This window comes from Triturus cristatus, chromosome 4_1 (assembly GCF_964204655.1).
Source record: "Triturus cristatus chromosome 4_1, aTriCri1.1, whole genome shotgun sequence".
Taxonomy (NCBI): Eukaryota; Metazoa; Chordata; class Amphibia; order Caudata; family Salamandridae; genus Triturus; species Triturus cristatus.
This window is the reverse complement of record NC_140585.1, coordinates 187,397,716-187,469,804: the sequence shown is the minus strand read 5'-3', so window position 1 is coordinate 187,469,804 and position 72,089 is coordinate 187,397,716. Positions and strand designations below refer to the sequence as shown.

Below are 72,089 nucleotides of genomic sequence, written 5' to 3'. Positions count from 1 at the left end.
GGGAGGCTGGGTACTTCCTGTTCCGAAGACGACGGAGGCGAGGCAGAGGCCTGCAGCACACAGGTAAGTCCTTTTGATTTATTTTTAATTCTCCCCTCTGCTCCCCTGTCCCTGACCCCCTTTCAATAGCAGCCGATCTTCTAAGATTTTGTTGATCAAAATCCTTGGTGAAGCGATGGAGAGCGCATGTACTTGCATAAGCTAGAGGTCTTTGCTTCACTGACTATCACCTGTAGTAGCACAAAGCACAATTCAGAGGGATCGTTACAGAGATCTGTCACAGGATTGCCATGCTTCTGTGGCAGTGATAAGGCAGCCGTATTGATATCATTTTAGATTTCTGCTATAGTTACGAAGGAGGTTTCTAGCTCATAGACATGTACAGGCTTATAGGGTAAGTAATCCTGCATGCATGCAGTTCATGAGATTTGCACATCTGTTTGCTGATTAATATCTCATTAAATGGGCATTAACGTCGAGTTCAACAGCCTATGTCCCCTGGGACTTTTTTGTTTTTGGTCTGAACTCATGGGCTTTAATTAACACATGAAGCATCAGGACCCCAGGGGAACCAAATACTGCAGGAACATCCCAGAATCCACGAGACGAGAGCAGTTTATAATAACTGAGCTAGGATGACGAAGGAGAAGATCTGGTGCCCCTGCGGCTGAAGCAATCAAGAGTGTTTTGATAGCACCTGTAGGCTATGGAATTGATGCAGGTAAGGTTTTGTTACGTTGGTAGTTCGGTTCATACGTATCCCTGATCCTCCACTTAGGAGAGCCATTCACTTGATTCACTACCCCTCCTCAAAGTTACCACGCATTACTTTACCACACAAGTCGCTAAAACCACTTGCCTTAGGGGGGTGCTGGACTTTGGAATATTATGAATTACTATTCCAACTCCAGTCTACGCGACAGTAGGGAGGGATTGGACTTAAAATCCAACATCAGTTCAACAACGAGCAAGTTGTTGTAACGACTTATGGGTTAAAGAAACAGGTGGTAACGTCCCAGTCAGGGCAATGATTGTGTTGTTAAGGCAGGTCGTTGTTCTGACTGCTGGGTAAAGGATGTTTCCCCTTTGGCACTTGGCTGCCAGGCTATTATTGCTGTCTGACACTTATCTTTACCTGCTAATGATGGCAAATGCTCAAAGGTTGCCCCACCTACTCTCTGCTGCTCCTAGGTCATTATACTGAATATATCATGCATCAGTATATTTAAATTCAGGCTGTATGGAAACTTCCATTAACGGGTGCATTTCTCTCTTGGATGAGATTAGTGACTGTGTAATAAATCTCCATATGTTGCGGTTTTTCAATGAAAACATCCAATGGATGGTGTAACATTTCAACTAAACCAGACATCATCAAAGTGACATCCCAGAATTCTTACTATTAAGTATTTTGGATGTTTAATAAATATGTAAGAGAACATGGGGCATATTAACAAGGTGGCGATATGAAATTATCGTCGCTTTTGCGCCCGGTTTCGGGTGAAAAGCGGCGATAATTTCACTGCCTTATCAGCAAAGACACGCTATCGTGTGTCTTGCTGACTTAACTCCCGTTTCCAGCACGCCTAATTTCGCATCGCTAATGAGATGCAAACTAGGCGTGCCTGTGAAACCAACCAGGGAAAATGTCGCGAAGGCAGCTTCGCGATATTAACAAGGAAGGATAGCGATGTTTTAAATTGCGTTAAGTATGCCTTAACAAAGGAATTTAATGTCTGTTAAATTCCTGACTAAGGCATACTTAACAAGGGGGGTGGATTCTGTGGCTAAGACCACAGGCCCTATCATCTGGGATATCGCCGTTTTCCACCATGGAAAATGGCGATATCCACACTATCTCTGGAATTTTTATCGCCTCAGCGATGCGCGTTGTTAATAACGCGCTAACTGGAAGATAAATTCCAGAGATAGCTGGCTATAAATATGCAAGTGCTAAGCACGCTTTGCGATATTTTTCGCCGGCCTTTGTTAATATTCCCCCATGTGTTTTTTCTTTTTGCTGACAGCCTTGCACATTTTGTTTCTGACACCTTTGGAAACACTACATTTAGAGACATATTTGGCCATTTACCTCACTGTGCTCTTGTAACACCTTTAGTTCTCTAAATTGATTGGCAGAAGAGAAGCAACGTCTTTCACCTTGGCACTATATGGGATGGTTTTGTTACTATTTAAAGCAGATGGCGTTGGGCTGTATCACTTTGATCTGCGGCCCCCACTCTTGACTAACACACATTAAATCCAAGCTTTCTCCTGTGTTTACTCATAGCATCGGTGACCCAGCTTTAAACTACAAATCAGTGGCAATAGGCTGCTGTGACGTGCTTGATGATTTCATATACAGCATAGAACTCTCAAAACGAGCAGGCATTTTTAACGTCTTACTTTGATAAGTCAGCAAGTATATCTCTTTGTTTTTCTTTTCAACTGGTAGGTTTCATGAATAACTATAATTAGAATAATGGGAATGTGCTCAGATAGGCAGAAGGCATCATTAATGCCGCTGCACCTCATTGATTCCTCAAAGGGGGCAAGTGCTAGCACCATACAGTTGAAGTGCAGCATGTGCTCTGTGCACTGCAGTCGTTTCTCACTGAACGTCCACGCTCTTCACTGATCACTAAGACAGCACTGCGCAAGCGCGGGGTGTGCTCTTCAGCAGTTCACCATCCCTGAACACATGGGGGCAAATTTACAAGACCCTTACGCCAGATTTGCGCTGCCTTTGCGTCACTTTTGTGACGCAGAGGCGGCGCAAAGCCAGAGCCATGCTGCTGGCTATTTACAACGTGACGCATCTAGGGAGATGTGTCACGTTGTAAAGCCCTGCACCACATGTGGACGTTCCTGCACAGGGGGGCGCGTTCCGGCACAGGAAGGTCTTTGAAAAGTGGCTGTGTGAAATCTACAAGTAAACCCTGCGCCTGCTTGAAGCAGGCATAACGATTGACGCAGCATGTTAGGGATAGGGGCACCCCAGCCTTGCTGGAGCTGCGTCCCGCTTGCAACGCAACTCCAGCAATGCGCCGCCTTTCTGCGAGGGGGATGCGAAACGCATCTGCCCATCTGTGTGCCACGGTGCACCGCATTGTAAATGCGGCGCATCAGGGGTGGCGCACGGGTGGGCAGATGCATCGCAACTCTTCTGGCGCATCCCTGCTGATTAGCAGAGATGCGCCAGAAGTAGTAAATCTGCCCCAAAGTTTTGGCGGACTCTGACAAAGAAGGTTCTCCTACCTCACGTCAAGGACTATAGCCCATGGTGGCAAAGGAGCCCACTGTGTCCCCCATCCATACCTCTTGACCCCACTGTTTCCTAACTTGTCTCAGGATGCTTTGGTTCAGAGAAGGAGTTCAAGTTTCGAAATTGTCTCATCTTTCTCCTCCACAGTGATGTCATGGACACAGATGAAAATGCTCCCTGAACGTTGGACCACCTGACACCATCACATAAACCGACCGGGACAAACCCCAGCGCAGGTACCTCCTCTGCCCTGCGTAGTGTCTGCTGCCATAGAGTTTGCTTGGCTTATTCTGAAATTGTACAACAAAGGCAGTAGGCCTGGTTGATTTATTGTGCAATCAAAGAATTTAAAATATTTACTTATTTACTGCTGTCAAAACAACATACCATGCCGAGTACAGTGCAAATCTACATTCCTCGGTGGCGTCAGAAGGAGTAAGAAACACCACCATCCTTTCCTTCCTTACATGAACTCTCTGCTGGTCCTGCATCCTCCCTCCTCAAATTACACTAACCGTGTGATCCACAGGGGGGAATAAACATCTGTAAGTAGTAGGAATGAGTATAAAACATAATACAGATTTCACTAAATTCAGGAACAGTTACTGAGCTCTGCCATGCTGTGTTTGTGTAAACGCGGTCTGCGAGAGAGGGACGCGCGTCTGCTTTCTATAATTGCAGACTGACATGTATTCCAATTTAAAAATGACCATAGGTATATCTAAATCGAGAAAACAAGTATTCATTGCTTATTGAAGATAAAGAAACTGGACAGTTTGAGTCTCTTCAACGTCCACTGGCCACATGACCCTTCATGATGCAACGTTACTGAGCATGGGAAGGCTCTGTTTGGTGGGTGGTGTCACACTGAGGCCCCTTCTGTCCAATTTTCCATAGTACTAGGGTGTAGGAAGCTGGCTCTGTATATACTATACCAAAATGAGGTACAATGTGCACAGAGTCCAGTGGAACCCCAATGGTAGGCAGAGGTAAAAGTAGGTAGCACCTTCGTCTCCAATATGGTTTGTATAAAAATATTATTAAGTTATTTTATTTCTAGAACCAAGCCATGCCTTACACAGGTAAGTGAAATAAATGGTTTGCAAAATTGTATGCACTGTTTTACAATTGATTGCAGGTTCAAATGCAGTTTATTGAAATACAGGTAAGTCAAAATGCCTAGATATCACACTGGGACATTTCCTAGAGAAAAGGTAAGTAAAATCAGTTCTGCACAGTTGCAGTTTTTCAGGATTTCATACACATCAACTCCACACTTAAAACAATTTTAAAAGGAAAACAGTTAATATATTGCCATGGAGAGAAATTAAGTTATTGTTTAACAGGTGTGTACTTGGTCTATGGGGTTGAGTTTCTGGGGTTAGAATAAGGGTTTCCCCAGGGTCCAGGGTGCTCTCTCAAAGCACCCTCAGCGGCACTAGGGCAGCTGGGTGCACAGTGCTGAGGCTCAATGTTATCCAATGAGGGATAGGGGCCTCCGGTTGGTGGCTGCTCACGAGCAGGACACAGGGTTGTGGGAACAGAGCTCCTGGTGTTAGGCTCAGGGCCAAGGGGAATCTGAGTTAGCACCCAAAGTGCATCTGCAGCGGCATAGGAGCGGCTGGGTGCAGGAGATGTTTTGGCTTCAGGTGCCCTGTTGGTTTCAATGGGGAGTCTCTGGTTTTAACAAAGACTGGGACAAAGATCTTCTGGGGGTTACTACCAGCTGGAGAGGTAGGTTGTGATGCCGGGTAATGGTGGGACACCGTCAGTTGGGACACCCAAGGCCGTGGGACATCGGTTGCAAGGGTGTCTTGAGGTGTCGGATTTTCTTACCAGCTTCGGTATGGGGGTTCCTCCAGCAAGAGACTGCAGGCGTTCTGGAGAGGGTCGAGGCAGGTCAGAGATCACCAGATGTCAGGTCAGGATCGCTGGGGAGACCTCCTCGTGGTGTTGGACCACTTAAAATGCAGGCTGTGAGTGCCGGGTGCCTTAGTGGTGCAGACTCGTGGATTTCACCAGACCAAGAGTCTGTGGGTGAACAAATCCGGTGTTCACGAGAGACAAAGTCTTTGGGGTGGAAGGCAGAGCAGGTCCTTCGGGTTCTTGAGGCTGCTGGCTGAAGGACACATCAGGATTTCACTTCTGCAGGTTCAAGGTGGGGACAGGCTGGTAGGGCTGTGGACAAGTTAGTGGGTGTCCTCTTCTTCTTAGATTTAGCACTGCTTCTTTGGTCCTTTTTCTTCTTAGTCAGTTCTTGTCTGAGGAGGCAAGATTTGGGTTGCCCCTAAATACTAGATTTAGGGGTGTTACAGGTAAGTAAAGGTTTGGACCAATGGCTCCCATTCTTAGGGTGGGCACACCCCTTATTACGCAACCCTCCAGTTGGGAGGGGGGCATATGCCTCACTCTGGTTGGCTGGATCCCCCATCTGCGTGATGGTGGGGACTAAGAGTTGTGCTCCACCTGAGGGGTGGGGTTGGCAAAGGTGGGCACACCTCCCTTCCTCACTTGGTTTTCCCACCGATTCTCCTGCCCAAAGTGGGGGTCAAAACCGGTGGAGGCCAGTTGCTGAAAGCAGCATAAGGCTTGGAAAAGCTCACAAAGGTGGCAACATTTTGAAGCTTTGTGGACCCTGCCCAGCCTAGGGGAGGAGGCTTGGCACATCGTCCCATTGTGGCCATTGTTTCAGCCCCCCAAATGCAGCAGGCTCTCGACCCAGGGGTCCAGACACATGTCTGGAAGTGGCAGCTGGTGAGCACCCACTCAGCCTGGAAACTAGTGGTAGGTCGTTTTTTTCAGGGGGCATCTCTAAGATGCCCTTTGTGTGCATTTTTCATTAAATCCCACACTGCATCATTGTGGATTTAATGTGCTGAGAAGTTTGATACCAAGCTTCCCAGTTGTCAGTAATGCCATTATGGTACTGTGGAGTTCGTAATGACAAACTCCCAGTACCCTATACTCTTCATGGCATTACTGCATTTACTATGTCTAAGAATTGTGTTAATCGAAGGGAATGGATCACTTGTAGCTGGCACCAGGGTGCCAGCTACAAGTGATCCATTCCCTTTGATTATTACTAATTTGCTGGAAGCTGAATGGATCACAGCCTCTTCTATTTCCCTCCCCTTGATTGATATAAGAATTGTGTTAGACATTGTAGGGGTACAGGGCTCATGCACCCGTACCATAACCACATGTATAGTGCACCCAGATAGAGGGATGGCCGAACTATGCCAGGGTTGTATGTATTGCACACAGGGATGTGTATCAATTTGACTCTTCACTTTGTTCTGCACCGAAACACGCAGCCTGGAAAGGCAGTATGTGTGTGTAAAGGTACAGGGCCTCTAAGGGTGGCACAATAATGTTGCAGCCCTTAGAGCCCTTCTCTGGTCACAGTGCCCTTGGTAGTTGTGGTACCATTTACAAGGGCTGACCTGTGGACAGAGAGTGCCAATTGGTTTTGTTTTCGATGCAGTTTTAGGGAAAGAACATAGGCCCTGTGTACCTGTTTGTCAGGAGCCCAGGGCACACTCAGTCAAAGTACATCAGCAGTTTGGAAAAAGTGGGGGGAACATGCAAAAAGAGGGCAATTTCTTACATAGGGCAACCAGAAATATGCATGTTTAGAAAAGGGACCATATTTAAGGCACAGCTGACATATTTGAGATGTGTCAATGCTGGAAGCATGACTCCATGAGCATTGATGTGCAGGGATGATGCCAGGCCAGTTTATCGGGAATTATGTGGTGATGGAATCACATCTGGAATTATTCCCTGTTTTGATGGAATCATAAAGATAGCACAAACTTCGAGATCGCCCTCTATTGGAACACAAGGCAGGGGTGGGAGGCGATCACAAGGTCTCAAACATAGACTGAAACCTGCCAATGACCACATGGCCGGGAAGTGCATTAACTTTGTTCATTCAGAAGTCATGTGTATGCCAATTGTTTACTCTGCAAAGATCCAGCAGTGGATTACGGCCAGTGTTTATTTTTATTCTAAATTATTTGGTCTGTCGACAGACTAAGATGTGATACTCAACCTAGGAGAAGGGCGTTGGCTCCACTTACATGTTGGCAGTCAGAATTACACAATTTGATTCCGCGGAAGTTATGTTTCTCCACCAAAGGGTGCTTGTGAGTGCACCTATTACAGGGCATATATACAAGGGGATTGCGCCACCGGAAGCTAACATTTACTGACATTCCAGTGGTGCAATGCCCTGTTCCACATTTACAAACTAGCATGGAGCCACTTTTTGTGGCTTCACGCTGCTTTGTAAATATGGAACCCTTTCAGACAGTTACCAGTACCAAAACTAAATCCATGCCATAGTGTATGCTTTTTTGTATGTGTGATTTATTTTGCAGCACACATAGATGTAGAAAATCTCCATTACTGATTTTTCATGTGCAGGAAGTGATACCTTCTGCACATAAACAATTATCCCTGCAAAGGAGTCCCCCATGCCCTATGGAGCAAGGGTATTTGTGTTGGCGCTGGGCAGTGGTTTTTAGCACCAGCGCTGGGGAAAAAGTAGGGGTGCACCGTATTCTTGTGAATATGACCCATCCCTTTAATGGGAAATGGTGCAGCACGGCGCTGCAACTTTGGCCGCAGCACAGCGCCATTTCCTTGTCCATATGCCCCTATGTGTTCCATTTTATTCATTAGTTCTTCTTTTTGGATGCTTGAGGTACCAGAAGGTTTTTATAAGAAGAGAACTCTTGATGTATTATGCAAACTCTTTGAGACAACATTTGATTGGGCAGTGTGCTTCTATAGAAAGAGAGGTCTTCATGTTACACTTTTTGCATTATAGGAAACCTCATGCTCAATACATCACAGCTGATTTAGTAACAGTGACAAACCAGTGATCAAGACTATAGACCTGATATGTTTATCATGAAAAGCTATGCCAATGAAAATAGGTCTGACATATTTAAAGTGAAACACATCTGTTAAAATCAAATGGCATTTAAGGGTTGATTTTCACTGTGGTACAGTCAGTAAACAGGCATTTTGTTAAACAAGATCCCACCAATCAGCGAAGTAGGAAAAAGTTTGGGTTTTGGTTATCCCCTCTGACAAAACTTGGGAGTAGAATATTTGCACTGTGAGAATCCTCGCTAGGACCAGTCTTGGGGATTCTAATTTGTTTTACCAACTGCAAATTAGTATTATTTGCAGTTTCTGACAGTATGCCTGATACTTATCTTGTTCTAAACATGTTCATATTTGTAGTCCTGAGTTTGCTAAGCTGACAAGCCAATGCTAAAGGTGGTACAGCTGAGTGGGTCACCAAGAAAAGTATTGTCTAGTGTCATAGGTTTGCTTGGTTTATTCTGAAATTATATAACAAAGGCAGTAGGCCTGGGATATTTAATGTGCATTCAAAACATTCTAAATATTTACTAATTTACTTCTGCCAAAATCAATATAATATGCCCAGTAAGAAAGCCTAACAAGGATTCTCACTGTGCAAACCTTCATTCCTAAGTTACATCAGAAGGAGTAAGAAACACCACCATCCTTCACCAGAAAATTATGTGATGGACACTAGAGAGCTGCTTTGTCTCCACCCATATCTTGGGAACAAGGAGCACGTTTTGATTGGGCAGAAGATGCTTCCACTAAAAAAGCGCTTGCTCTCCATGCACCTGCGATTATTTTGCTTATGTATCCAGCTGCCTGTGCTTTTAACATTTAGGGACAAAGACATGGTATTGTAAATCTATTAAGGTGTCTTAGATAACTAAATATTTACAGTGCTTTTCTCTCTCAGCAGCACAGATGGGAGTTGGTCAGGCACTAACCTACATGGATGTTTAGTTCTGGCTTTAAATTTCAACTGTCACCCAAGATTTGAATCTTAACCAATAGTATTCTACAGTTCTTTGCTCTCACACACGTGTATCAATTCTCATCCTATATACTTGTAATAGGTCACATTAGCATAACATATTTTTTTAAAGCCAGTCCTATTGGCAATGCCAATGCTTGTTTAACTTTGCAGTCATGTTTTTTATTTCAGGTTGGACCTTTGTAGGGTCCACCTTAAGAGGTATTTTGGGAGATCATGTACTTCCTTATAGTGATACACAGTTACCTGCAAGGTCTGTATCCTTCTCAGTGAGAGTCCTCTTCCTCTTGAGTGAGATGAGTTGGATGCATGAGGTTGTAGCTGGTCTCTCGTGTCCACAACATAAAGCAATACCATGGAAAGAGGGCAAAGGACCTGGGTGTGGCCTGTATTTATGTTATCCAAGAGCTAGTGTGTGTGAATTACCTCATATAATGGCTGATTATTAATTGATTGCTCTTCGTAGCATAGGCAAAGATCTCCACCTATGCTGCATAGAACTACGATTACATCAGTAAGCCTTAAAATATGTCTATGATGTAACTAGCAGAAAAAGTAGAAAAGATAAATGCATATCACTCCAACATCTTTTAACCTGTCTGTAAACCAAGGTTTCAGATCCAATGTGTAGCATAGACATGCTCCATCTGAGGCATGCTCTCACAAGCAGCTGAACAAGAAAGTAGCAAAACATTTTGCATCCATCTAGTAGAAAACAATGGGAGAGCAAGGGAAGGAAGGGGTACGTCCGTATTCCCTGTGTAATGATTATTAAACAATGATGGACAAACCCAACATATGTGTGGTACTATCACTGGTAGGCAGTGTTTGGTGTCCCCTGGGTTTCTTAAAAGACCCCTCACACACCAACCTGGTGGGTGTCATGCTTCATCATTGGAGTCCCAACTGGGTGACCGAATGACCCCCGGTTGTGCTACGACGCCTGATTACAGCGGAGCTGGTGTGGTGCAGAAATGTGATGTGGTGTGAATTAAAAATATCGCTGAGAATCCTTGCCTCTTCGTATTTATTATTGGTGGTTCAGGATATGGTTAAAAAGTATGTGTGATGCAACTAAAAAAGAATTGATTATCTTGTAGTTGGCTATGTGATGGGTCTACATTTTTCAGTCTGCAAGGGTATGTAGGAGGGGCTTTATTCAGGTCAGTGAAAGGATGTGGTGCCATGTGAAAAGTGAAAACAGTAAAATTAGTACCTACACACGGGCTAAGGTGTGTGGACTGCTTGTCGCCGTACTTACGGACAGATATGAAAAAATTACACTATGGTTGAGTGTGGGTGGCCGATTCGGGGCTCTGGAGGAGTTCGCTCCTCTGAAAACCTTTTGTCTCAGAGCGGACCCGCATGAAACCTGGTTTTGACGGGAGACCTGAACCTCCTGCCTACCAGTGATAGTACCAGGACACTATCTAGTAATCAATATCAATTAAACGCGATCTTAACAATTAAACTAATAATATTTGTATGCAAAAACAAATTCTGTTCTAAGTACATAAATAATAGGTAATGTAATTGCATTCCTTTTAAAGAGCTCAGAAGTATGATAGTTGAGTTGTTTCAAATGGTTTCTTCGAAGGTAGGGTACGATAAACTATAAAACTGAATTTTTCATGAAGAAATGTTTGTCCTTGGTTGTTGGTGCTTGTTCAAGAAAGTGCCATCAACTGAAAAGTTATAGACAAATGTGAGTCATCATTGCGTGTCCTTTCCATGCCCTCGAAGGATTCTAAGCACCAGAAGGGATCTAGTTAAAATGCTGGTCCTAAGCTAGAGAGCCCTTCTTGGCTTATCCCCCACAGTATTGTCAGGAAAATGCTGTCTTTCACCAAAAGTCTTGAAAGTTGTTTCCCACGGAACAAGGATGAGGGCCTTGTTCACGGTCATACCACCCACACTTGTGAGCCACATAGTAAAGTATATTTGGAGTACCACGTTGTCAAGTTTGACACAGGCAATTCGGGGAGAGTTCTTACCTGGGATTGGGAGTAGAGATGGCAAACCAAAGCAGCATAGCAAGGAATAGAAGCAATAGAGTTAAACAGAAAACAGGTAAATAAAGGAAGGAAACAGTAAAGTAGTAATAGAGAGGGAAGACAGACCAAACAAAGTCAAGACAGGGAAGAAGAAAGACACAATACTAGAATGTGGGAATGTAAAGAACGAATATTATTTAGACAGGGAGGAAAGGATGCCAATCAACCAGAATGGGAGGGTGATGTGGAGCCAAAACGTCATCAGCAACTAAGGATCCCATCAGCTTAAAATGATTGCCATATTGCAAGACCCAGGGGCAGGCCTGACTAAGCCAACAGTGCCTCACAAAGCCTCAAAGGGCAAGGTAGTAAACCTGAGGCTTGATGTGGGCCTGATACAGCCCATAAAGGTTGAATTGAAGGAAGGTGCTGAGGGCAGAGGTGAACTTTCTGAGAGAGACCGGTGGGATCCTTATCTGCAGCAGAAGAAATGTCCTTTCCTCTTTCACAATTTGAGGTTGGGTCCTGGACCAGGCAAGTGTGAGGGGAATAACTGTGGATGGTAGAATGGTGGGACACTGAGACAATAGTATGAAAAATAATTATATTATGGACATATGTGACTGGGGAAGATCCAAGTTATTCTGCAATAATACGTCATTTGAGATGTCAACATTGATGTCATGAATGATGTCATTTAACATGTCATGAGTTATGTAATATGTGAGGTCGTACGCAGTGAATAATTACTGGCAAATTCCGGTGGTTTTGTTTTGTAACCATAAGTGCTCTTTAACTGAGTTTTTCAGTGAATATCAGATAAAGAAAAAATCATATGTTATGGTCTTATAAGTGATGCTCAAATATGAATTTCCCAAGAAACAATAGAGAGGCGTTTGGCAAAATAGGAACAATTGGTTTAAATAAACACTTCAGTGGGGAGCACAATCAAAAGAAATGGTCCTGAGGACAGTTTTGGGCGTAATAAAGTACATCCTGTGATCCTTGTTTGGTAATAGAATGCAGGTCTTGTCTGTGGAGTCGTAAATAAAAGGTCCCTGATAACAATTTCAGGTGGTTCTACACCTTGCGTGGACACAATGTGGGCCAATGGGTAGTGTGTCGAGATGTCCGGCATGAGGGACGCGAGAGCACTGCATGTCCTGTGTGTGCTGTGTCCTAATTGACTGTGCGTTCCTAACTTCACATGGCATTGGGCTTTTTGGTGATTGGGAATGACTGCACCCCTCTGGGCATGTGTTCTTTCTTGGGGCCCATTTTCATGGACCATTATGGTGTTGCTGCGCTTAACATGGGGGATTGACTTGAGTTTCCTGTTCGTGCTTCTCTCTGCCAGCTAAGTGCCACTCCATCTGTGACCTCTCAATCAGTTACCACTGGACTAGGTTGCAGGACCTGCTTGACAACGTATTTCTAAGTTCAGGGTGCTGGAGAGTTCATGACAGGCAAATTTGCTAATATTGATAAACATTGGCATAGTTTTTATCAATATCAACATAAGCAAAGTTAACATTAACTTCACTTTAACATTTGGCATTTTCAATATATTTAATATTTTTATTACATACCATATCCAAGATTTCCTTGCACCCAACCCTCTGCACAAATATTAATACTTTATATATTACATATATTTCTATATATGGAATTTGGCAAACCTTTAGTATATCAGTTTTTTTTTGTGGTATATATTGAAGTGTGTCAATATATAAACAATACGTAAAAAAAGAGAATTACAAAATAAATCAAATTATTGGCACACAAAAAATTGCTAGGAAATGTTAACTTCTCAGTTTTCTAAACACAATAATCATAATACAGATATGAAAAGATACATCTGAGATACTCATAAAACATAGAAAGGAAGAAACAGTAAAAATGGACAAGGGAGGGGATGATGTAGATAGTATCCAATATGTATTAAACCATATATTATAGATATTTTGAAGATAGTAGAGATATATCATACAAATCTACAAATATAACATTTCAAGTGGAAATATTCCTAATAACTCAATGATTTCCAATAGGTGAACAGTAAGTCCTAATTAAAAAAACAATTTGAGACCCCCACAACAATTTACACCAAATAAAAGAAGAATTTACCCGGGTGGAGACAACCTAAAAGCTCAGCTAGGACAACAATCCATGAACTCCACTATTATTGTTTTTACTCCAGAATACGAATCAAAGGGTTCATTTGATATCGTGAACAGGGGGAACTTACTTCGACTCTTCAGCACTATGCCAACCCTAAACGACATATGTTCAGCCGACCTACTTTCAGTAGAATTTATAAAAGTCGACAAAACACAGAACTCGGAATCTACAAAAACAACTTGGAGGTCGCCCGAAATAGCAACTAAAATTCTGGAGGCGCAAACAATTCTTAACGCATGGGGGATTCAATCTGCCCGTTTCCCCTGCTAGAGAGACCCTGTGAAGGATCATTTCCTAAAATTATAAAGACCACGTCAGTATTAAGGGATGCCCAGGGTTGTTCACCGTCAAAAAAGCAGGTGCTGAACCATCAAGAGAGCATAATGGCTCCCCACTTAGACACCTCAGAAAACTTCCGGATCTTTAGGACGATCAATGCCATGACCCACTCACAATGACAAGGCAATCCTACAAGGACTGATCCTAACCTAGACACCACTTTACTGAAACTGTGTTCGTGGAATATAAATGGGCAAAACAGCAAGGCTGTAGATGCCAAATTCCTCCAATATGTAAAAGCATTTGACATTATCCTATTACAGGAAACGTGGTTGGAAAACCCGTGCAAATAGTGGGCTATACCTGCTTTCATTCTTCAGCAACAAGGAAAGCAAATATGGTCGGTCAGCGGGCGGTTTAGCTTTTTACATCAAAATCACAAAAATCCACAGTGCCCTGGAACTGACTTCTCAATCCCCAGCTATAAATACCTTCAAGATCAAATTAAACCTCAAAGGGAAAAAAGAAGAGGTGCTGGTGATTACCACTTATATCAATCCGAAAAAGAAAAAACAGGAGTCGAAATCTCTACTGGATTATCTGCATCAATTAATGTCCACGCAAACTGCCTCTAAATTCATCCTGTCGGGGGATTTTAACCAATATATCCTAGGCTCATCCACAAATAATGACATTCAAGCTCAGTCTTTCTATTGGAATATTCCAACTCAATCCATCAATGGTCAGGGAAAAATCACTATACTGGGAAAGGAGCTGTTAGAAGAGATGGAGCATTTAGGGCTGAGAGTCTTAAATGGAAGATTTGTAGGCGACTCACCACCTGCCGCCTCATTTCACTCAGGTAACGCGACCTCTACAATAGACTACACATTAGTATCTCTTCCATATTTTCATTACATACTAAACTTCAGCCTAGGAGACAAAGGGGATAGCGACCATCGACCCCAGGAAGTCTCGCTTCTCCAGACGTAACCCTGCCCAACCCAATAGGATTCCAAGCTTGCCATACAACAAACCTTAAAAGAATTAAGTCCTCAATTGCAAATACAAAGGAGGTACTCTCAGCAGCAAAATTGCAACTAAACAGTCTGAATTACCCCATAGGCAACCCAGTAGCCTTATGGGAAACCTCCACGGCCGTTTTTGCGAATCTCTATTCAACCACAGTCCGGCACTATTCGCCTTACGGCCCAATGGGTATAGGAAATATCTCTAGTGCTCAGAAATCTGCAGTGAAACATCACAAAAACGCAATAAACAGACTGCTAAGGCTGCTGAGGACGAATCCGGGGGACACTGGCCATCTCCAACAGCTTCGCAGACAAAAGGCCAACTACAAAAAACTTAAATGGGAGATTAAAAAATCCAAAGAAGATGACTTTTGGACCAAGCTTCATTATGACATCAAAGTAAACAACAGCGCACGTTTCTGGTCCACCCTGAATAAATTTCTAAACGCCAAACATGGAGGTATAACTTCATATGTAACAGATAACTCCTGGGAACTCTTTTTAGTAACCCACTTTAACCAACAAGTGGAAGGAACAATTAGACGCCAGGACGCTCAGGAGGTCAACTTACAGCGAACAATAAAATCACATGAAGATGCATCACCACTCGAAATCAGCGCCGTAACGATCAGGGAATTAATTTCAAAAGGGAGGAAAGACGGAGCGCCAGGGCCAAACGGAATTCCACCATCTCTCTTCAAACATGACACAGAATACTGGTCAGAATCTCTTACCCCACTGTTCATCTCGGCCAGTTTGTCCGGGGGCCTTCCAGCCTCATGGAAGGGCTCTGTCATCTCACCAATATACAAAGCAGGCGACAGAACTCTTCCCAAAAACTATCGTCTGATCGCTCTATTGTATGTATCAATCATCTTGCATGATTTGTTAGATTTGAGTGATCAATAACATCATGTAATAGAACTAAAGGATAGTTAAAGGAATGGACGCATGTATAGATCTGTGTAGAGAGAAAGTTATGGAAAGCGAGTATTCCTTTAAAATTGAATATTGGAATAAAATGTATATTATATCACAGTCCTACTGTGGGCACCTATAACAGGTAGGATGGTGTGGTAAACCTGCTGTCTTGAGTTTTTTTAGTGACTAGTACCAGTTATGAAGACTTTTGAAGAGAGTAAATCTCATACTGCCCTCTCTGATTCCTTTATCCATGTTCATAGTAACATCCGCCCATTCCTCATCAGAATAAGCTACAGTAATTAGCCCTTGCCATTTGATGTGAAGGCGTGTTAGTAATGGGCTTGAGCATAGTTTATGCACTATGAGATTGTAAAATCCAGAGAATGGTCATTTGAATTTCCCCCCAATTTTTAAATATTGTAACACTGTGGAATCCTCGAGTACACACGTATATGGTTCTAGTGGTTGTATGACATTACAACATGTTGTTTTAGCATGCATGTTTTTACATGGCAAATTTAACCACGCATACCATTACCACTCATTTACAATCGCTCACATTAAAAATACATTTATCATGCAATCCACGTCCACGCACTTTTTTAACACGCATACCGTTACTTTCTTTTTTATATAATATTAATTATATGAATAATTTAAACGCGCAATGTTTATCAAAGGTAGCTAGAAATTGTGCCCAGAAGGAGGACTCAAAGAGCTGTCTTCCCCACAGTGCACTGTCTACAGCGCGATACCCTGATGACATTCCAACCAGGAAGCACAGCCACAGCGATGCCAGCCAGACTCCATCATGGCCTCTCCTCACTACAAGTCACAGGCTGTCCCAACAGGTATTTTCAAAACAAGCAAGGATGAGGGTACACGTAATAGTTTTGAAATGTTATTTTCTGAGCCTTTTGGGGTGAACTGTGAAACCAACGCGATTACTGCGTAGTCCTTAAAACCTTTAAGCAATATATTATGAGTTCGGCTCAAGGGGTTACAGGACATTCGTTTATACAAGACGGAGCGTTACAGACATTAACATGTCCAGCACATCCGTACTTTTGACGCCTTACTACCATAACAAGGAGCAACAGATGTTGGGGCCATATCGCTTGACTATCAATGGTGTAGGACATTTTTCGTCAGTTACTGGGGCATTTTGCAATATTATAACCACATTTTCCACAGATCTAAAATCAAATTTGACTCTGAAACAAGAACACAATATTCTTTTTTTTTTACAGATGGATAATCATAGTGACCTACATTATAAAGAGCACTGCAGAATTGCCTGAAAGCAGTGCTGAGCTGCCTGGCATCAGTGCAATGTATAAGAGCTGCCTCTCACATTCTATTCTGAGAATACTGTATCATTAGTACAACACTGCCACCTACTGATGATCATTATTTGGTTGGTAAATGTAGTACTGTTGAAAAGCGAGGTAAAGTCTTGCTTTTTAATGACTCGCGTGCCAATAGTCTTTCTGTAAAGTAAAGGATATTCTCTGTCCTAGTCTATGACATAGAGCTTGTTTTAGTTTAAGTATTTCCTCTCTTGGGAGCTAGGGAGTTAAAATTCTATCTTAAGCATTTGGATGGTTTTAACCCCTTCGACGCTCATGACGGAACGGTTCCGTCATGAGCGTCGGTTGAGCTGTGCTCATGACGGAACCGTTCCGTCATGACCACGCCCACGCAAGCAGCGGTCAGCACCGCGGGGGAATCCGCCCCGCATGGAAGGGGTTAAGCTCACCTTCTAAAGTGGGTAAGTGATCCACTATTAAAATGCCTCATCTTTCCCATATATTCCAGGAAATAGCCTGTTTACCTAGTCTAATATCAGAGTTATGCAATATTGGAGCCTTTTTATGTAGTATTGGGTTACTCTTAAGAGTTTTTGTTGGGTGTATCTGAATCCTAAGCAAAGATTGAACAATAAGGTTAGATGTTTCCAAAGCAGGTCGTTTATTCGATTAAAACATTTGTAAACCTGAAGTTGCCTGTACAGATTGTATTTCAATAAGAACCTTTAGTGGGGGATTTTCCTGTCTGGGCCAATAATAAAGCAATTGAGATAAACAGATGACTATATAGTAGTGCTCAATGCATGGCAAACTAAGGCCCCATATCGACTTTGAGCAATCAATTTGGAGATTTTAAATGTAGGTCTCAGAGATCCCCAAACAAAGATTTTAATACTTTTGTCAATGTCTCACTATATTGATCTTTTAACTGTCAAAGGCAAAATACCTAAAACATAAGTGAAAGAGGGCACACTAATCATTTTCACTGCCTGTACAAAAGGACAGGTTAAGATGGGACCATTTGTCATACTCCGACTTAGATAAGCAGATCTAAGTTATATTGAATCATACGTTCTAAACCTGTGTTCATATAAATACCTAGATTTTTCAGACAATTCTCTTTCCATTGAAAATATAGCCTAAAATAGCTGCTTTTGTTGTACCCCTGGACAACGGGAGAGCTTGATTCCAATTGAGTTTGTAGCCAGAAATGGTCAAGAAATGGTAGACTTAAGTTTTGGAAGTGAAGTAGGTAGACCAGTAAGTGTGAGCAATATGTGAGCCACATATATAGGTATTTTTGAGATTCCTGTCAGTGTAGGAATTCCTGCTATTTGTGAACACTGTCTTACTACTGCAGCCAGCAGATCTCTGGGGGGGAGCCCAGGTCTTTCTTCATGCGAGGTTTCTTCCCCAGCCAAAGAAATTGAAGCAACACGCTTGGAGCTTAGAGATCATGCCCTTTGGCGGAGGAAGTGGGAGAGTTTGAAAAAGATACAATATCTTCGGAAGAACCGACATCTTAATAGTCGCCACCCTTCACAGCCAGGAAATCTGATGATCTTTCCATCAAGCTAAGTAGCTGCTAATTTGATGCCTAGGTGGGGGATTGCCTCGGTCGCCCATTGGATAGGGCAGTGCTACGTCAGCTGGTCCACAGACTGAGGGGGTAGAGAAAGGTTGAGTGCCTGCAATTTCTCCACATTAACCCGAAAGCTCAATGCTATCCCGAAGGTCACAAGCTCATTCAAAAAGCCCGCCAGGGCTGTAGCTGACCAGTCTAGCGTTACCAGCATGGTGTCGGCATTGGGTCTTATGGCGTGATGTTCTCGCCCCCGAAGGTCGCTGTGGTAATTTTGGGATTGTCCCTGACACTCTGAGCCAGGAGCTCGATGTAAAGAGTGAATCTCAGGGGCGATAGGGGGCATCCGTACCATGTGAAAAGGGGCAGCTGCATGGCCATTGTTTTTTCCCACAGTCCTAAATTGATAAGGACCTGCTCAAGGAAAGGCCAATGGACCCTATTGGAGGATCTTTTCAGCGTCAATCACAAGGAACATGAATTCACCCGGGGCACACAAGGACTTCTCTACTATATGTAGTATACGTTTAGTATTGTCACTCGTTTGTCCCTGGGGATTAAGCCCACTTGGTTTGGATCAACAATGGAAGGCATGTATAGGCTAGGCCAACTAGCAAGAAGGCCTGTGAACAATTTCAAATCTACCTTTAATAGGGAAAAGGGCTGGTACGAACTTCACTGTGACTGGTTTTTATGCTGCTTAGGAATGACGGTGACAGAAGTGGTCAACATCAAGGCTGGAATCGCCCCGGGATTGGCAAATGAGTTAAACAACTGTGTTAAGATAGGTGCTAGGATGGTGCAGAAGATCTTGTAAAAGGCTGACGAGTAACCATCGGGGCCCGGGGATTTTGCCAATTTCAGATGGGAAATGGATGATATAACTTCCTCTATACTGTCGTGTAGTTCCTATATACCTATACAGGATCTGTGCGTTTGGATAACATAAACTGTGGGATTGGTGACAGACTGATTCCATGCACACCCACCGGATATGTTAGCCTGACTGTATCAGCTAGCTCACACTGCCACTATAATCTCCTTTTACCAAGGAGAGAATAGTTTCTGGCAACCACAGAACATGACAGCCCTGATCAGAATTGTGGAAACAATATACTACCTTTAGCTCAGTCACTCGTGCTCACTTAGTTTGTCTCAGAGATACACAGAATAAACATACTGGGCGTTTGTCAATAAGAATTTATGGTACAGTTGTTGTTCTAGTGTAGAATAGATGAGCTGTAACAACCATTAGACAGTAGCAGAGATATATGATTAGAAGTAGTATGAAAGTAAAAGGATGGTACAGTTCTGCAGTAATCATGAATATATACATGTACATAAAATACATGATAATAAGTGCACTCCTACGATGCCTCCCTAACTAGATGTACATAAATGTACCTAGCATCTATGTAGTTGCTATGCCAAGAATCAATCTATGATCAGGTCTTTCGTCTGTTTATGCTGTACTGGAAGGTGCTCTTGCTGGGCAAAGGCAGCTTGTACATTGCATTTATTGATTTAAAAACTGCATTTGATCTCGTTCCCAGGGACAATTTATGGCAGGTCCTCATGGGGGATGGGCATGCCGCCGGGCATCCTTGCACTTCTAATCAGGCTCCATGATGAGAATTTCGCCAGGGTCAGGTGGGGTAGCCAAGGACAGGTCACAAATCCCATCAAGGTCCAGCGGGGAGTCGGCCAAGGATGTGTCCTGGCCCCAACTCTATTCTCATTGTACATCAACCACATTGCAGAGGTTCTATCTGCCATCCCAGCGGATGCCCCGTCCTTAGCAAAGCAAAGAATACCTACCCTCCTATTCACAGACGACACTTTTCTTGTCTCAAAGACCCCAAAGGGCTTGCAAAAATTGTTAGATCACTTCAAGCTCTTTTGCGATAGGAGAGGGCTTGAAATTATTACATCAAAAACCAAGCTGATGCTTTTACATCCCCACAGGTCCTTCAAGGGCAAATTGTTCCTAGACAATGTTCCATTAGAGAGAGTTAGTTCCTTCGATTACCTGGGAATAAAACTATCCAAGGGCATGACCTGGAAGCATCATCTGAACAAGGCTTCCTCAAATTCTCCCAGGTAACCGGGGACCTACGTAAAGAACATCGTCTCTCCCACACCAAGCCTGTTGCACCTGCATTGAAACTGTATATTTGCAAGGCCGTGAGCAGTGCACTTTATGGTGCTGAGTTGTGGGGCATGGCAAGAATAAATGACCTAACATCCTTGGAGAACAGGTTTCTTAAACATCTGGTCTCCTTGCCACAGAGTACCCCCCCTTGCCCAATACTGCTTGATATGGACATCAAACCTATAAGCGATCTAGCTGAACTCCGTCCCTTACTGTTTTGGCAGCGGATGGTCTCCACCCCGGAACTGTCGCTTTATGCTGCTGCTTACAAGGAGATTTGTGCCCTAAATACCAGGCATAAAGTTGGCAGGACAAAGCATGTCAAAAGTCTTTTATCACACATAGGTCTTGCAGGACACAACATTGGTTGCCCAATAACCTTTGCTAGAGGACAGATCACCTATTTAGCTAGCAACCAAGGGAGACTGAATGAGGAATTTAGTGATTCTAAGCATAGCTGTGCCCTCGAAAGATAACTCGACATCATTAAAGTGCCGGCCGATAGGAAGTTACACATCTAGTTCAGGCTTGGCAGCCTGCCCACCAATGCATTCACAAATGCTTGGCTGCATAACAAAGTACAGCCAAAGGCCTGTCCTTGTTGTCTACTGCCCACTTCTTTTTTGCTTGTATAGCATGCCCCAAACCTACTGAAAATGAAAAGTATAGCGGTAGAGTTAAATGGCCATGGATTAGCCATTCTGTGGACGGTGATTCTGCCACTATAAATATTAATCTATCCAGTTTTTCAATACGCAGCATTGTATATTTTGCTCCCCTTTGTGCCATTTCTTTCTGTTTATCTGTTAGATTCTATTCAGATAACAGAGACGTGCTGTTGATAAAACGCCAAGGCACATAGCCTGCACGCAAAGATTGCAGCGTCCAGCTAAACAGCATAATAGAACGTAACTGAGATTGCCCAGGTTGTAATATGGAGAAATCTTGTTCTAGTATGTCTATTGCAGAAGATACAATGTTGCCTAACGAATATATCCAGGAGGTCAATTTTGTTAACCCATTGTCTACCACTGCTAGAGATTTTTGCAGATATATATGGTCTATCTCACGTAGTCTCTCTGCGGCCTCTTGTTGGGATATTTTCCATATTTCATTGTAGGCAGCATAAATGACAGCATAAACGAAACGTTTCTGAATTGGCTTCCTGGGACCTAGTAAAATATCCCTAAGATCCACATCCTTTGACAGTAAGGGTAAGTGTTGCTTCATCTGTGTGAGTGTTGAGATTTTTAGCCAATCAAGGCATAACTTCCCAACACTGTAGGATGTCACTACCCCTGGATGTTCTCTCTGTACATAACGTGGATCTGGCCTATGGATAGCGAACCCTTTGGTTTTACCCATGAATCTTGACTGACAACTATTGGTGTCTGTGGGCCAAATCAACCATTTCTTCCAATCGGGGTCTGATTTATTGTATTGTATGATATCATTTAATGTAATATCTTTCTGTGATGTTTTGTTACCCTCGGTGTGTGATGGAGTTGGCAGCCGAGGTGTGTTTGAAATCTTTGTTCTTGGCTAGTCCAAAGCAAGAGGTCTGTTGCACTGTCTCATTCAAAAACATTATCTGTTAAGGGATAAGGCTTGATCTAAACAAAGCTTCTGTTCCCTGAACTTGCCATTCTCTAGTACCCCAGACTGATTTTAAGTCTATGGTGTCTTCCCATAAGTCGTAACCTTGTTCAGATAACTGGGTAATAAAGGAAGCAGAGTAAATCTGTTTGGTGTTTGTTAACATGTTGATGTTGGTGCAACCTTATAATAATATGAAGCTGGATCAGACATATTAAACCCTGAAAAATATGAAACTTTTGTGTGACTGTTTTTGAACTGCCTTTTGGCGGTGTTGGACAATGTTCCCACTGGTGGTATGTGAACACATTTCTAAGATTAGGATATTAGTGCAAAAAGTGATGACCATAAGTTTGAAAACAATATATCGTTCCGAAATCTGATGTGCTTTCTAATGTTTCACTATTAGAAAATGCAGCAGATTTTTCTAAATCAGACAACATATTATTTACAGTTTCAAAGTCCCAATTATCGGAAAATGTACTTGAGGTAATGATATCACTCAACTATATTTTAAACATATGAGGGATTTTGAAAAGTTCGGTCGGGCCAAATATGTCAGAATCAACCTTGTCACAAACTATACCATCAGATATAGGATCTGCTGTAATATTCACTGATGAGAAGTCTCTTTGTTCTCGATGAGTTGATTGATGTGGTTTTAACATTAAATTCACCTTTTGGGCCGCAGAGCTCTGTCAATGGTAGTTTCCATTAACAAGCATGCTAAAACTATTACTAAGCCTATCTAGGAAATAAGGAAAAGAATCCCGGTGAATGTCCATAGTTCTACCCAAGATGACTCCACTGCAACCATGATATACTTGTAAGCCTGATCTCTTTGTAAGGTGCCGAGGGGTCCAAGTAAACACACGCTAGTGGTTTGTCAGATATTAATAATGGTGTCTGCGCTGGACGTGTTACGGTGGAACATTTCATCTGAAGGCAGATGTTGCATTTCAAGACATAGTCTTTAGTCTGCTTTCTTAACCCAGGCCACCAATAGCGTTGTTTCAATAAAGAAACAGTTGCCGTAACTCCTGCATGTGCAGAACCTATCCCTTTGTGTGCTGCTAGAATTAAACCTAACCTGCGATTCATGTTTGGAATTAATCTGTCCCCCACTCCAGGAATCTGAGCAAATGGAATGTTATTTGCATCTAACTTGTAGGAGTACTTGAGTGGATATCTTTTTGGTACTGCTTTACTGTTTTGGCATGAAGCAATGACAGCCACCATAATCTCACCATCTATTCTTGTCTTAGAGCGAGTGATTGCAGCTACAATAGCCGTGTGTACAGCCCCCTTTGCGGCCTCATCAGCCAATGAATTCCCTTCAACGTGAACACCATCATGCTGATGACTCAGTGTATGTATCACGTGAGCCCTCGGTAGTTCGGATTTCAACTCCACTACCTGTTCCCATGGCATTTTATGCTTAATGGTGCCACCTTTTGCATCTTTGAACCCATTTTGAACCCAGTATTGCATGTATTCATTATATGACTGTACACAGTAAAAGGAATTACACACAATTAGTGTGGGGAATTCTCAATCTGTATTTACAAGTGCCAGTATCAAGGCTTTTAACTCTGCTAGCTGTGCCGTGCAATCTCCTAGAGATTGCGTTTTTGTGCAACTTGGATGGAACTTTCCATCCCGCATGCGACGTTTAACGATTGCACAAGCCGCGCTATATTGTTGCTTACTTCTTATGGCCGGTTGAGCAGATCCGTCAGTGTAAATTATATTTTCATACAGATCTAGATGCATTATTTCGTTTGGTACGGGATATTCTTGTTCATATTGCAGAAATGATTGTCTTTGGGTCGTACCTGTATTCTACATATTGCTGAGAGAATTAGTCCATTGTATCCATCTCGGATGTAAGGCTTTAGCGTTAGGAACACTTGCTTTTGACACAGCCTCTAAGGTTGGAACTGGAGTCACTACTATTATTCGTTTCCCCTGAGTCAGTGCTCTTCTCTCACTACAGCCGTCTGTCCTGCTGTCAGAATATTTTCTGTAGACGCGACGCGCATCTCAGCATTTGTGTACAAATATGATTTGTATGCTATTGGTACTGTTTCACCTTCATTATATATTAGATAGGTGTACCCAGATTTACCCGCAATTGTGTCTGTAAGTGTTTTGAAGCTATCATGTCAGCTTGTAAGGAACGAAGTGTATCTGTGTGTACCTGTGTCCATTGTCCTACTAAAAAATCTGGTTTTATTAAGTTGTAGAAAGGCTTTACTCTTTCTGTGTAATCTAAAATGTATGTTCTACCAAACTTTAGAAATCCCAGGAATGATTGTGAATTTTTATATGATTTTGGAGTTTGGAGCAGCACGCATTTTTAAAAGAAATTGCCTGCCAGGCTTTTTCCTTCACATGAAACCTCATATCCTAAAAAGAGGACACTGAGGTGGGCAATTTAAGATATTTTAAAGTTGAATTTGTATCCCACGGATGCAAATCCCAAAACTATGGTATTTACTCTGTTCAAGTGGTCCTCTAGTTCATCGTCATCCAAATTTTGAAGTAAAACTCTGGCTGAAAACAACCCTGGGCTGTTCATATACCTTTGGGGGAGTCGACAAAATTGCTTTTGTGAACCTAGCGCTGAGAATGCTGTTAGATACCTGCTTTCAGGTGCTATATTTTGGCAGAAAAATCCACTTGAGATATCAAGTGTTTTATATTTTTCTGCACAATGTTATTCATTAATGCGGCACTGTGTGCATTTTGGACTGCAACTGTTTCATGACCGGAAACAAAGGATTAATCATTGATGAGGTGAAATTTTCGATCACCCCTTGGTATTCAAGTTTATCTAAGATCTCCCTGACCTGTTTTTTAGCTTCTTGCTTTATTGGATTCTGTCTCTTTGCAGTTGGAGTATTTTCTAAAGGAATTATATGGTGGGTTGAATCCTCATCCCATCCAACATGGTTTTTGTATAATGGTGGAGCCTGGGCTACCACCCACTCCTGGGCAAATGTGTGTTGTAACTTGTAAGTGCCTGGGAATAAGGTCTGAAAATGCCGATAGAATTACAGTTTACCCTTTAGGGCAATCCATGATGAATGCTGGCGGCCAATCTCGTTCAGCTAACAAAATGTCATAGTCAAACGTCAGTTTCTCCCAAAAGAGACCTCCCACTGCTCTATATTTGTCCCCCTCCATGTGGAGTGTTATTTCATAACTAATCAAAGAGGGGGGACTGAAGAGCTAATGTTTATAGAGGTCCTGTACCCATGCTCCTCAATTACAACTGAAAAATGTACAGGGTTATCAGTTCCTCTATTTTATTCTCACTGGCACATACGTGAAAAGTGTCACTGTATGCCTAGAGATGTCTGTCGCTAGGGGATCTTATTTCCAGATCTTTAATGCCCTCACACACCTTTTTAAGGGTGTCATGCTTCATCATAGGGCGCTCCTCGTCGGACCGGCGCTGCAATATCCAACGGGCCTAGTGGCTGCTTTGGCGGAGTTCTTTTGATCTGTGAGAAGCCGTATGTGAAGTATATTCTTATGGGCAATCAATATTATGTATATGAATAACGTAACTAAGTGATATTAAAAAAGATTTCCAGGTCTGTAGAGTGAATTTATTCAGTACTAGAACCGGGTCTCGGATAAAAACAGTGGTGCCAACAATGGGACTTAAGGTACCCAGGTGGCGATTCAAAATGAATTAGGTAAACATGTTTCGTGTCAGAAAAGCTCCAAAGTTGAGCGACACTTCTTCAGGATCTCGGGTGAGTAGTAACGAAAACCAATAGAGGACGTCACTAGGGGTCAACCTCCAAAGTTGGAAGATACCATAAATTCACAGTTAGATTCCTGTGGAGGGCATAACCCAACCTTTCCACCTGTGTTAATTGGGAAACAAAAGATGGGGGTGTGGAAAAAGCGACATAAACTAATAAACTCACAAAACAAGGTTACATTTTTCAAGAAGTATTTAGTCTATATTCATCAACTAACACTTCCAAATACATCTAGGTCATATGGTGAATGAAGCCGCCCTTTAAAGCAGTAAATATATATTAGTGTGTTCAAAAGGATTAATACCAACAAGTATCGAGACCGCTGTAAATGCCAACGGTACGAGCAGTCGTTAAGGGGCCAGAATCGGCCGTTATTAACACTACTGTACTAGGAGTGCGGGATGACTCGATAAGCGAGTATGAGCACACAATCCCCATTTAAGAACACTAACAAACTCATAAAAAGTGCTGAAGGGTAAAAGGAACTCACCGTAGAGTCAGAGGGTCAAGTATCCTCTGTTCTAGTCTCCCCCGCTCCCGGATGTCGATAGGGCTGGGAGTGCAAACCAAGAAGTAAACCATTCACCTACGGAGCATGCGCTGACGTAGCAAGAGACAACGGCCGCCATATTGTCCTTAGAGCAATGCCTGACCCCGTAACAAGAGAAGTTAATTCGGAGTTAAGACAAGATGCGCGATTTTATAAAAATAAGACAAAGCACGCACAAGATACAAAAGTAACGGTAGCCTGTGCTCAAGGGATGTGCAAAACGAAAAATTTGTATATTTTATCTGTCTATTCTTCTGCAAAAATGTATGTAGTGACTGGAACAACTCTATATGGGTATCGTGCATATGTTGTGTAGTGTAGATTAGTACATGACAGACAGGATTAGTACATGGATAATGTAAGTTCCATGTTAATGGAGACGTCAGGAAGGCCACTCCCATTGCTGTTCAATGTCCAGTCCGAATTTCGGACCACGGGATGGCATCGTTCAAACCCTTCCTCTGAGTAGACAAACGGAGGATCCATCGTCTCAAACAACTTCTGCGTTGACCAGTTTATGTTGCTCTCGATAATTGTCCAAACTAGTTCATCTGCCCCATGTGGATGGGACAGAAAATGGGTGCCCATTTTAGTTGCTGTTCTGCCACAGCGTATGTTGCTGCGGTGTTCCATAATCCTAGTTTTGACCGGACGTGTAGTCATCCCCACATACTCTAGGTTGCAGGGACACCTAATAAGGTAAATGCAGGTCTTTGTATTGCAATTTGTGTGTAATCTTTGAACACACGTTTTTCCTTCCTCGAGGTTAAGTTCCTTGGTAGTCCTTGTAAGAGGGCACACCCCACAATGTCCACAGGGATAGTGGCCCTGCACTGGTGTGGTGTTCCAAAGAGTGCCTTGGGTGATGGTTTGTAAAGGTTTTGGGCGAGTGTGGATTAAGATGACTCGCAGGTTGTTCGTTCGTTTATTGGCGAATCTTGGTAGAGGTAATGATAGGGTACCTGTAGACAGGATTTCCCAATGTTTTCGAATAATTTTTTGGATGGTATTTGTTTCTGGAGTAAATGTTGTGACACAAGTAACTACCTCCTCTGTATTCTTCTGTCGGACTTCCAAGAGTACTTCTCTGTTGTTGTTAAGTGCTCTTTTTTTGAATTGCTTAATTATGTTCAGTGGGTAGTCCCGTGCCACTAGATTACTACTTAGTGTTTCTGCTTCTTTTTTGTAATCTGCAGTTGACTCACAATTCCTGCAAAGACGCAGAAATTGGCCGAAGGGTAGATTATTTCTTAGTGCTCCAGGGTGGTGACTCCCATACAATAGTAGATTGTTACAGTCCGTCGGTTTAGTGAACGTATGTGTAGATAGTCTTCCTTCATTGAGGGTGATGGTCAGGTCCAGAAAATGTATCTCGGTGGGAGACACCGATCTAGTGAAGCGAAGGTAAGTGTCCAAGGTGTTGACCCAGGCGAAAAAATTGTCACAAGTTTGCATATCTCCCTTCCAGAAGATAAGGATGTCATCTATGCAGCGTTTCCACATCACAATGTTGTGTTTGAAGATATTAGTCTCTGTAAGATGTAGACGTTCAAATTCAGCTACATAGAGACAGGCCAGGCTCGGCGCAAATGTACTGCCCATACAAGTGCCCTGCGTTTGGTCAAACAGTTGGTCTTGAATTTGGAAGAAATTTTCACACATTGCGAGGGTAGCACATTCCATTATAAATGCTACCGGTGTCTGTGATGTCCAATGTTCTGCCAGGAGGCGCTCTTCTACTACTCTCAGGGTCTCTTCCTGTGGGATGTTTGTGTAGAGAGCTTCCACATCCATTGTCATCAGTAAATTTATCTCCTCACTGTTGGTGGTGTTAGAGATGAGGTTCAGGACATCCCTCGTGTCTTGTAGGAATGACGGGATCTTTTTTACCAGGGGTTGTAAGAAGCAATCGCAAAACTTGCTGAGTGGTTCCAGCACAGACCCTATCCCGGACACTATTGGGCGTCCTGGAGGCGGTGTTATCCCCTTGTGTATCTTCGGAAGGGTATAGAATGCCGGGATGCGTGGTTCCAAATTCAATAGGAACTCGGCTTCATTCTTAGTAATCCACCCCTGTGTCTCAGCAGAGGTAACGATTGATTGAATCCTGGTTAGAAGTCTCCCTGTTGGGTCTTTGGTGATCTGTTTATAGTATCTCTCTTGTGACAATTGACGGAGGCATTCTTGATTGTAATCACAAGTGTCCAACAGGACTATTGTGCCTCCCTTGTCTGCTGGCTTTATGGTCAGTGTGGTATCCTCAGACAATCTTTTGATCGCCAGTCTCTCCTCAGTGGGTAGGTTGTTGAAGTGAGGTTTGATGTTTATGCTGTCTACCTCTTTCAAGACTGCCTGCTCAAAGGTGAGTATCTCATGAGGGGTCATTTGATCTTGAGGCGTAAATTTGGACGGATTCCGTAACCCTGTGTCAGATTTTTCTTGATATTCTTTATCTTTAAAGAATGCCTTCAGGCGCAATTTCCTAAAAAAGTCATGTAATTCCTTATGCAGTTGGAATCGATCCAAATGTGGCGTGGGCACATAGCCCAATCCTCGGTTCAAGACTATCATTTCACTGTTGGAAAGTTGTTTTTTAGAGAGGTTGACCACTAAATTCTGTTGTTTCTTTTGCTCCGTAGTTCCATTCGTTCTTGTTGTTGCGGATCTGGTTGGTCTTGCCACTGGACCTGTTTGGGAGTCCCGTTTCGTCTTCTGCCTCTTCCCCTGCCCCGGCCTCTCCCTAAAAAAGGCTGCTAGTTCTGATTGTAATGGTACATGGGTGGGGGGGCATGATACATGGGATGCCAAGGTGGTAGTTGTCCGAAAAACGGAGTTACTGGATGCCCATACATGGGAGATGGTTGTGGTCCCCCATTCTTTTTGTAATTAGAGCGACTGTCATTGCTGGAGTTGCTACTGTTGAAATCTTGACGTGACCTATTCCCTGAGGAACCCCCATCAGAGGATTCATCTCCGCTTGGCATTTGATAATCTTCTTTGAGATACGGATACATCTTTTCCTTTTCGAATCTTTTGATGTCTTTCTGTAACTTCGAAATCTTCTGTCGCATCAAATGGTTTTTGTGATCGTCTATCTCAGTGTTAATTTCAGCCAATCTACTTTTGTAAGATGTTATATTAACTGTTGTTTTGAGATTGTTCTCAGCTGTCGTAATTTCTACAAGAAGTTTGTCAGCTAGGCGCTTGGCAGTGTTGATAATTAGAATGAGCCAGTCCCTGGTACATTTCCATACCACCAGGGACCATTCTCTTCTAAAACCGATGTCTTCTAGGAACAGTCTTGATGCATTAGTGACTAGGAGTCCAGTGGGGGCTATGTTGGCCCTTAAATATTCAGTCACCATAGCACCATGAAGTGCTATCTTGGTCTGGAGCTTCTTCTGGTTGGTGATAGAGCTCCAGTCTTCAGTAGTACTACATGATGGGTTGCTCCAATCTGAGTGTAATATAGAGGGTGCACGGAGGATTTCTGACACTATGTCATCTGAAAAGCTGAGTCCCTGATTATCCATTCCCACAAGAGGTTTGGTCAGGGTAGCTAGGAGTGAGATAAGGAGTTCGGCCAAAAGGTTACTGGTATGCGTATTGGTTCTTAAAAATTATGTGTGAGTCCCTCGGCAAGGGTGCCGTGCATGAACAACTAATCGAAGAGGGGGGACTGAAGAGCTAATGTTTATAGAGGTCCTGTACCCATGCTCCTCAATTACAACTGAAAAATGTACTGGGTTATCAGTTCCTCTATCAGGAAAGCTCCAAGGTTGAGCGACACTTCTTCAGGACCTCGGGTGAGTAGTAACGAAAACCGGTTTTTGTTACTACTCACCCGAAGTCCTGAAGAAGTGTCGCTCAACTTTGGAGCTTTCCTGACACGAAACATGTTGACCTAAGACATTTTGAATCGCCACCTGGGTACCTTAAGTCCCGTTGTTGGCACCACTGTTTTTATCCGAGACCCAGTTCTAGTACTGAATAAATTCACTTTACAGACCTGGAAATCTTTTTTAATATCACTTAGTTACGTTATTCATACACATAATATTGATTGCCCATAAGAATATACTTCACATACGGCTTCTCACAGATCAAAAGAACTCCGCCAAAGCAGCCACCAGGCCCGTTGGATATTGCAGTGCCGGTCCGACGAGGAGCACCCTATGATGAAGCATGACACCCCTAAAAAGGTGTGTGAGGGCATTAAAGATCTGGAAATAAGATCCCCTAGCGACAGACATCTCTAGGCATACAGTGACACTTTTCACGTATGTGCCAGTGAGAATAAAATAGAGGAACTGATAACCCTGTACATTTTTCGAGTGTTATTTCATATACTTTATGTGGGACACTTACTCTAGTATCGGATGTGTTTACTGTGATATAATCATTCATATCTGATATCACCAGAAATTCCATCAGGTTCTGGCGAGCTGTTGTTGCCTCTGCCGCACTGTCTAGCATTGTCAGAGCCCATTTCCCCTTCAGTAGTCGAGTCCTCAGAAATCTGGGCATGTCTGATGTTTAGAACTGCAAACTTCTTCTTTTTGAAATGTGGCTTTTGCTTTGGTTTCTCTTCTTTTTAGACATATAATCTTGAGCGTGCTGCTTGTCTCTGGACTTTGTATGCTCTTCTTGCCTGTCTGACTGTCCTTCCCTCTCTGAGTTTTTCAATGAACCCTGAAAGGAACGACGGAACGTGCATCAGTATTCTGATACCTGTCAGGTTTCCTCATATTATCCCTATTCCTAAGATTATACCTCTTTTTGGAGGGCTCCTGTAGAGGAGATCTCTCTGTGGATTGAGGTCTATTCTCTTTAAATTTTTGCTGTTGTTTATTGTTCCACTTCTTTTTTGATGCAGCAGGTGTCTGCTTTGAAGTGTCATTTTCAAGACTTCCCATCAGTTGTGGTTTTAAAGCTTTCCCACTCAAACTGTCTCTGCCTAATTCTGCATATGCAGTTTCAATTATTGTTGGTGGTTTGTATTCCTGTTCTAAATGACTGAACTCCCTTAGGTGCTGGCGGATAGCCACTGACGCTGCTTCCCCTTTAATATTAGCTAAAATTATGGCTGATACCGGGGATAGTTACCTTGTAACTTCATCCCTACTTTCAGAGCAGGCTCTGCTCTGTACTCATTTTGTATTTGTCTCAATACATCTGGTATCACTGCTAATTACGGAATACCATGTGTCCTGGTATAAATGGTAGCAAAGACTGTACCCCAAGTGGTACAATCCTCTATTTGCGGTGTTATCCCCATGGGCAAGCAGATTGTTAGCATTCTGTGTTTTTCATACGGGGTAGTATTCGGGAATACTTCCTCAAGCTGTGTTATTTTCTGAGCTACCCAGAATGGCATTTGTTCACGTTTTGTGGGCATTTTGCCCGTCGCTGCGTGTAATGTTTGTGATGTGATTTTAGCTGCTGTACCCTGAGCTTGAGTTCCTTTTGTTGCAAATATTGCTGGTTGGACTGTAGTGTCCTCATGACGAATTGTGTCAAGTATCTGTATATTTTCATCACTTCTTTGTGTTGTGTAAGTAAGTCTCCTACTGGCATTGTTTCAATGTCAGGATGTGGTGTGTAGGCTGCTATTATTGGCCATGTTGCCCCTTCTCTTCCGAGCGGACTGAGTCTCACTCTTCTTCTTATGTGGGGTAGGGTGCCTTTAAACCAGTATAAGTGTTCCTGGTATGTGAGCGGATCCTCAATGTCCTCAAATGGACAATATTCCGCTGGTGCATCTCCTTCTGTGTAGGCCTGGGCGAAAATTTCGTTCCGTTCGCGGAAATTGCGCTAATTTGACATTTTCGCGTTCCGCGGAGAGCGCGAAAATGTCCAAATTTCCGCATTCCGCAGCTTGGCGATAATTTGTTTCTTGCTCGCGCTGTAAAATAATACATTCTCTTTCGGTCGCCTTACCTGAATCCCTGCGTTCGCCGACAAGTTTTCTTGATCCGGTCACGTTCTCCATGGGATGTTGCATTGTTTTTAGCCATTTGCGCTGTCGACCGACAGTTCGCGCCCGCAGTGACGTGATGCATCGCGCGATCACGTCTTTCTTCTCGCGATCATGCACCGCGAGACAACTGAAAACAAGATGGCCGCGCCCGCGAGCAACCACATGGGTAAGTTGGCGAGCCGCAACCATGCAGAAAATCTCGCGAACATGCGGGAAAAAAACTTCCACATCTTCGCGATATTTCCGCGTGTTAGCGATAATTTTTAACATTTTCGCGATAATTTGCGAAAGTGGATTTCGCAAATTCCGCCCACCCCTACTTCTGTGTAGGAGTGAAATGTTTTTGTTCTTGGATTTGCTGCTGGGAATGTAACCCATGAATAAAATACCTCTGTTCTGTATGATTGGTGTGCCTCAATCACGAAAGCTACTATGCCACCCCTAGCTATTAGTCCATGTGCTAGGAAACTCAGGGTGACTGTATGTTTAAAGTTTGTGCAATCTGTATTGCGTTTGCATCTTCTTCATCTTCTGAGAAGGGAAATGCTTGCTGTAAAGGATCTAGTTTTTCATTAGTCATTGTGTATAAAACAAAATGTAACTTCTCAAGGAAACTAAGATAAGGTGTGTATGTATAACTTAAGAACAATATGCTCTTCAAGCTTGATTAACCAACAGCCAATAAATAGGATTTTTTGCCTACTCAGCTGTGGCGGAGGTTGTGCCTACCCACTCCAGACTTCTCTGGTGTTTTGTGAGTAGGGGTCTCTGAAAATAGCAAGACTGAACTACTCTGATTCTCTTGTTAAATAAGTACTCAAACAACATTGGTGGCACCATGTCGTGTAGTTCCTATAACATATACAGGATCTACGTGTTTGGATAACATAAACTGTGGGATTGGTGACAGACTGATTCTGTGCACCCACACCGGATATGTTAGCCTGTCTGTATCAACAAGCACACAGTGCCACTATAATCTCCGCTTACCAAGGAGAGACTAGTTTCTGGCAACCTCAGAACACTACAACGCTGATCCCTCAGAATTATGTAAACAATATACTACCTTTCGCTCAGTAACTCGTGCTCACTTAGTTTGTCTCAGAGATAAACAGAATAAACATACTAGGCGTTTGTCAATAAGAATTTATTGAACAGTTGTTATTTTAGTGTAGAATAGATGAGCTATAACAACTATTAGACAGTAGCAGAGATATATGATTAGAATTACTATGAAAGTAAAAGGATGGTACAGTTCTACTATTCTGCAGTAATCATGAATATATACACGTACATAAAATACATGATAAAAAGTGCATTCTCCTACGATGCCTCCCTAACTAGATGTACCTAAATGTACCCAGCATCTATGTAGGTGTTATGCCAAGAATCCCTCTAGGATCTAGCTAACCCCATTACCTGAGAATGAGAGAATATGGGACCTCGTCCTGGTCTCGAGTTGGTCACTCCGCAAGAGATGTTAAACCACTGCAAGCTGGAGTGTCTGCATGCAGGAACCTCAGCGTATCTGGTCAGTGTGTCAGCCAGGAAGTCTCGGTCTCCTCTATCTGTCTAAGCAAGATGTGATGTATATATATACCCATAGGTCTCCCCAGGGGTCCTACCTTGGTGTGTTACTGTGTCAGCCTAAAGGATGATGTCAGGCCAAACTTGATACAGAGATATACCTCATGCATAATGTATGAGATTTGAACTAGGGAAAACCCACGTTTTGAATGCCGCGTCGTATCTAGGTAAAAGGTCAGTCCCTAAGAACCGTTATGTATGTAATGTAGGCCTGGTCGATGAACTTTGCTCCGTTCGCGGAGTTTTCGGAGATTTCTACACTCCAGAAAGTTCGCAATCGCAAAAGGTAAGCTCATGAGCTGCCGCTCAGGTAGAATTTCTACACGAGCTGCAGGAATACCAGCACAAACTGCAGTTGGGCACTGCACTCCGCTACTTGTGGAACTTCCCTGAGATTTTTTGTAACTTTGCGGATTTCCGCGTAGCAAAACTCTGAGAACTACGCCCATGTAGGGAAGAATATAGGTGAAAGGTTGCAGTGTTACCTGCGCCTATATTGGGTATCTATATGGAATATACCAATACGAATCTCTCTTTCTAGGGATTCGGCCTGTTCTGGTGAGAGAGGGGTTGTGTGCGCTGACTGGAGATACTTGGCACTGTTCACAGGGTCTAGATGCTGACCTGAGTATAGGGGCTTGCAGAATTACCCAAAGGTATTCGCTATGGCTCTGTTCTTTGTCACCAGCTCCCCCAACGTCTGAATGTACTACACCAGGAGGACCTGACGCCAAGCGCGAAGCATATTCACTAGATGTCAGCCACATTTATCTTCGCCGATGTAGAAGGAATGGTGCAGGTGGAGGGCACGGTATTGTGCCCGATCCAAATCAATGCCCGCCAGTTGGGAGCAAAGGACTGACAGTTGATGCCAGATCCTCGGGGCACCCGTGCATTGGTGTATGCATTCTAGCTCTGTGATTTGTTTGATATGAGCCTCCCATTTCTCGTTTCGGGCTGTATTGTCTGCAGCTGAAATCCAGATGAGTTCCCCCCGACTACTGTTTTGAGTGCTTCCCACAATATTGAGATGGCTATTTGAGGGGTGTTGTTATGTACAAGGTATTTGTTAATAGCTCATTGAATCTGAGACACCACCTCACGAAATTGTATCATAGTGTCTCACACTCGCCTCTGGCCAGTGGGGTGCTCCAGCGAGGGGAGAGACAGTGAGAGTATCACTGCGGCATGATCAGAAAGCACGGCTGTTAGGATTTCGGTCTCGGTGGTGTATGAATGTCCTTCGTGCCCAATAAATAGTCTAAACTAGCATACATTGTATGTGCATTAGGAAAAAAGGACTATTCACATGTGTGAGGATGTAGGGCCCTCCATAGATTCCTGAGCCTGAGGTCCCTCAGCCACGCATGGCCTTCCCCCAATAGCACCCCTGTTTGCTCATGCCTCTGTACCGATCTGTCTAGAGCATTATCGTATACCTGATTGAGGTCCCCTCCCAGCAACGCCATCCTCTCAGTAGTAGACATCACCTCTACCAATACTGTATGTATAGGAGTCTTCTCCTGAGTTTGGCCTCTTTCTGTCCTACTCTCCTCTCTAACGAACTTGCCAGTAGGATGGCCAACCCTGCTGTCTTCGTGGAGGAGAAAAACTGGTGTGGGAAAGCACATGACCTAAGGCGGTGGCAATCTTTCGAGAGCAGGTGAGTCTCCTGCAGGAGACAGATACCCACCCCTGAATTTTCCAAATATGATAATACCACCCTCTCACATTGAGGGTGAGAACTCAAAGTGGTTTGGCATGCATTGGGACAGTCTATATTGATGTAGGCTATGGGGTTCAACAGCCTGCTGGGTCTAAGGAAACCGTAGCTGTTGTAGAAGTCTCTATCAGGCACATGCATCATCATAGGGTTTTGCGATTCCTTAATTGCGATTTAAGGAATCGCAATTAAGGAATAGCAAAACCCTATGCATGTAGGAATCGCTAAAAAAATAGCGATTCCCACAAATTCCTTAATTGCGACTAGCAAATTGCGAGTCGCAATTAAGGAATGTCTTCCCATTCATTCCTATGGGCCTCCAGGCCCATAGGAATGAATTAGAGATTGTGGGAGCAATTTGCGAGTACCAGTAGGTACTCGCAAATTGCTCCCGCAATTTCGATGGTGCAAGGGTGTCAAAATGACACCCTATTGCACCCATGTATGTTAACTCTGCACATATGTTGCATACACACATGCTCTAAGGGCATGTGTGTGCGCAACATGAAACTTAGAAAAATGCAAATAAGTGCATTTTTCTAAGTTTTCGCAAATTACCATGAAGTCCTGCCTCATGGTAATTTGCTCACGCTAATAGCGAAATCGCTATTTTTAAAACTGTAATGCATTGCATTTAAGGAATCTCAATTAAGGATTCCTTAAATGCTATCGCTATTTAAGGAATCGCTATTTTGAGATTCCTTAAATAGCGATTTGTGCATTTGGGATGATGCATCCCAAATGCAAAAATACCGGTCGCAAAGGGGCAGATTCTGAGAATCTGCCCGTTTGCGACCGGTTTTGTGCTTGATGCATGTGCCTGTATGAGTGTCCGCTTCAAGATAGCCTGTCTGACGCATAACGCTATTCACTACAACACCGCTGTTTACCTGGCAAAAAAACTTGAACTCTCCGGCTCTAGTTGGAACTTAAGAAGCTCTAATACTCTACTACTGAAACTTCCTAAATTGAACAAAAAAAAGAACTTACAACCATGCCTTCTCCAGGCTTGCTCCAAGAATATGGAATGCCGTTCCCCCAGAGATCAGATCCAACCCCTCAAGGGCTTCATTTAAAAAACATGTGAAATGGCTACTCCTGAATTAACTTCATCAGCAATAGCCCGGATGACATTTGCAAGACACTTCTCCGGCTTGACAATCATTTTACACTGTGTTTAAAAAATAATTTTGTTGTCCTTTTGACATATTGCTCTGCTAAAACTTCACTGCACCTACTAGTAGGGCTGTTACTTGTTGATCCCTTTTTGTTTTGTCTTCCCCTTGCACCCCCATGTACTTTTTATGTTTCAGTTACTTCTTATGTCTCCTTATTGTATCATGCTGTTACCTCATGCCAACGTTCGTTACTTTGTACAGCACTCTGATACCCATTTGGGTCTTGTTTGTGCTTTATAAAACTTTTAAAATAAATGTTATTATGTTGTTGTGCAAGTTAGTGTAGACCCCAGCTATGGAACAAGGAAAACAGAAAAAAAGGATAATTTGAGAACTGGAGCAAAACTTACTTTCAGTCCTACAGTCTTGCAAGTCTGCGAGTTTGACCATAAGGGGTCTGACATATGGCCAGTAATCCCTGTTCCCCCCCACCCACCACACAGCCCACCACTGTACAAAAGTATGCTGGATTACCAGTCCTCTTAAGTGTAGGAATGGCGTCTACTGCTGCATGTTGCTCCATGGCTATCTCTGCATGATCCAGTTGCCTCACCCCTCCTTGTGCTCCACATCTCCGCCAGCATGGCCGGCATTCTCTCGGCTGGTGGGGAGGAAGGGCCCTCCCATATGCAGGTCCAACCCCAGTGCCTGGAAGGCCTCTGTTAAGGATTCCAGTTAGAGAAGCTTCCCTTCCCAGCTACATATGAGGCGGAAGCGATGTCCCCAAGAGCAGGGTATACCTTGGTTTCACAGGTCCATAGTGACAGGTCAGAACTCTCTCCGCTTCTGCAGTCTTGATAGAGAGTCAGGTCTGGTCTCTGAAAGCGATAGGGTGCTTTTCCCGAGCTTTTCATAAGATTTCCTCCTTGAAATCATACACACATACTAGAATGTCTGCTGGGGGTGCTGTGCTCGAGTGGGCAGTCCTGCACTGTGGGCCCAGTCAATTTTTATTTCAGTTTGTGAGGGCGCCCTCAGGATGTGTAGCTATGCCCCGTATGTGGACATTGTCCTAGAGATCTTCCAGATGTGCCTGCACGCCTATATGTTCCTGCTGGAAGGGTTTGAGTTCCTTCTCCTGGTAATCTTCCCCATCTTTTAGGACTGCAACGAGGTACCCTCATGAGTCCTCATCTATTCTGACTTCTTTGATATCCTGGGAGAGGTCTCTTTTGACCGCCTTGAGGTTGTCTCTCAAAGACGGGAATAGTGATTCCAGGAAAGAGGGAGTCACAGGCTCCGCTACCATACTCTCAGCCTGTCACCGCAGGGAGTCCTATGGGGCAGGGGGTCATCAGATGAGCCCCCAGGTAGGCAGGGGAGCATCTATTTGAGAGTTCAGACTTTCTTGGTTTGACTGGTTGCCGTTGTTGGCCGCAGTTCTTGTAGGTCCTTCTCAGCACCTCACACTGTGGTCCTGCACTGACCTACCACCCTCCAGAGAGCCTCCAACAGGAACCTTGGAAGGGAAAAGGGGTCAGAAGCCCCAGGTAGGTCTGCTCTTAGTGCATGCCTCACAGGAGGTGCCCGTCAGTCAGGCCCATGCCCAGTCTCAGCAAAAAGGGACTCCCTGTTCATCTTCCAGCACCCAGGGTTCCTCAGGTGCGATCCTGCAGCCTAGGTCTCAGGGGTGGCTCCCACACTTCCTGGTGTTCATAAGTCAGTTGTCGATCCCTAGTGCTTTCTGCTGGGCAAGCCAGGGAGGGGACAGTGCCGCATGCCAGTGAGCAGCCCCTGCCACAGAATAAGAGTCAGCCCAGCCCCTGAGGTGCAAGACATGGCCCTCACCCCGGACATACACCGACGTTGCCGCCAGCCTCAGCTTTAGTCCTCACCTTGCCCTCTTGGTATTAGTCTAGCGTCCACCGGCTGCTGGCTCCTGGCAAGCCACTCTGCAGCCTGGGTGCCGGTGGGGCTGATCATCATGAACCCCTCTGCAAGCCTTGCAAGGACTGCTGGCCTCGCTCTGAGGCCCATTTGCCATCCGGCGTTCTGTATGCTGTCTGCCGTTGATTGCATGTCAGCCGATCACTGTATTTCACAGAATTTCATTACGCGCGCTGAAACGCCAAATGGCGATATAGCGCACGCAATGATATTCAATTTATCTATATATTTATTTACATTACTCCAGTCGGCCCTGAGCCTGAGTTTACTACCCCCAACCCTGCCCCTCCCCGCCCACCCCACAGCACTCCCTCCAGGAGCCGCTACTGCATTTACTTAATTGTGCAGCAGAGTCTAAGCTGTCAAATGAAGAGAAATACATCTGGGTTCAAAGTCCTCCTCTGCTTCTTGTGCTGCCTGTGAGAAGTATAACAGCAATTCAAAAACACACAGCAGCCTTCCCACTTCAATAAAGGGAATTTCACTTAACTCTTCAGAATCAGGCGGTGTTTCCTGACAGAATGAGTCATTTTTTCACAGACTTCTGGTATTCTAAAAATGATGGCTGCATGTTTTCAAACAGGGGTTGCTGAGAAACAGTGTATTTAAGAAATGACACAGAGCTTTCCCTTGTGTATCCAAGTTAACTCTATACCCTCTGCCGATAGGAATTCTCACATTCAAGTACTTGCATAGCAAAGTCTAAGCTGTCAAAGGAGAAGAAAAAAAGACCTCAGGGTTGAAAGTTCTCATATGCTTCTCCTGCACTCCCTGAGAAGTACAGCAGCCTTTCCACTTCAAGAAAGGATTTTCTTCTAACTCTTCAGGATCTAGCTATTTCATGACAGAATGAATAATTTTTTCACAGACTCTCTCAGCTGCAGAAATGGTTTTCTGATTTTCCCTTCACACACTCTGCTGACAGGAAAATCCCTGTCCTTCCTGTATGCCAGTGAGAAGAGTTCAACCAGAGTGTCACTTTTTTCTTGAGCAGCTGTTTTCTGACAGAATGAGTGACCAGGCTTCAGGACTTCATTGATAAACTCAATTTAGCTGTAATTTCTCATGTCTGAAAGAACCTAAAGTTAGGTTGCTGTTATCTTATTCATGTTGCTTTATATTTGGCTCCATGGACGCGTGCCGACAGCTGCCTGGGAAATCCTTCTCCCCTTCAGTCTCTGAGCTCTATGTGGGGGTGGCCAAATCAGTCGTACAGCATATTATGTTTTTGTTTTTATATCAAGTTTTAATCAGATTAATAAAGTGGGTAAAAGTTTAAAGGTTGGTGTCAGGCTTCGCCGTTGAGCGGCAACCGCGACGCTCCGAGCGGCGCTAGGGAGCGGAGAGGTATGGAACTACAATACCCATCACCCCTAGCGACCGCGCGAGCGCACTTCTGGAGGCAGTACAAAAGCCTCGTACACGGAAGGCCGGGGGCTTGTCAATCAAGTTCCACCTGGCGTTCCGCGAGGTAACGGACCTCGCTGTTCCTTATCTCCCGAGTTTCCCTGCTTCCCTGCTTCCTGAGCAGGAACCTATCTCCATTCCGCTGATTCCTGGCACGGACGGCCTTCGCGCTCGAAGGCGCTCCGCTGGGACCCGTGACACCGAGGAGTACGCCGCGACGCTTCAATTCCAGGCATCACTGAAGCACGCTCTACCCGAGGGGCCCCGCCGTGACTAGAGGCCGGACCTGAGCCTCTCTCCACCTCGGGAGCTGCTTATCTCCCTCAAGACCCCTTTCCCCCCTCCCGCTTGGAGCCGATTGAAAGGCTCGGAGAGCGCCTGGTCAACGCTGCAGCCTCGAGCCCGTCCGGAGCGCTGATCCTGCGCTTGGAGCCGCTTGAAAGGCTCGGAGAGCGGCCCGCCTTCCTTTCCCGTGGTGACTGCGACTGGGATGGACTCCTTCCACGTCCTCTCCTGTATCCGCTGAGTCGTGAGTACCCTGTACTGTGTGAGACTGCCTGGGCGATACGGACAACCGTCTGAGTGTGTGTGCTGGGGACATCACCCCCTCTGTACTTGTGTTCTCCCTGAGGTGTGGGATCCGGTGACTCAACTGTCCTCTCTCTCTCTACAGGAGTGGGTGTCGTGAGTGCAGGTTCCACGTAGTCGCCGCAGCCCTTCCCGTGTTATCCTTCTTCCCTCCTTTTCCCCCGGGGTGGTGTTGCTTATAGAGGGTTTCTGGAGTCCTCGTAGGTAATACCGTTCTTGGGGGAGAGAGGGCTCTAGCGTCGTGGTTCGCTCCTGCTGTATCCGGCTTCTGAGGTTAGTGAGCATCCGGGGTGCCAGCTGACAGATTGACAAGCCCACGGATAAATACAGCCTGAGCGATGGATACCGCTACCTCCTAGCCACTATGTTAGATACCTTGAACGCACTTCGAGTAGAAGTAGACGCCGTCAGGGTGGAGAATCTGGAGCTTAAGAATGAGATGGGCACCATGAGGAGAGAGGTAGCCTGCCTGTCCCATCACCCTCCAGCCGAGAAAAAAGGGGGTTCCTATATTAGAGACTGGACCTTGCCTCCGCCAGTAAGAACTCAAACTCATGTAGCGGATGGGGGTGCCCAGGCTGCCGGCGGGGGATCACCAAGCACCGGGGTCTTCCCGCATCACGCCTCCTCTACACCTCAACAATCCGGTTCTCCCCCGGTTCAAATCATTCAGCCTATGCAGCTGCTTCTTGCCCCTCCTGAATGATTCTTTGGGGACCCAAAGAAGTATGGCATCTTCATGGGCCAATGTAGGCTCCATTTCTTGTGCAAACCGACTGTCTTTCCGAATGACCAGGCAAAAACGGCCTTTGTCATGTCTTACTTAGGAGGCAACGCTGCTAGCTGGTCCTTCCCGTTGATCGAACGGGACGACCCTGTTCTGTACGACTTCCCGGCCTTCTGTGTGGAGATGCGAAGGCTGTTTGATCGCAAGGCCCATCAAATGTCGTTGGATAAAGAACTCCTTACCCTGAAACAAGGGTCTCAGGACCTACTGACTTACATTACCTCCTTCAACCGGCTCTTGGTAGAAACGGACTGGCCGATGGAAAAGAGAACATCCTTATTCTATCAGGGGTTGAGAAGCGAACTCAAGGACGTTCTGGCCCAAGTGGTACAAATGCCGGCCACTTGTGAAGAATTAATCGACTTAACCGTCCAATTAGACCACCGGCTTCAGGAGCGGAAAGGGGACAAGAATCGCAGCGATACCAGGTTCATTCCCATCCGGCCCCACTCGGTTCCTGAGGAAAGGCCTTCCCAAGGGGACGGGACCGAGCCCATGCAGATCAGTGGCATCCGAGGTCCTCTGAGTCAAGCAGAAAGAGAGAAAAGGAGAACTCAGAAACTCTGCTTGTATTGGGCAAACCAGGCCACTTCATCAAAGAATGCCGAAGTCGATCTAAGAACGCAACTACAGGAAGCCCTGGGCTTAAGACAGTGTCCGTAGTGGATTACCCGACCGAGGACCTGGGAAACTGACGAGCCCAAATAAGATGAGGACCGCTTGTTTGAGGCCTAGAAGTGATGAGGTCTTCCCGGCTGCAGCCAATACAATCCAACCCTCAGTCGCCCACATGAATGTGTGTGTCTTGCTGAACTTGCCTCATGACATATCTGTGGTTGTCCACGCCCTACTGGATTCCGGCGCCACCGGTAATTTTATAGACCAACAATACGCCAAGGAACTAGCCATACCCTGTGATCAAAAGGAGATTCCAGAGAAGGTGAAGGCAGTGGACGAATCGGCTCTGACCTCGGGTCCTCTGTGTTATCACACTAAGCCCCTCGTGATGCAAATAGGGTTGAATCACTTCGAACAGATACGGTTTGACCTGATTGACGCACCCCATTTCAAGCTCATACTAGGAATGCCCTGGCTGACTCTCCATGATCCCTTGGTGAGGTGGACTGCACGCACCGTGACTTTGAATTCTTCGTTCTGCCAAGAACACTGCACCGCAGAACGAGTCTGGACCTCGCCCCAAAGTGGATGTTCCGCGGGGTTCCTAGCCAGCACATGCAAGCAGCCATGTGTAAGTCCAATCACAGAGCTGCCCAGTGTATACGAAAGATACAAGACTGTCTTTGACACGCAAGACGCCAAAAGATTACCTCCGCACAGAGACTATGATTGAGTTATCGAGCTAGAGGCTGGAGCCAGCATACCCTGCAGTAGGATCTACGCCCTCACGGAAGCAGAAACCTCGTACCTCCAGAGTTATCTCGACGACATGCTTTCCTCTGGGTTCATACGTCCGTCTTCCTCGCCTGCCTCCTCTCCGATCTTCTTCATTCCGAAGAAAGAGGGCGGGTTACGGGCCTGCATCGACTACAGGGTGATCAACAAGGTCACTATAAAGAACCGATATCCCCTGCCGTTGATCCCTGTTCTTCTAGACCAACTGAAAACCGCGACCATATTCACCAAACTAGACCTCAGGGGAGCCTATCATTTGGTGCGGGTAAGACGCGGCGAGGAGTGGAAGACCGCCTTCCGGACCAAATTCGGCTTGTTCGAATATACGGTAATGCCCTTTGGTCTGTGCAACGCCCCCGCCGCGTTCCAGTACTTCATGGATGAAGTACTGAGGGGCCTCTTGGACGTATCATGCATCGTGTACATCGATGACATCTTGGTGTACTCCGCGTCCATGGAAGAACATGTGACGCACGTGGCGGCGGTGCTGGAGCGCCTGCAAAAGTTTGCGCTATACGCCAAACTGGAGAAGTGTCTGTTCCACGTGTCGGAGGTGGAATTTTTGGGATACGTCATCGGTCCCGACGGATTGTGTATGGACGATAAGAAAACGCGGGCTATTACCCAGTGGGAATCGCCTACCAATGTGAAATCCCTACAAAGCTTCTTGGGCTTCGCGAATTTTTATCGCCGCTTTATAAAGAACTTTTCTGGTATTATACAACCATTAACCCTTCTCCTGAGGAAAGGTGCCTCCTTCGAGTGGACCGCCGCAGCAGAACAAGCCTTTCAGACATTGAAGGTTTGCTTCACCACCGCCCCAGTGCTCCGACATCCGGACGCCACACGTCCCTTTATGGTCGAAACCGACGCCTCCCAATATGCAATAGGGGGCATTCTGTCACAGAGACATCCAGAAACCGGGCAGTTGCACCCCGTTGCGTTCTTTTCCAAAAAACTATCTCCCTGTGAGGTGAACTACAGTATAATGGATAAGGAGCTTCTGGCCATAAAAAGAGGGTGTGAAGAGTGGCGTCATCATTTGCTCGGCGCAAGACACACCGTAAAAATCTATACGGACCATCGGAATCTCCTATTCTTAAAAACTGCCAGAGCCCTGACCCCCAGACAACTACGCTGGCCGTTGTTTTTCTCAGATTACGATTTCGTAATCAAATATCGTCCTGGGCCACAGAACGGAAAGGCTGATGCGCTGTCCCGGCCCCAACATCCCTTCACTACGAGCCCTGCGCCCGCCACAGACAACCCCCTCATCTTGAAGACGGCATAATTCCCAGCTATGAGGACGGCGGCAGCCACTACACCCGACTTCATAGACGAAGTGCAACACCAAACCTCAGGAACCGATGAAGTAACATGGGTAGCTGAAGACCCATTACATCGGTCCTCCAAACAGCGTCTCTTATATCAGGACGAACGCTTATATCTGCCATCTTCTTCCCTACAGCAACAAGCCTTGAGATGGGTTCACGACTCCACCTTGGGAGGACATCTGGGAGTACATAAAACCACGATGGCCATGAAGCGCCATTTTTGGTGGCCCTCATTATCTCCGGACACTGCGGCCTACGTGGCAGGGTGTGCCATATGCACGCAAGGGAAGTCTCAGCACCAACGACCGAGCGGATTGCTCCAACCTATCCCAATCCCTCCAGCACCGTGGCACACTCTGTCTATGGATTTTATAGTGGATATGCCCCCCAGTAGGGCAATGACTACTATCCTGGTCGTCATAGACCACTTGACTAAGATGGGCCATTTCATTGCCATGGAGAAACTCCCTTCAGCGGCGGGCCTAGCCCAGCAGTTCTTACAACATATCGTACGAAGCCATGGAATCCCCGCGGTTCTCATTACTGACAGGGGAACGCAGTTCACGTCGCGGTTCTGGAAGGCCTTGTGTCAAGCCATGAAGGTGGACGCCCGTCTCTCCACTAGCTACCACCCTCAAACTGACGGCAAGACGGAGAGGCTGAACCAGACGTTGGAGCAATACCTCCGATGCTTCACGTTGCTCCACAAAGAGGAATGGAGTACACTGCTATGGATGGCGGAATTCGCCTACAATAATGCCGAGCACTCATCGCTGGGATGCTCCCCCTTCTTCTGTTTAACAGGGTACCATCCAAACATGTTGCCCTTTGAATGGCCTGCACAAACTAAACACCCGTCTATCCAAGAACATCATTCGTACCTGAAAACAGTATTACGGACCGCAAGGAACCAACTGGAAACAGCGCAAGAACGAGACGAACACTACGCAAACAAAAAAAGAACCCCTGAGCCGGCCTACGTAGTAGGAGACAAGGTGTGGTTGGATACAAGACACCTACGGATAAAGGGGAACACCCGCCTGAAACCAAAATACGTGGGCCCGTACCCCATTGTAGAAGTAGTGAACCCTGTAGCTATGAAACTGACACTCCCGCCGGCATGGCACATACACCCAGTATTCCACGTCTCTCTGCTGAAACCGTGCCTCCCTCTCACGAGACTCCCCCCTCTTCCTTGGCCCCTACTTTTAGACGGCCGGGAGGAGTACGAAGTGAAAGGGGTATTAGATTCCAGGTAAATCAGGGGTAGGCTACACTACTTGATCGATTGGAAGGGTTATGGACCCGAGGAGAGGTCCTGGGAACCTCTGGCCAATTTGCATTACCCTGTGTTGCTTCGCCGCTACCACGCGGCTCATCCTACAAAACCCGGAGGCCCGTCGAGACGCCGGCCCTTGCCGGGGGGTTCTGTCAGGCTTCGCCGTTGAGCGGCAACCGCGACGCTCCGAGCGGCGCTAGGGGGCGGAGAGGTATGGAACTACAATACCCATCACCCCTAGCGACCGCGCGAGCGCACTTCCGGAGGCAGTACAAAAGCCTCGTACACGGAAGTTCGGGGGCTTGTCAATCAAGTTCCACCTGGCGTTCCGCGAGGTAACGGACCTCGCTGTTCCTTATCTCCCGAGTTTCCCTGCTTCCCTACTTCCTGAGCAGGAACCTATCTCCATTCCGCTGATTCCTGGCACGGACGGCCTTCGCGCTCGAAGGCGCTCCGCTGGGACCCGTGACACCGAGGGGTACGCCGCGACGCTTCAATTCCAGGCATCACTGAAGCGCGCTCTACCCGAGGGGCCCCGCCGTGACTAGAGGCCGGACCTGAGCTTCTCTCCACCTCGGGAGCTGCTTATCTCCCTCAAGACCCCTTTCCCCCCTCCCGCTTGGAGCCGATTGAAAGGCTCGGAGAGCGCCTGGTCAACGCTGCAGCCTCGAGCCCGTCTGGAGCGCTGATCCTGCGCTTGGAGCCGCTTGAAAGGCTCGGAGAGCGGCCCGCCTTCCTTTCCCGTGGTGACTGCGACTGAGATGGACTCCTTCCACGTCCTCTCCTGCATCCGCTGAGTCGTGAATACCCTGTACTGTGTGAGACTGCCTGGGCGATACGGACAACCGTCTGAGTGTGTGTGCTGGGGACATCACCCCCTCTGTACTTGTGTTCTCCCTGAGGTGTGGGATCCGGTGACTCAACTGTCCTCTCTCTCTCTACAGGAGTGGGTGTCGTGAGTGCAGGTTCCACGTAGTCGCCGCAGCCCTTCCCCTGTTATCCTTCTTCCCTCCTTTTCCCCCGGGGTGGTGTTGCTTATAGAGGGTTTCTGGAGTCCTCGTAGGTAATACCGTTCTTGGGGGAGAGAGGGCTCTAGCGTCGTGGTTTGCTCCTGCTGTATCCGGCTTCTGAGGTTAGAGAGCATCCGGGGTGCCAGCTGACAGTTGGTCAAAAATGCCTTAATATGCTTAGAACTTGGGACCTTATCACAGAGACGCACACACTTTTGTAGGCCCTAATCATGATTAGCTCTCTCAATACTTTTTATTTAGAGCTTTATTCAAATACATCAAGCCGGGGCAGAGCCAAATATGGCTTATCAAAGGGGGTTTATTTGCGTGTAACTTTGGCTCTGGTCATTGAATCAGCATGATATTTGACGGGCTGTTAGCAAGTTGAGCCCTGTGCTGGAATCTAAGGTTCCAGCAATATTAGATAAACAAGCCAAAGTAAAGGGAGAGGTTTTCAAACAGTTATTCACTTGCTGACATATTTGCTGCCCTATCACATACTAAAATAGTCTATTTCTAACTTTTATTGCCTTGCCGCAAACTGCCAGCCCCAAAGGCGCACAGTCTTCAAACATGCCTTGCACTGGTTGGCTGTTCGTCTCTGCCTTGCCCATGTTTATGTTTCTATTTTATGAGGTTTCCTGGACCATTTCTGGACCAACACTTTTACAATTAAGAGTCGAAATGGGAAACTTGTGCTTTTATTTTGAAAATTCTTGACAGTCTACGAATCTTGCTTCAATGGCTATCTGCAGACCAAGGGCCCAGGCACATTCTAACTTTTAACCATTTTAATCCCACTGACATTATTTTAATGTAAGTTTCTTGATATCCTCTGAAGAGATTTACACCAAACCAACCATCAGCACTTCACTAAGTAAAACTTTGCTCTCATTCTGAGTTTGCTTTAATTCTTTTCAGAGATTCTTTGTGCACTAGAGAAGAAAACATTTTTGGGGACGTTAACATGGTAAATGCAGCCTTTTTGATTACAGCGTTCCTGCTCTTGATGCGTTTACATGAAACTAACATTATCCTAAGCATGCTAATGATGATAAGTGCATAGTATCGTACAAATCTGTAAAAAAAAGTTATTAGCAAACAAATAACATTTTCCTCCTTCTATTTAACTCTGACTTCCCCCTTCTTAGATCTGCATGCAAAAGAAGATTCCATCACAGGGCTAACCTGCTGACACATGTCATGCAAATCCATTAAAAAGCAAGTTATTTGCATGTGAACTCAATAGCACCACACCTTGATGGCTATGCATGAATTTGCCACACACACAGAAGATTAAATATGATAAATGTCCACCAAATTTCATGTGGGTTTTTCAAATGATGACTAAGTTATTAGAAAATATTCTCTTTTTTACACTCCCTTCAGTGCTCCCTCCTTGCCGAATCTGCAACTATTTTCAAATACTAATGGTGATCAAAACATGCTAAGCATCTGCCAAATTTTGAGGAAATGAATCAATCAGTGCTAAAGTAACATATTTACACTAAACCAAGGAAAGATATTTCCTTGAATAAAGTTTTACTTACATTCCACGTTTGGTGTAGTTCCATTCAGTTGTTTTTTGCTGTATCGAGGAGCAAAGACTCCTATGGTAGGTAAAATGGGGAATGTTACTTATGTCCACCCCTTGTTTTATTGGCCTCCTACTTGATGCATCTGGACACATTTGGCAATGAAGAAACCCAACTTCAATGTCCTCTTTTTTAGAAAGTACCTTGCAGATTCATTTAATGGTTATTTAATAAAAACTTTTCATATGAAATTCCAACCTAATCAAAGCTACACTGATGCTACAGGTGCTCTTGTCACAAGAGTCATAAATAAATAAACAAATTAAATATATATGTATGCATGATCTCGCTTTAAGTCTTATGTCCCTTTGCACCCTTTGCGTTCCTCCAGTTCAAATGTAGTATGCATTGCATGGATCGTCCTGCTCCTTCCTGACCAGGGTGCACTGGATTACATTTCCAGTTGAACTTCAACACACCACATTAGAAGCTGTTTTCTGGAAGTATCTCAAAACATGTAAGGCTTTTACTCTTTGATCCCACTTCTGCTGTCTTCTCAGTGCCACATCTACTCTCACATCTGTCCTCCTATGAGCACGAGGACACCCTTTTTGGCTGCTGCACTTTACAAAACTCTCATTCATTCGTTCGGATGACCCCAATCACCCAAAATGTAGACACTTTTTCTTTGTCTGTTCTCTGAAGCTCATTACCTGCCCTTTCTCTTACTGCCAGCCACCTAGTTTCTCTTGCATAATTCTGTATCTGTTCACTCATTCATTCATCCTCTTAGTCAATTATCCAACAGCTCACCCATCCAACAGTTGACTCATTCGCACATTTATCTTTTCATCCACCACAACCACCACACACATTCACACTTGACAATTGATAAACAAGCATGCTCACAGTAAATGGCGAGACCTTTTGGCTGTACCACTGCTTGTTTTTATTATTTGTTAATTCCAGACATTTCTTTCACTAGATTTTTTTGTTTATAGCCCCCCTCATTATTTTAAATTTACATGGTCATGTTATGTTGGTTTGTTTCTGTATATTTTTGTGAGTTTTGAATCAAAAAGATGATGATGCCAAATAATGTAGAGGTGATTTAGGATGATTGTATAATTTCATAATTTGTGATTAAATGGAAAGATCCTTTTCTCATATGTTACACATTCTGTTTAGTTCTGCAGGATGCATCGTCTGTTAAAAATGGAAGAACACAACAACACCTCAGTGACCTATTTCATCCTCTTAGGACTCACTGATGACCCACTTCTTCAGCTGCCACTCTTCATGGTGTTTCTTCTGGCGTATTGCATCAGTATGGTGGGCAATGCTGGCATCATCTTATTGACCAAGATCTCGCCTCGCCTTCACACACCAATGTACTTTCTGCTCAGAAATCTGTCCTTTCTGGACCTTTGCTATCCTTCATGTATGACACCTAACATGCTTGCAAATGTTCTATCAGAGAGGAAAGTAATTTCCTTCCTTGGTTGCGCATTTCAGATGTTCCTGCTTGTAGGCTTTGGAAGTGCAGAAACACTGCTGTTAGCAGTAATGTCTTATGACCGCTATGCAGCCATCTGCAAACCTCTGCTTTACCATAACATCATGACAGAGAGAAATTACATGTCTCTTACGGCCGGATCTTATCTTATAGGATTGCTAAACTCTCTGGTCCTCACCTGTTTAACTTTCACTTTGCACTTTTGTGGTTCAAACAATATTAACCATTTTTTCTGTGATGGCCCACCATTATTTACAATATCCTGCTCCAACACATTCTTCAATGAGGTATTGAGTGCTACTGTGGGTGGAATTGTCCTGGTTGGATCCCTCCTTGTAATATTCATAACGTACCTGCATATTGTTGTTGCCCTCTTCAGGATCCACTCTACAAAGGGGCGACACAGAGCCTTCTCCACCTGTTCCTCTCACTTTCTGGTTGTCACTTTGTATTATGGGACAATAATGTTTACATACCTCCGTCCTAAATCCAGTTACTCTCTGGAACATGATAAAGTGGTAGCTGTGATCTACTCGGTCATAATTCCATTGCTGAACCCTTTGATATACAGCCTAAGAAACCAGGAAGTGAAATTGGCACTGAGGGAAGTGATGACACGATCATGTGTGCAGATATGATTAATGACCTTTGGACACAAGGCAAAAATTCCAACAGGGATACTGTTTTTTTTTTAGTGCAAAGTTATGCATAGCTGGAGTTCTGCTCGCATCTACAGTGTTAACAATGCTTAATAGTTTCCAGTGTTCACAGAATACTAAAGTTAAAGGATACACTTGGTGCATTATGCAGCTAATCCTCGAGACTCCACCAGAGACTCCATTGTGGGGGAAAAATAGGGGTATGGATGAGAGAAACACCAGTGATGTACTCAGCTGTTTAGTTCCAGCTTCACTGGTATTGGGAGTAATTCAGATACACATATACTTGCATATATCTTCTAACTCTTGCCTAATAAAAGGGTATTGTGCCATCGGACCAACACTTTTGACAGTTTTTCAGTGACGCAATGCCCTGCACCATATTTACAAAATGGCTTTAAGCCACTTGCTAGTCTTATCTCCGCTTTGTAAATATGGTACACTTTCATGCAGTTTTCTGTGTGAAAGAGGCATGCAATTGGTGATGCTGTGGGCATTCTATTGCAACACCCATTGCTTTTTGATGCTGCCCCAGATTTACAAGGATCTGTAAATCTGAGGCAGCACCAAAAAACTAACCTCATGCAAAAGCAGGAGCTAGTTTGGCAAACAAGGAGAAATACCTTTATTTCTCATTGTTTTTGCTTTTTGTGGCACAAATAGAAAGAGAAAAATGCCTTTGATGAAAGTTTATGTGCAGGAAGGTGTCCCTTTCTGCACATAAACAATCATTACATAATGAAAATTTGCTATATATATGTAGCAAATCGTCATTACTGATTGCTCCCACAAAGAAACTGGCCCAAAATCACAGACGACCAGCTCAACTCCTCACTCAGCAACTGCACCCCAACCATTGCGGAAGACGATGACCCCAACACCGCAGCCCGAACCCTGCACAGATGGATCTCCGACAGCGCCAACACCATAGCCCCTCTCAAGAAAAACAACACTCACACCAAGTAAGCCAGATGGTTTACCACAGAACTTCGAATTTCCAGACGCACGTGCTGCCGCCTCGAAAAGGCCAGGAGGAACTCCAAATCCTCAGAAGCCCACAATGACTTCAGAGCTGCCACCAACGCCCACCACTAACTCATCAGAAAAATGAGGAAAATGGCAACTGAAGACAGAATCTCCACACACGCGCACAACAGCAAAGATCTCTTCAGTATTATCAAGGAGTTCGCCCAACTCACCAGCGAGTCTACTAACATCCCTCCCTCACAAGACCTCTGCAACAAACTCAGCACCTTCTTCCACCTCAAAATCAAGAACATTTATGACAACTTCGACAAAGACAACCAACACACTGAACCCCCACCAGTTACCCCCGACACTCTGAAGCCAATGATTGACAACTGGACAGCCCTCACCACTGAAGACACACTGAAGACAATGAAGTCAATCCACTCCAGCCCCCCCACGGACCCCTGCCCCCACCACATCTTCAACAGAGCCACCAACACCATCGCACCCATGCTCCGCCACACCATCAACCGCTTCCTGATGAACGCCTTGTTCCCCGACGACTGGAAACATGCCGAGATCAACCCTCTCATGAAGAAGCCCTCGGCGGACCCCACCGTCCTCAACATCTACAGACCCATCTCCTTGCTCCCGTTCCCAGCAAAAGTCATTGAGAAAGCCATCAACATCCAACTCGCCACCTTCATCGAAGAGCACAACATCCTCGACTCCTCCCAATCCGGCTTCAGAAAAAAAACAGAGCACAGAAACCGCCTTCCTCGCCGCAGTAGACGACATCTGCTCCCTACTGGACAGAGGAGAAACAGTAGCCCTCATCCTCCTCAACCTCTCATCAGCATTTGACACAGTTTCTCACCGCACCCTACTATGCAGACTCCACGACGCAGGGATCCGGGACAAGGCCCTCAACTGGATCCACTCCTTCATCTCCGGCATAACGCAGCGGGTCAGACACCCCCTTTCCTCTCAGACCCTACACCTACCACCTGCGGAGTCCCCCAGGGATCCTCCATAAGCCCCACGCTCTTCAATGTCTACATGGCTCCGCTCGCCCCCATCGAACCTACGGACTCAACATTGTGTCATACACGGATGACACCCAACTCATCCTCTCCTTATCCAACAAACCCAACACCACCAGACACAACTTTCAAGAAGGCATGGCGCCAAATGGATGATAAGCAGCTGCCTACAACTCAACACAGACAAAACAGAAGTACTTATCTTGGGCTGAAACCCCAATGCCCGGAACGACACCTGGTAGCCCCCTACCCACGGAAGCCCACCCACCCCCACGGACCATGCATGTAACCTTGGAATCATCCTGGATTCCGAGCTCAAAATGGACTACCAGATCACCTCCGTCGCTTCCTCCTGCTTCCACATCCTCCACCTACTATGTAAGACCTTCAAATTGATCCCCCTCAAGCACAGAAAGACCGTCACTCATGCCCTCGTCACCAGCAGACTCGACTATGGCAATGCACTGTACACCAGAATAAACAAATCTCACATGCAAGCCACAAAACATCCAGAACGCCGCTGCAAGACTGGTCCTCAACCTGCCAAGACACTGCATTATCTCCCAGCACCTGTGCACACTCCACTGGCTCCCCATGGAGGCCAGAATCACCTTCAAGATTCTCACCCATGCACACAAGGCACTCCACGACACCGTACCAGCATACCTGAACAGCCGACTGAAATTCCTTCTACTTCCTCGCTGCCAAAGCCTGGAACGCCCTTCCGCTCCACCTCAGACAGACAACATCGCTCCCCATCTTCGTGAGAAACCTCAAACCTGGCTCTTCGACAGACCCCCTCCTTGATGGACTGGAACCTGCACCCCCCACTCCCCCCAACGCCTTCAGACCCTTACAGATGAGTAGTCGCACTTCAACAAACACCTGATTGATTGATTGGGTTTATATGCAGGAAGGGACACCTTCCTCTACATAAACAATCATTACCTGCAAAGCAGGCACCCTTGCACTAATGCGCAAGGGTGACTGTGTTGGCACTAGGCAGCTATTTGTCTCGCCAGTGCAAGGAAAAAGACAGGGTTGCACCATATTATTGTTTTTGAAATAATGCTGCGCAGCACTGCAAGATTACAGCAGTGGCGTGCCGTGGCATTTCATTATAGCTAAGTCTGGGGGAAATTTCAATAACCCAGGAGTAATCAGAGAAATTTCAGTAATATCGCGTTACTGAAAATTATGCAATTTTGCCAGCTCGCATAATTTAAAGTAATTTGGGGCAAAAATTCTATGGGATGATGTGCCAGTTCTCCTGCATTCAGCACTATTGTCTTCATGCAAAATCCATATTTGGGTCTATTTTGGATGCAAGGGTGCATTTTGTGCTACGAAAATAGTACTAATTGCATGGCTACGATCCTAGCATAATTTCTCATAATCTTAACTAATTTTGCTGAAATGTGATGTAATTACACTACAGTAAATTATGCAGTTTACGCTCACCCCTAAAAAGGACATAGGGGATAGTTAATACAAGGTGCCACCACCTCCACCCATACCCTCTCTAAGGAGTTGCCAGTAATGGACCAAGAGTTCTAGTAATCTTCTAGCTACCCAGAGAGGCTGGAAACTTTGAAGAGGATTAAGTGAGGTGCTGCAGCTATGAAGCCAATAGAATGTGACATGAGGAGGTACCTGTTGAAAATATCAATTAGGAATGGTCAAAGCACACTTGGGTCGGCTTGACATCAGATGCAGGTGCGAATAAGCCAAACAATGTAGACAACTGCAGAGGAGAGGAAACAAAGAAGATAAGAGAGTAAACAATAAAGGTACATACATTGATGAGAGTCCAACAACTTAGGGGTATATTTATAAGGAAATGACGGAGCACATCGCTGAGGCAAATTTCCCAGCATTGCAGTCCACCATTTCCAAAATGCAAGGATGTGCCATATTTACAACAATACAGCACAACCTCTCTGTTTTCCCTACTGCTGCCACTAAAAATAGCTGCGTATCTCAAACACAGACACCCTTGCGACCCTTATGCCATAGTGCAAGGGTTTCTGTGTTACAGGGAAAGATTGTTTGTGAGCAGGAAGGTGTCCCTTCTTGCACATAAACAATCAATAATGGCGACTTGTTACCTCTATGTGTGTTGCATTCTGCAGCACATATAGAAGTAGGAAATCGTCATTATTTAACAATTGTTTATGTGCAGGAAGGGATACCTTCTAACACAAAAACAGTAATTATTGGTGTTTTGCTCTTTCTTTGTGTGCTGCAGACTGCATCACTCATACAATTTCTGCTATTGATTGATCCTTGTAAATCTGGGGCAGCACAAATTAGTGTGTCTAGCGCAGTCCACTGGCAATTACCTGGACTGCTTTCCAGACCATTGTTTTATACCCACTATGCCATTCTACACAGCGACCCATTTTATGCAAATCAGTCTTGGTCCTGTGCAATTGGAACAGTGCATCCTAACCTGCCAGACAAGGTCCCCTCCAGATGGGAACACAAGCAACACCAGACGGGTTTCAACCTACTTAGGTCTCATTAAGGAGGTATAGCTTGACTCCTATGTCACAGAGAGCACAGGACCCAAGTCTCAGCATTATCATCACAATTAGGTTGTTTACCATTAAATCAACCAGCTGATGGGAGTTATGCTTGAATTAATCTCAGCCACTGGCAATCGCTTGGGATGTTGTCCAGCCATCGTTTTTCCCATTGTGCCATTCTAGACAGAGCCCTATCTAATGCAAATCAGTCTTGCTCCTGTCCAATAGGAACAGTCTAGCCCGAACTGCCAGGCCAGTCCCCTTCTAGATGGGAACACAAGCAACTCCAGACTGTTTCTAACTTCCTTAGGTCTCACCAGTGACTTATAGCTTGGGACTCTTTACAAACCACATCTTCCAATTCCAACTTTACAGACGGGATGACTATCTCTTCTTTGGTCGTCTATGTGTCAACACAAGTTCAGTTCTGTTTGATTTGATGTGATAGTTGGAGCCCACAGATTTTGTTTACAATAGCCAGAATTCATCTCAATATATCCTGGTCACCACTGTATGAAAAGATGGTCCGAAGGACATTGGGAAACATAGGTGAAGCAACTACATCCAGATTAAGAGACTCTACAGTTTCAATCTAAAGATCTATTAGGAAAGGTCTTGTTTCTCATTTAACTTTCCCTGATGAAAGAGAACAAAAATTCCACAAACAACAGCTACAAGCAAAGTGTCCTTTTTTACCGGAATAAAAGCACAGTTCTTCTTGTTCTTTCTCCCTTCATCAACAGGTTTCCAATGGAGTCGATGTGCATAGATTCTTCGCCATACTACAGTATTTTGCACTGGAAACACGTGACTTCCCAATCTCCGCTCATGTTTTCAATGTCACTGTTTGGTTTCTATTTGGAGAGTGTTGCACATTCATCCTGTGCCCTGAGCACTTTTTTTGTTGACTGTTACTGGTAGTAACTAACTCTGACAGACCCTGGGCTCTCCCTAACCATGCCCAGAGCCAGTGTTATGCCCAAAACACACTTAGAATACAGTGAAAACACATACATACAGTATGGTAGGGTGATTGACAAAACCTTTAAGTCCCAAGTATATGCTAGGGCATGGCAATTTGGAAGTCAGCAGCCTTTTCTGCACTTGCATGTGTGCACTGCTGAAGCCTGAGGTCAGTTTAAAAGCACCCTGTGTGGCAGGACTCCTTTTAGAATGCAAATTGTACCCAAACTCAAATTTGGTGTTTGGGTCACTTAAAAATTATAAACTACTATATTTCAGCATATTAGGTACAGCCAGGGTTGCTCCTACGTGTCCCAGGGTAGGGGGGGTCAGGTACTTAGTAGGAGGACCCTTATAAAATAGGCATTGTATGCCCTGGGGTTAGAGAAAATTGCACATTTCACTCCCCAAATTGTGGTAAAGTGCTTCTCAAAATCGACTTTTTGTAATAGGAGTGAGGATCTGCAATATATTGACATATTCAGAACCCCTAAAGTCTGCCATAGGTGTTCCAGGGTTGGGGATCCTGTCGATATAAGCTAGGTCCTTATAAAAGATGTGTTATAAGCCCTGGTGTAGGAGAAATTGCTGAGTTCACTTTCCCCATTGCAGATCCCCAGCCACATAGGTTAAAATTGCAAGAAGTTATTAAATAATGACTCATGTTAGGGATATCAGAAAATTGCCATTTAGGGACTCAGTAGAATGGTATTGATAAATCCAACAATGTGCTATTGTTGAATTTATCCTAAAATGTACAGACAATAAGTTATAAGACTTGCTTGTCCGCAAGCCAATATTCAGCCTTCTAGTTCTCTGCCCTGATTGAGCAGAGTTAAGTGGATTAGCCGGTCTGCTTTGAAGAGGTGATAAGTGTCCCCTGGGGTGAAAGCCCTTCTGGGAGGATAGGGTGATGTTGCATAGGAATGCCAGAGCAAGGGGTTGTAAATAAGGATCTTCAAAAGAAGGAGGGAACAGGCAGGCAAAACCAGTTTCATTTACACCCCTTGCCCTCTGCCCCCAGCCAGATTTCAAGCTTAAGGAATGAATGTGCAGATAGCAGAGGGTGGGAGAATATGGAGATGAGCCATCCTGAAGGTTGGTTTAGCCAGCTCTTGGCTGTCTGTTGCGAATTCAGCTATATTGAATTTTCGAAGAATAGTGTTTTCTAGGGGACCATTGTGCAAAACTCTGGAGGAAATGGTCATGCTCTGGGTTGTTGCCCTATACCTCACTGAACAGGAGTACCCTCCTGCTTGACCCAGAGAACACTGAATAGGTATCTGAGAGAGGCAGCACCTCCCAGCTTTTCTGCTTGAAACTGAGAGAAGCAGGATTGCCAAGCTGGAAACTTGATTTGCACCATCAGACCATGAATTCTGAAAAGACTGAACCTGCTGCATTATCTGGAACTACAGCCATTTGGATGTACCTTGTTTCAAGAGGAATAACAAATGGGCTCCCTGCAAGCTATAGGTTAACAGAGCTCATCTGCATCAACTCCACCGAGAGTCCCCTGTCTGAAGTGTATCCATTGGACATTAAAAAGTGGTGTCTAGGTGCATTGTGGGAATTATTGAGTTTTAGACTCTTTGGATCCTCAAGAGGAACTTCAGGAAGAAATTCCCGAAGTTTGGGAAAGTTTGATGACCTTTCGAGGAAAAGCTCCAGAGGGTGACCAAACTCTCACAGAAAGGCAATCGGGTGACCCCTCACTGAATCCAGCATGCTGGAGGAGGCTGCATTATGTCTGGTGAGAAATCCTCCAGAAAACTTTCCAGGTGTGAAGGTAAAATCTTGACTGGAGCTTCCCGCTTAGTGTATCTGACCAGGTCTCAGTGGTCAACCTCAAAATTTGACTTTGTCCCAGTCAGAGGAGACCAAATTAGAAGTGGCACTATTGGTTTCTAAGCACTAGAAAGTATGGAAGCTTTAAACATTCATATCCCAGGTTCCCTACAGTGGATGTTTTTCATTTTGGTGTCATTTTAAGATAAAAATATTTCCTATGTTTATAAATTGGTTTTGGATCCTTATTGTGTGTTTTGTCTTAACTATTTACTAAATTGGTGTTTTTAAATTCTATACACACATGCCTCTAAAGATAAGCCTGCCTGCTTGCAGCCAAGCTACCAAGGGCTGAGCATGGGAATAATTTTCTGAGACCTATTCTGAGTTCTTGACTGTGTTAGTGACCTCGTTGCCAGTGGTAGATGCATATTTGCCACTACTAATAACCCACTTTCCAACAGAGAGTGAGGTCAATAAGAAATATTGAGGTCAGTAAGAGCTTTACACATCACATGCTTGTAGACTGATAATGATAGGTCATTCTTGATGTCTTCATGGAGTCCCTCATTCAAAGTGGCTGTGACTGATTTATCAGTCCAGTTTGCCTCACTGTGAAGTCATTGAAAATCGCTGATGTAGGTCATCAATGGCTTTGTGCCATGAGTGTCTGCTACCTCTCTGGATCTTCATCAAACTTTTTGGGTGGAGTCAAACTAGTTTCAGATACAGATGAGCTAAACATTAAATTAGATAATTTATGGAATTGAATATTGGTGACAACCCTCTTGGGTCTGATTTGGAAAATGTGCTACTATGTGAGGGTGTTTCCTTCTTGATTAATTGCTAGTTCATTAATATTATTTAACAAAAGACTCTTTCTTGTTTAATGATATCTAATTCTTCCTGAACCTTAGAAATGCTTTGTGTAAATCTCTGAATGAGATTAGGATTGAAATGCATTTTTTAGATATGTTTGGTGGAATCCAATGCTAATCCCCAATACTCCATCCTTGAAGTTTGACATGGTTTTGAGTGACAGAAGCTCAGAGGTTACACTCTGGGTCAGAGGTGAAATAGGGTTAAGGGGACGAGAAACACCAAAGTAGTCATCAGTGGTTTGGTTCCAAATTCATAGGTATTGGAAGTACTTCAGAAATGTTTATACATGCCCATGTCTTCTCAGTACCACCAATAAAAGGACATAGCAGCTATGAAGCCAACAGGAGGTTAAGTGAGGTGGTTGGAACCAGTTGAATGCATCTGCCAGTAGGTTTGCAGAGCAACAGGGTCTGCTTGAGCGAGACAGGAATGAATAAACAAAATGTGGTAAATGACTTCCGAGGGAAGAAAAACAAGAAAGTGAAGGGGGAAACAACAAAGGTGCTGACAAGGAGTAAACAGTGTGTGTAAGAAAGTCATCCTTTTTGCACTGTTTACCCCCATTTTGTGAATGATACTGGTGGTAACTGACTCTGACTGTGCCTTGAGCTCTGCTAACCAGGCCCATGGCCAGGGATCTGATGAAAAAGGTATATTGTAATTAGGCATAATTACAATTGGCAATGGCAAACCCCGGTAAGGCCCTAGTATGGGGGCGTGGCCAAGAGTGTAACAGGAGCGTAAGCAGCTTCATGAGGTCCACTACCAACCCGTCTAATTATCCTTTAAATTCCCTTACCTGCTCAGACACTGCATGCCGGCATGAGCGCTCCGTCCCGGGAATAAAAAATGGATAGAAGCCACAGGTGAAAAAGAGGAGTGAAACTGCGATATCACGGCAAGCGAGACCCGCGAGAAAACACCCGTAAAGGCAGCCTATGCTGAATTCTGGAGATGAAGCACTCTGGTCCATTCCTTGCTGGAGACATGGGGTCACCTCTTCACCACCTCATGAGTCTCCCCTGTAACAGAGAAAGGTTCTAGAGTGCAGCGAGAAGGAGGCCTGGCTTGGGGTAAACACGCTGGGGCCTTGTTTGGAGAGAACCCCACACACTGAAAGAAGTTTATGAGAGACACGGCTGCTCATGGCCGGAGACCCATGCTGCACCAGCACAGGAGGTGAGCATGTGGGAGCCTTTCAGGGGATGGGAATTGGCAACTACCGCAGGATGTCAACTAAGACTGGTGGCTCATCGGGGCCACCTTCCATATCAGCAATTGATCCTCCCAGAAGAGCACAGCAAGAGACTGGGGTGTGGTGCCTAGGGGTTGAGCCCTGTGGAGAACTGAGCGTGGTGGGTGGCACTTACCCCCCTTAACAGGTGGACTACAGATCCCTAGGGGTGAGAGAGAGCCGGGCAGTGGTGTCTGGGCTTGGCCACGTCGTCCAGTCTTTGGGCCTACCGAGGAGGAGGATGGGGCCACAGGCAGGACGCCGGTCATGCATTCAGTGTGGCCCCCCTGCCAATCAATGCAAACAAGATCCCATGACGCTACTGCCTTCCCAATAAACAGCAGACTGGAAAGGGGATCCTATCCACCACAGAGTTACACATTAGGAGACATTGAGATCTCTGTGAGGCAGAAACAGAGACGACATACAGCTTACAACCACTGCCAACAGGGTAAAAAGCACCCCTTCAAGCCCTATTCCTGAGATGCTGCACGCCTGTGCCCTGGAGTACCTAAACATTATATAAAGGCCATATCAAAAACGCAGCTTCACGTGCCTCCGCCACCCAACAGAGAGAGTTGCCAGTGCGTTTGCGGTGAATATTGTAAAGCCTATACAATATACCAAGTTTATATCTACTAAGGACACTTCTCAGAGATACGGAACCTGATCCTCTGCCATAGGAGGCCCTGCAGCCTGAGATGCCCCACGGTGATACACATCAAGCACCTTTGCCCACCCAATTACCTATGCACAATAAACATGGGCAAGGATAGACCACAAAGAGGGGCACAACAAACAAGGATAGACCAATATATGGCACAGGAGGGGGCACCTCAAAGCTACATCCCACCCGGAGACACCCCAGGAGAACGAAAGTGTGCAGCCAGGCCCCTCAGGGGCCAAACTCCTAGTGTCCATAGAGTCCTTGAGCACAGCAATACAGGCCAAAATAGATGCAATGTCCCTGGATAAAGGACTTTTGCGAGTAGATCTCTGTTCGGTGGCAGAAAGGTCCATAGCCACGGAACAGAATGTCACCAAACTGGAAAGCGAGGGTTCCAAATTAAAAGCAGCACTTTCATATTTAGCCTCCAAATCCGTTACCCTGGAACGCAGGGCAGAGGATGCTGAGAAGTGGTCACGAAGGAGCAATCTCAGATTCGTGGGATTTCCGGAGGGAGACGAAGATAGAGCCCTGGAACTCTTCCTTGAGCAATGAATCAAAGACGCCTTGCCCACAGTGTAGCTGTCTGGAATATTTGTAGTCGAGAGGGCACACCAGGCACTGATGCTGAGACCTCCCACTGGTGTCGCTCCCACAACTCACATCGCTAAAGTTCTCAATTATAGGGATTGCGACTGTATTCTGAAGCTGGCCCACGAAGATGGAGACCCCACTTACGAAAACCATGCGATCCGTATTTTCCCGGACTACACACGCCTAGTTCAACAACAAAGAGCATAATTCGAAGGGGTGAAACAGAAACTCAGGATGATGAATCTCCAATATATGTTCCATTACCCCACTAAATTGAAGGTCATCCATAGTGATCGTTCACATTTCTCCACATCACCAGGGCTGCATGGGATTGGCCGGAGGTGTGGGGGGAGGGGAGAACTGTGCACCGGGGGAATGAGAAGTTGAAGAATGAGAAAGGCTAGCGGCCAAGGGAGAAGATCCAGATGAGCCATGTTGTGGTACTGAAAATTCTGGACCCGTGTTATAAACATCGTCGTATCATGACGATTTTGGTATCAGCAGACCGAGAATGATTAGAATACTATGCACAAGCATTTTCGTCATATTCAGGTGACGAAATCACCCTAAAATCAGAGTTTCCGTCCTGAAGCCTCGGGTTCAATTTGAACGGCAGCCATTTTCTGATTGCCCTCACATAGGCCAATGACTAGGTCAAAAACGAGTCTAAAGGACACGTACACCTTTGCTGACTCCTCTGTGACCTGGGCAAGCTGACTCCACTGCCTGAAGCCAAAACCTGTTCGGCCAGTTCCTTTCCCAGTGGCCGAACAAGATTAGTATCAAGGCACAACATGTCATAAAACCTTTCATCACACACAACCCATGCCTAATCTTACACACACTTGTCCCTGTTTCTTTGTTTATGACTTGCTTTATGAGGAGGAGGTGCCCGTTTTTATTAGGGGTCCATCGATATCCGATGAAAGTACTGAGCCTTGCCAGGTAATTGATTGAGGGCTGGACGAACTGAAATATGGGCTTGTCATCATGACTCTGCTTTTTCTTTGTAGTGAAAATATGTGAATGGTCAACTGTAAAATAAGGAAAGTTTGCCTAAAGCATAACATTTTGTATAAAAAGAGAAGGCTGGCTTTGTAAGGTTGAGCAGTCTCCTGAGAATATACACTGTGTTGTACTTCTAGGATACCTGTTACTGGCTGCAGCCAATAAATACGATCTTTGACTTCACCCAGAAGACTCTGTGTTTCTGTAGTCTGAAACAGGAAGGACTCAAAGTCTTAGGATGTGTTCCCTGGCACTGCTGGGTTCTGAAAAACCCAGTACTTCAGTTGGCGCCCAACGTGGGGCGATTTCAGCGGTACCGGTCCAAGCCAGAGGTTCGTGAGGAGCTTCATGTGAAAATTCAGGAGGAAGGCCGCCACTTCATCGACCCCTGTATGTCGACGTGGTCCGAAAGTCTTTGCTGCGAGGTTCCCCGCTTCCCGACGGCTACGAAGGACTGCTGCCCTGACTATCGCCCTGTTTTGGACCCTTGATGATTGGTAGAGCGAAACGATAGACGAGTCTTCTGGTGACGTCATCGATACCTCAGTTAAGTATAAGTGGAGCGTCTCCCAGTCCTTAGTTTGGTTCTTAGTTTGGTATCCCCTTGGGATCTTTGATTTGGAACTTGCAAGTACCAAAGCCGAGGGACTTGTTTATTCACGAGACTATCGTATTCGATAATCCTTTGAAGTTTGAAGCTAGACTAGAGAGCGAAGATGCCTGGTCTTAGCAGACTCGGAAATTTGTTTTGTCTTGGTTATAATAGGGATTCCCGATTGGAGGACTCGTGTCCGGTTCCTCCGATTGGAACTCCAACCTATGAACTATATGTGAAACATGGCATAGGCGCCCTCACATATAATGAAGTATGGATCCGATACACTAGCAAAGATGGTGCTTTGAAATGGCCCCAATATGGTAGTTTTGACACAGAGATTCTGGATAATCTGGAGGTTAAACTTTTTAAGAAGAAAGCCCGGCCGGCGATATTTGATTCTTTCCGCCTATGGCGCAAGGAAGCCAAACAGAAGGAAATTAAATTAGCAAAGAGAAAAAAGAGAGAAAAGGGTATCTCGATAATGCAAGCTGCTATGCAGTTTAAAGATAATGAAGAAGAACAGATGAGTGAGCAGTTGCACAGGCAACGTAAAATGGTGATTGATAAATGTTATCCAGTTTTGCCGCTTCTTCAGCAAGATGCAGCAAAAGAAATTGAAAAAGATCCTTTAATGTCACACTTGTTGAGTTCGCCACCCCCTTATGCGCAGAGTGCTACAGCACCTCCGCAACCTTTAGTTGTGCAACCTCCGGTTATTGTGCCTCAGGTTCTTCCACAGCCGCCAGCTCCTCTTCAGTTGGCTCCTACTCCTATGGTGCAGCCCCCTCAAGGGCCGCCGACTTTGCTACCTGCTTCATCTGTACATCCTACGACTTTGTCTGCTACATCGACTGCCCCTTCTGGTGTTCTTCCAGATACTGTCTCGGCATCTGCATCTGCGTCTGCCTTGCCTCCCTCTGTTTTTTCTCCTGTTCTTTCGTCAACTTCTCCTTCTATCAGACAGAGAATGACGGATACTGTTGCTAGCCTTATATTTCCTCTCTTCGGGTCATCTGGTGTGACCCCTGATTCGGAGCGTAAGCAGTCGCGTAGTCAACTGCCTAATTCTCGAGAGAGAGAAATGTTTGACCGTATGGCGCGTAAATGGGTTATTTACCCTTCAAAATATGATGTGGAGTCTGTTATGGATGTCTTCCGTCAATGGGAAGCACCGAAACAAAGATACGTTTTTGAAAAAATGTGTGCTTTCCTTTGTGAGGAATTGGAGGATAATGATTTGGAAACAAGGCCGCCTGATTTGTGCCGTGTACGGTTTGAGTTTTCAAAGGGCACGATTGTGGGTTCTGATGTTGAGAAAGCACTTACGACGTTGTTCTCCTTTAGGAATAAGGATCCTTCTCAGTCACTGTTTGAACATGACTCCTCTGTTAAGAAAAAAGTGAGACAGTTCCCAATGAGAGAAGTCCCTCCGGTATGGAAGGACGCCGTTGCGGCTGATGCCGCTAATCAAATTGAGGCTATTCCAGCTCATTTTCAGCATGTTTGGGTACATGTTCCTTGGAAGTGAGCTGAAGTTTTAGCCCTTAAGCAGACTTTGCCTGACCCCCGTAAAAACCCTGCAGGGTATTATAAGGAATTATCGCAGACTCATGCATTATGAATTTAGCCGACATAGACATGTTATTTGGGAAGGTTGTTCCACAGCCTTTGTGGGGATTGATTCGCCATGCAGATCATGCGCAAGAGTTAGGTGACTCATGGGCTAATATTAGTACTGCTAATGATAGACAAGCTGGTGGTGCCAAGTCTGAGCCTTTGGTAGCAGAACTTCCTGCTAGGATCATGACTTACATGTAGACTTTAATACCTGCGATGCGTGTGAATTTGGATAAATTGTCTGCGTGTAAGCAGAAGAAAGATGAAACAGTGTCTGATTTCTTCACCAGGTATGAGGAAACGTGGAAGTCTCCCCCAGAACGCACGTTCCCTTCCGTCTCAGAATTCAATGAATAGTTTTGACCAGCAAAATAACGCGTCTGGTAGAACGGCTCAGTACTATGCGGACGACTACTATGTGGAAGATGAGAATACGGAAGGTAATGATTGCTAGGACAGCCATAGACAAGGAGAGGGAGTTGTTTCAGTTCCAGTAGATCAGAGTGGACCTTATGTTAAGGTGATTACATCAGGTGTGTCAGAGCCTTTTCTGTTGGATACTGGTGCTACAAAGAGTTCTATTATGCACTCAAAACTCCCTGGCGCACCTTTGTCTGGCAAGATGAATGTTTCAGTAGGTTTTTCTGGCGCCCCGGTTAGGAACCCGATTTCTAGTCCTATGTCCCTTTCTGTTGGACCTTGTGAATTGGAAGCACCCCTTATTCTGACGACAGGTTGTGGTGAAAACTTGTTAGGATTGGATTCGTTGAAAAGATTGTATGCGACATTATATTGTTCTCCTTCGGGAGTACAACTTACACTGGGTAGGAAAGTGATCTCTCCAATGTATTTGTCGAAGAATAAACTTCCGACCGAATTGTCGTTTCTTCCTGATATTCTTTGGGCTACTGGTCCTAATGATGTGGGTCTTTTGGAAATACCGCCATATGTTTTGACATTGAAAGCCAATGTTAAATTGCCACGCATTCCCCAATACAAGATCTCTAGTGAAGGTGAAAAGGCGTTGCTAGCGATCATTTATGATTTGATTGAAAAAGATGTAATTGAAGAGACAAGAGGCAACTTTGTAATAGTCCTGTTCTGCCTGTTTTGAAATGTACTGACCCTTCTCAGCCACCTGTTTACAGGTTCGTGATTGATCTTAGAGAGGTCAATAAAATAGTTGTGCCACAGTTTCCAGTTGTTCCTGATATCACTGCCCTATTGACTATGATTCCAGCTTCCGCCACCTGGTTCTCGGTGATTGACTTGAAGAATGCTTTCTTCAGCATCCCGATTGCCGAGGAGAGCAGGGATATTTTTGGCTTCAGTTTAGGAGGCCGAAGCTTCCGCTTCAAACGCGCTCCTCGAGGCTACTGTGAAAGTCCATCAATATAGTCAGGCATTAAAAACACAGCTTCTTGCAATTGTTTTACCTTATGGCGCTACCCTTGGTCAGTACGTCGATGATTTGTTTATCGCTGCAGATACTGAGGAGATTTGTAAAGAAGCCACATGTCGTTGTTGCGTCATTTGTCTGATTTACATCACAAAGTGTCTCTTTCAAAACTGCAATATTGTCGACAAGAAGTGACCTACTTAGGTCATCTCTTATCGAAGGAGCGAAGGAAACTGACCCCAGAAAGAATTCAGGCAATTGCAAAATTGAGTGTGCCAAAAACACATAGAGAAGTACGTGCTTTCTTGGGCATTACATCATACTGCAGACAATGGATACCAAATTTTTCTTTGCTGGCCAAACCTTTGGTAGCATTGACCTGTAAAGATACACCGAATCCCGTTCCGTGGTCTGAAGATTGTCAGAAAAGTTTTTCCGAATTGCGCAATGCATTGTGTTCGGCTCCTGTGTTGGGTACCCCCGGCTACAGTAAGCCCTTTACACTGTATGTCCATGAGAAAGAGGGTTGTGCATTATCAGTGCTAACACAGTCTTTTGGAGACAAGCAGCGTCCATGCGCGTATTTTTCTTCGACTTTGGATCCGGTAGCTAAAGCGTTGCCGAGTTGCTTGAGAGCCACAGCGGCAGCAGCTGTTTCTATTCGACAGTCTGCTGGGTTAGGGATGAATAATATGTTAATTGTGATGGTTCCACATGCAGTGGACACGTTGTTAAACAGGACCAAAACACAGCACTTAACTAGTGCTCGATTGTCAGGTTACGAGTTAACACTGTTAGCGAGTCATGTGCACATAAAGAGGTGCAATACATTGAATCCAGCCACGTTATTGCCGATTTCAGTAGAGACAGATGATATTGAACAGCATGATTGTTTTCTCAGGACAGAAGAAGAAACGAAAGGGAGAGTAGATCTTAAAGATACTCCTCTTGTAAAGTGTGATGGTACCTTATGGGTGGATGGTTCATGCTTCAAGCTTCCGAATGGTGATAAGACTGCAGCATATGCTGTCACGACTTTGCATACGATTGTTGAAGCTGCACGTATACCACATAATTCAGCTCAAGCAGCAGAGTTAATTGCACTTACGAGAGCGTGTGTGTTATCGAAAGGAATGAAAGTGACCATATATTCCGACAGCCAGTATGCGTTTGGTGTGGCTCATAGTTTTGGACGATTGTGGAAAGAACGTGGGTTCCTGACTTCGCATGGAGCTAAGATTCAGCATGGTCAGTTGGTGAATGAGCTTCTTGAGTCACTGACCTTGCCGTTACAAGTCGCGATTGTAAAATGCAGTGCACACAAGAAGGTTACTGATGATGTTGGTCGTGGCAATGCATTTGCTGACGAAATTGCAAAAGAAACAGCAAAAGATGTGATGAATCGAATGTATGTTGCAGGCCCTGCAAGATGGGTTGGTGACGTTAGAATGTGTGAAGATACAATAGAGAGTGTGAAGTCTCTTCAAGCTGAAGCTTCAGAGAAAGAGTTGAGTGTGTGGAGAGAAAGTATGGGTAAATTGGATGAAAATGGATGTTGGGTTGACTTGTCAGAACATCAGCGATGGTTGTTACCCGATGCGTATGTGCTTGCAGTGGTGACAATGGCTCATGGAATGGCCCATATCAGTGTGAAAGGGATTTGTAAGTTGTTGGCTCCAGTATGGCAAAATGCTGGAATTCCTAAATGTGCAGAGAATGTGGTCAAGAATTGCATGGTGTGTCTGAAATACAATCCTGGTAGGGGAACCCCAACTCCAGCTGGTCATTTTGCGCCTCCAACGTATCCGTTCGAGGTTTTGCAGCTAGATTTCATGGAAAGGTGCAACAATTTGAAATACGTACTCGTTGTTAAAAGACAACACTGCCTTATCCACAGCTAAAGCCCTTGCCAAAGAATGATGAAAAAAGTATGTGAGGGGCTAGGTATTCAGCAGAAATTCCACGCTGCAAATCACCCCCAATCAGCTGGACTAGTAGAGTGCTATAATGGCACGCTCAAACTAAAATTGGCGAAGATACAAGCGAGCTCTGGTCTTAAATGGCCTGACGCCCTGCCTTTAGCAATCCTATCAACAAGAATGACTGTACATTTGCGAGTGGGACTTAGTCCCTATGAAATTGTGTTTGGCCGCCCGGCCAACATATGGGGAGTGCCAGGGCCGACAAAATTCAGTGAGATCGAACACCCTGTACTGCTTGATTATTTGTATGAATTGACGGCTAAATTGAGTGTTTTACACCAACAGGTTCACGATACTCTGCCTCAGGTCTCTGAAGCTCCAGGACATCTTATCGATCCTGGATCATGGGTGCTGGTCAAGAACTTCCAGCGGACGAAGAATGACCAGCCCCGTTGGACTGGCCCCCACCTCGTCCTTCTCTCAACGAGATCAGCTGTTCGAGTGGAAGGGTAAAATAACTGGTTCCACGGCGTACACTGCAAGTGGGTCCCTTTGCCTCTATCGTACGACCGGTGGGTCCAGGAGGGGGTCGCCGACTCTGAGACTGAGACTGTGCCTCGTTTTCTGCCTTTTAGCGATGCACGTGTAAAAGGAACCATTTCTGAACAAGAAAGTGACAATATTTTGCAAGATGCTGTGCCACCGTCAATTCGATTGAACACTACAGAGCCTGAACTCTTGTTCCAGAACCAGACAGTACCTGGAAAAAGCCGTTATAATTTCAGGCCGAGAACTATGGACAAATAAAAATTATTTTTCTTTGCTATTTTTGAAAGTGCAGCTCTCTCATCTGAGAAACTTTCTTATTTTTGTTTTTCGAACTGCCATCCGGGTTCAGCTGTAGGGTCGTGGTTGCCCAAGTCTTTGGAGTGCAACTGAAGACGTTAGGTCGACAGTTCTGGTCGGTCTAAGGGAGTTGCCCTGGACTGACAGAAGCATTCCTTAGCATAGAACACCCTACCACCACGAGCAGCAATTAGAGAGGATGGAGTTTTTCGAGAATGAGAGACCTGCCAAACAGATGAACTTTAAAGCCAGAATGTGTATAATGATGACAAAGAAACAATTTTTGATATTATGTATTTTCATGTTGCTTAGTGACATGACGTTTTTAATAGGATATTTTTTATTCTCTTTTCAAGTGACATTTGCACCGACTACACAACACATACCTCCTTCTACTGTTTCCTCGCATTTTTTTCACCCTCTGCCTGAACACGAGTCCGCTAGAAGATTAGAATTTGTCAATAATTCATTCATTCAGCTTCTACACCAACACCAATTAGTAGTGAATACAACTAACTGTTGGGTGTGTGGTTTTATGCCTCATACTACAGATAAAGGTATCCCTTATCTGGTCCTGCCTTTCAGCCATAATGGTTCTGTGTGGGCATATAGAACGATGTTCATATACGCTCATGAAGCCAACCCCCTAAGTTCTGTGAAAGATAATCCTAAGAATAGTGCTCTAGTTAAGGGTATAGTAGATATGATTAGGGAAGATATTTCCTATGAGACTATCCCGAGAGATGAGACACTAGCATATATTGGATGGAACTTAACAAGATATGGAGTTACTGTGAGTGAGAACCAGCGAGCAAAGAGATCCTCCCCGATTTGGATTGTACCCCATCAGGGTCACCTATGTCTGCAAGTTAATGGCAAGAATCCCAGAGCTCAGTTAGGGAAAAGTATCTGCACTGAAACATATGTTTTTGCGTCTCAGACTTCCCCTTCGTTCCTAGCAGCTAAGGGTACCTATTTCATCTGCCATAATAGAGCCTATACATGGTTGCCCCATGACTTCTCAGGCACATGTTTTGTTTCATTCCTGTTGCCTCCCACCTACATGGCCGCGGCAGATTACCATAAGACAAGGATAGTTAGAGGTGTCATCAGTAAAGAAGACACTACCGGACAAGAATTTGGGGATTTTGTAAAGGGTTTTCTGCCGTTTTGGGGTCCTATGGTTAACAGCAGGAACATAAGGCAATTGAAAAGGGTGGTTGAATCCACGGTAGTTGAAACCGCCGGTGCCCTTAGTAATTTGACTGCTGAGCTCCAGTCGGATCGCCTTGTGACTCTTCAGAACAGGGTCGCATTAGATGTCATACTTGCAGACCGAGGTGGGGTATGTAAAGTGATCCAATCAAGTTGCTGTGTTTTCATTCCAGATAACGCTCCGACAGTTTACCAGGCCATTTCCAAACTGCATAAAATTTCCGAATCTATTCACGTGGATAAAGGAGATTGGTCATTGATGGGGTGGTTCTGGGAACTGATATCCGCCTGGGGATGGAAGATTCTGATAGTCATTGGGATGATCTTAGCCATTCTTTTCCTGTTCTGTCTGTGTGTACAGTGTGCTCCTGCAATATGTGGCCTCTGTGCTACATCGTGTGTAAGGAAACCTGTATCAAAAGACGAGCTAAGTAATAGGATGATGCTACAGCAACATCTCAATGACTTTATGAATATAGACCTGGACTCAGACCTGGACTCAGATTAGCGTTGAGTATAGGTTATTGCCTATGTAAGGGCAAAAGGAGGGTCTGTGGTACTGAAAATTTTGGACCCGTGTTATCAACATCGTCGTATCATGACGATTTTGGTATCAGCAGACCGAGAATGATTAGAAAACTTTGCACAAGCATTTTCGTCATATTCAGGTGACGAAATCACCCTAAAATCAGAGTTTCCGTCCTGAACCCTCGGGTTCCATTTGAACGGCAGCCATTTTGTGATTGCCCTCACATAGGCCAATGACTAGGCCAAAAACGAATCTAAAGGACACGTACACCTTTGCTGACTCCTCTGTGACCTGGGCAAGCTGACTCCACTGCCTGAAGCCAAAACCTGTTCGGCCAGTTCCTTTCCCAGTGGCCGAACAAGATTAGTATCAAGGCACAACATGTCATAGAACCTTTCATCACACACAACCCATGCCTAATCTTACACACACTTGTCCCTGTTTCTTTGTTTATGACTTGCTTTATGAGGAGGAGGTGCCTGTTTTTATTAGGGGTCCATCGATATCTGATGAAAGTACTGAGCCTTGCCAGGTAATTGATTGAGGGCTGGACGAACTGAAATATGGGCTTGTCATCATGACTCGGCTTTTTCTTTGTAGTGAAAATATGTGAATGGTCAACTGTAAAATAAGGAAAGTTTGCCGAAAGCATAATATTTTGTATAAAAAGAGAAGGCTGGCTTTGTAAGGTTGAGCAGTCTCCTGAGAATATACACTGTGTTGTACTTCTAGGATACCTGTTACTGGCTGCAGCCAATAAATACAATCTTTGACTTCACCCAGAAGACTCTGTGTTTCTGTAGTCTGAAACAGGAAGGACTCGAAGTTTTAGGGTGTGTTCTGTGGTAAATAAAATACCGGACTGAATTTCATACGGAATCCTAAAATAAAGTAAAATAGCTCAAAATAACAAGAGGCAGAATCCGTGGTATAAGAGGTTTTCTAAATGGGCTTTATTCCATTCAAAATGGCCGACTCGAGTCGCGGCCTTCAGGTTCCGTCACCACGAGGGTTCAGGAAGTGAAGTACAATAATTTATTGACAGACATGTATTTTTATAATAAGTGCATTACAATGAAACGAATGTAGAAGGCGTAACATTTGATAAGAAGAGTGACAAAACAGGTACGTAATCGAAACTAGGCGTAATAAGGAATAAAAGAAACATGATTGGTTTGCATTATCAGACATAGGTGGATCTATAAGATAATACTTGGCATAGATGCGCGCGCAGCAGCATGACGTGTAATTGACGTGCAACTAGGGGGTGAAGGGGACTTGACATTTAGCTCTACATGTGGAGACGAGAAGTCTGGGGGGTCAAGTCAACCTAATCCCAAATCATATCTACCATCCTATGTTTGGAGAACTATGTTATCCACAAGGAAGGACTCTCGGACAGAATCTATTCTATACTAACTGTGTGTGCGTGTACAAGCGTCTAAGTGTCTATATGAGATGCGAGGGGCAGAAAACTTTCCATGGCAGCAGGGCTATGAATCACTTGCAGGAGGACGGAAAGGCTGAGTCCTTGCTTGTGAGCTAAAGGAAATGTTTACCTAAATCACTTGACAGGAATGCATCGGCTGAAGAGCAAAATAGATAATTCGAAGGTGAAATACAACTTCTTGGCAGGCAGGCGAAAACTGGCCGAGGCAGGCACCGTTAGCTGCACAGGGAGTAGGACAAAGTTCATGGATACAGATGCGAGCTCAAGCTGAAGCTGTCAAAGACAGAGAGCAGGGAAAGGCTTTGAGGACAGAATCGGGCCTACTTGCCTGAACTGTAAAAATGGAGTAACTTAGCCATATAAAGTCGGTGGCCTTTCATACTTGGGAATCGAATATCCAGCCCATTGATGGCGGATCTGACAGAGAACATGTCGA

At 44.9% G+C, this 72,089-nt stretch overlaps 1 protein-coding gene across 1 annotated transcript; it reads left to right on the top strand.

Moving 5' to 3' along the window:
• The first annotated feature begins 49,441 nt into the window (after positions 1-49,441).
• LOC146853913 (olfactory receptor 5F1-like) lies at positions 49,442-50,380 on the top strand. Its single transcript, XM_085650449.1, has one exon. The coding sequence runs from the start codon at positions 49,442-49,444 to the stop codon at positions 50,378-50,380; it is 939 nt and encodes a 312-aa protein (XP_085506575.1).
• Positions 50,381-72,089: the final 21,709 nt, after the last annotated feature.

Coding starts and splice junctions, on each gene's coding strand:
- LOC146853913 (XM_085650449.1), top strand. CDS start 49,442: ATGGAAGAACACAACAACACCTCAGTGACCTATTTCATCCTCTTAGGA.